The sequence below is a fragment of the Leptidea sinapis genome, chromosome 25 (assembly GCF_905404315.1).
Source record: "Leptidea sinapis chromosome 25, ilLepSina1.1, whole genome shotgun sequence".
NCBI lineage: Eukaryota > Metazoa > Arthropoda > Insecta > Lepidoptera > Pieridae > Leptidea > Leptidea sinapis.
In genome coordinates, this window is record NC_066289.1 from 6,788,684 (window position 1) to 6,860,772 (window position 72,089).

The 72,089-nt window shown below is 34.7% G+C and overlaps 2 protein-coding genes across 2 annotated transcripts; one reads left to right on the top strand and one right to left on the bottom strand.

Moving 5' to 3' along the window:
- The first annotated feature begins 1,213 nt into the window (after positions 1-1,213).
- On the top strand, positions 1,214-25,247 carry LOC126972066 (hemocyte protein-glutamine gamma-glutamyltransferase-like). The gene is made up of 15 exons (XM_050818643.1): positions 1,214-1,355; positions 3,141-3,224; positions 4,086-4,216; positions 4,914-5,032; positions 14,094-14,226; positions 14,329-14,512; positions 14,991-15,208; positions 16,098-16,304; positions 16,702-16,921; positions 17,363-17,521; positions 18,248-18,368; positions 20,413-20,521; positions 22,200-22,360; positions 23,037-23,228; positions 24,205-25,247. Exons 2-15 carry the CDS (start codon positions 3,154-3,156, stop codon positions 24,295-24,297), a joined length of 2,118 nt encoding a protein of 705 aa, XP_050674600.1. The 5' UTR covers positions 1,214-1,355; positions 3,141-3,153; the 3' UTR covers positions 24,298-25,247.
- Positions 25,248-27,138: 1,891 nt separating this feature from the next.
- On the bottom strand, positions 27,139-47,691 carry LOC126972078 (nicalin). Its single transcript, XM_050818658.1, has 10 exons — positions 47,398-47,691; positions 43,575-43,762; positions 37,464-37,650; positions 34,843-34,970; positions 33,986-34,198; positions 32,786-33,010; positions 31,187-31,354; positions 30,479-30,572; positions 29,481-29,610; positions 27,139-28,391 (listed from the first exon to the last, which is right to left on the bottom strand). The coding sequence occupies exons 1-10, from the start codon at positions 47,570-47,572 to the stop codon at positions 28,250-28,252; spliced, it is 1,650 nt and encodes a 549-aa protein (XP_050674615.1). The 5' UTR covers positions 47,573-47,691; the 3' UTR covers positions 27,139-28,249.
- Positions 47,692-72,089: the final 24,398 nt, after the last annotated feature.

Here is a 72,089-nt window from a genome sequence, read left to right on the forward strand (position 1 = left end):
ATTACTCCCCCCTACTTTGATAAGAATCAAGGAGTCACAAAGCTTTATTAATGTTAAAATGTAGTAAAGACATCAACCAAAATGCATTAAGGCACTATCTTAGATTGTGTTGTGAAACCACTTAGCAATATGCTTTTTAAATAAAGAACATACTTTCTTTCTGGCTTTCCCACCTTTAACTAACAACAACTACCCAAGCTCGGCTGAAAGTCAATTTTCGCGACTTTAGACTTTTCCCATGGAAACTGTCTTTAAATCGTAGCAAGAATAAAACCTGCATTAAAGCCGAAGATAGATATTTCAAATACAATTGTTTTTTTTTTATTGCTGAGTCTTTAATATAACATATAAGTTTAATAAGATTCATTACGTCATAAAATCATAAAAGTCAAGTCAAAGTCATAAAAGAGGAGGTCCGTAGGAGAACCAAAGTCACTGATATAGTCCAGCTGGTTGTGAAACTGAAGTGGCAATGGGCAGGGCACATAGCTCTACGGATAGATGGTCGTTGGGGTAGTAAAGTGCTCGAATGGCGACCGGACGGCGTACCGAAAAACCTAGTGTTGGTAGACCCTCCACATGAGAGACCGATGATCTGGTGAATATCACCGGAGAATGTTGGATGCGGGCAGCGCAGGACCGATCATCATGGCGATTTTTGCGGGAGGCCTTTGTCCAGTAGTGTACGTCTTCCATCTGAAATGGAATTTCATAAAGAATTATTAATATATAATATTATTTCATAAAAAATTATTTGTAAGAAAACTAAATGTATGTACATACAATGTATATTTAGCCAAAATTAAAAACACTCAAATATATGTATAAATTAAAAAAGGTTTTACTATTTTTCGGTACACTTAACTGACTTTACCTAGGAGCGACTTAAATGTCTGAATTTTATTGATTCTTACTAGTAAAATCATAATAAAGATAAAATAATTAAGTAAAATAATTTAAAAGTAACCTTGATTTCATAGCTCATAGCTAGAATTAATATTTTTGTTAAAGAACAATTTTGAGGAAGAGCAATACACAGAAACATTGAATAAAATTATTTTACTACTACCATGGAAATGATACCAACAATACAATTGCATAATATAAAAATTTGTATAGGTTATAAAAAAATTCATCAAATTGTACGAGAAAATTGGGAAATCATACTCAACCTACATTCTCAGCATCGGTTCGAACGGCTGCAAAGATAAATATTATATTCGCGGCGTTCGATCTTCGACTCAGTTGCGACTTGCGTCCGCGCATCTACAGTACGGTCATCTCATTATACGCTGTCATTTAACGTAAAGTTTAATAAATTTCTGTGAGTGAATTAAAGTGTCAGTTAAGTTTCGGTACGTTGTTGTATTAGTTTTAAAAAAATAGGTCTTAAGTGTATAATATTGTTAAAATTAAAAATAATAATCTATCCAATAGGAGTTGAAATTTAGTAAGTCATTTGCAACCATTATTTTTTTTAAGCATGACATTAAAATAGTACGGTATCGTTTGTTCATATTATTAAATTATATTTTCGGTATATTTTTCTACATTATCTATTACAAATAGAAAACTGGTTTGTCAAAGATTTTGTTGAAAAACCGGCTATGTGTTCACTTTGAAATACTCAAATATATAAATTAAAATACTTCAAATATTTGTAGAAACTTATTATAAACGATTGTCATTTTCATAAAGAATTATTTTTTTACTTAAGCACTTTAAGACATTTTCTCATATATGAATGACATGTTTTCCTAATATAACAAACATTGTCATGAATTAAAATGAAACATGCATCTTAGTATTTAACCCAAGTCCTGTTATTCTTCAGTGTATTTTTATATTACCTATTTTAAACAAGCTAAAGCTTTAAATCAAACTTTTATGGTTTTTATGAATACCTGGACAACGGAGCTCTGCTCGTTCTTCCATGTATGCAAAAGGGGTTGCTTCTACATTAAAATATAAGGTTTGGTCTAAACAGCAAAAGATTATATTTTAATTCGAAGAAAGAGAAAAGATACCTGGAAGACGAGGGGTATGAAAACTCCGTAAAACGCGTTTTCTCATAGTTAAATAATACAACAATAAAAAATCAGTATAGTACCCATAAAATCTTGGTATAATATCATAAGATAGGTTATGATTATAAAATATTATATGTTTATACAATATGACCCTCATTGTAATAAAAGTAACTATAATAGGTAGCACGAGATAATATTATGAAGATTTATTAATATTTCTATTTTTCGTTGAACTTATTTATAAATATTTAGGTTAATATTTAAATTTGTAAAATATATAATTAAAGTTTTACCCCCTTATAGCCCTTAATAGTCTGCTAACTTAAAGCATTGCTAATTCACACTCTGTCTTCTTCTATTGACCTAAGTCATAATGAGAAAAAACACTCCTTAGCGGCTGTTTGAAGTTAGCGGGCCATTATGAATAAGGGGGTAACAGTTTATAATAATTTAACAGCTATTTCCAATTAACTGCTAAAATGGTGATATCTTTGTTGAGATTTAATAATTAATTATTTATATCAGAAACAAATAATATTTATGTGAATTATCAACTAACGAGCAAGGTGCTTGTCTATTTAATTGAGGGTAGGTGATCACCTAAGTACATAATACACATGCGCCGCTTATTGTGTTTTTATTTATGCTAGTAGAATTATTTTTTGTTAATGTAGAAGTAGTATTTAAATATACAAATTTTATTTATGTGTAGTTTATGTATCTATTTACCATGTGGGATTCTAACATGTATTTGAATTCTATTTTTGGTGATTGACGTTGACGAGCAATCTTTTGACTTTATGTCAATAAAATATTTTTGACTTTGACTAACCTGCACCTCTTGGGAAACACCCCAGCGCTTTGACCACTTAGCCATCCATCTTAATGATGCATTGTTCATAAATCTTAGTAAGTTTGTTCAACTTCCGAGTGCCGGCGCCATCTTTTTATTATTATTTATCAAATTTGGGTATGTAAATAAATATAAATTTGGGTTTATCAAATTTGGGTACATAAATAATATAAAGCCAGAACTGCGGGAAATAACTTAAAAAATAACGTTGCGTTTAACTTAGCGGATATTATAATAAATAAAAGTTTTTTTTTCAGATATTCAGAAATCATGGAGCCACTACAAGTAGATGTTGTACACTTTTATCCCAAAGAAAATGCAGAACCGCATAATACTTTAAAGTAAATATCAATTTATTATCTTACGTCTATTATAGAAATCTAACAATATTAAGTGGAAATATTTCAACTGTCCGGGACAATATTTCCTTGGCATTCATTTGTATTGCATTTTGCATTTAGGGGATGAATGGGGATGAAGTAACCGGGAACGAAAACCTGAGTCTTGAGTTTTTTTCTCATAACTTTTGTTGCAGGTGCAGAATTACAATTTTTTTGTCTGGTCCGCGGTAACTCGACATAAATATTGATTTAGAATTATTGTAAATCTAAAAAACAGGTTTACCTCTAAATACTCCATGCTATGTCTCCATAATACTTATAAATCTTATTATAAGAATATACTATAAAGATTTATATAATAAATATTATAAAAATACTCATAAGTTATTGATTGACGTAGATCGACAAAGAGAGCAAGTGGCAAGAAACTTCTTGCCACCAAATTATTATAAAAGCTTCATAGTTATTTTTACAAATTATTTTAAATACAATCTATGCAAGCAATACAACAAATTACTCAAAAGTTTCGCGTTATGAACATATTGTAAATATTATCATCATCAGCGGGAAGACGTCCACTGCTGGACCCCCAAAGATTTCCACGACGATCGATCCTATGCTACCCTCATCCAACGTATTCCGGCGATCTTAACCAGATCTTCGGTCCATCTTGTGAGGGGCCTGCCAACTACTACTACCTGTTATATATTTGTTATATTATATATTGTTAATATATTTATAATAAAAGCTACGTGAATTTTAATGGCTACTTCACACCGTTACATATTTGAAATTATAGTAGAAGTCTCTCTTTCAGTCTGAATGTGGCCTTAATTATACTTCTGCCAATGAATGTTATAGATTTGAAGCCGTGAATGATGAGAACCCCACCACCACGATAGTACGTCGCGGACAACCCTTCAACGGAGTGGTGAGGTTCACCAGACCCTATGATGACAACGATGATATCGTGCAGCTTGTGTTCACGTTGGGTGAGTTTCATCTCTTATATAAGCGTCAGCGGTAACGGTTTACCAGTGGGAGGCTCCTTTCCATAGCATGCCGGCTAGATTATGGATATGGGTTTGAATTCTTAAGTTCTTTCATTCGACATTAAGACCTATTATGTAGCTAGCATCTTATAGTTTGATATGAGCAAAGTCACAAAATAGAAGATTTACTTGTCGATATCGACATTCCTATAAATTTTACTTGAATCAAAGCTAGTACTGCAGATGTTCTACTTACTCAGCGCTTTCTAAATACCTATTAATAATAATCTAATTCGAATTCAATTATTGTTATTCAAAATAGGATTCAAAATAACATTCAAATTGCAAAAACTACCACCTATTCAAATTAGACTGTCTCAGACCTGAGAAGAACGGGCGCAAGAAACTCAGCGGGCTTTATTTTCATAAAAATATCGATTACAATGTAATATCGTACAATAAACATTTATAATTAAAGAGCCTGAGGGTGTTCACTTCATTTCCAGACTGTGGTATCATTAAGAAAATCGTTAATGCTTTAGTAACCTGTCTCCCACAAAGGATTTTAACAATTCTTTTAAATTTCGTAACACATTTGTTTTGTACATTTCCTGGGATCATATTGTAGAAGCATATAAATCGCCCAATAAAAGACTTACTTACTCGACTTAACATTATATTAATTTTATGCTCTCAGGTGACAAACCCAGTATGGACACCCAGGGTTCGATGTACCTGAAGTATGACAGTGTGCCTGACATACACAGCTGGAGCGCCAAGCTACTCGATGTACAGGAAAACACTCTTTCGTTTGTGGTGAGTTGTTTTTTTTTTATGAAAATAACGGACAAGACAAGCAGGACGTTAAGCTGATGGTAATTGATACGCAATGCCCATTACAATGCAGTGCCGCTCAGGATTCTTGAAAAACCCAAAAAAAAACTGATCGACACTACAACTGCACTCGTCACCTTGAGACATATGATGTTAAGTCTCATTTGCCCAGTGATTTCACTAGCTACGGCGCCTTTCCGACCGAAACACAATAATGCTTACACATTATTGCTTCACTGCAGAAAAAGGCGCCGTTGTGGTACCTATAATCTAGTGGCATCCTGTGCAATAAAGCCTCCCAATGGTACAATAGTAGCTGTTGTATGACCTCAATATTTCATTGTTAATTTAAGATTAATTTGAATACAGTTTCCATGCGGGCGTCTGTCGATTCTGCAATTTTTATGGCAATCATAGTTTAAATCAGGTTCGAGTCCCGGTAGGTGCAAACATTTATATGATGAATATGGATGTTTGTTTCCGAGTCATGGATTTTCATATGTATGTTTCGTTGTCACCGTTGTAGGCATAGTACAGGCTATGCCTAGATTGGGGCAAGATAATTTGTGTAAAAAGTGTGTCTATATTATAAAATTTATTTATTTATAAGACAACATATTATAAAGTTAAAGTTAAACAAATTGCACTCGCCAAACTCTAACGTTTGATGGCGAAGTAACGCTTTTATTTAATACAATTTATACCATAAGAACAAAACTAGATGTTTTTCGTATTGTCTTTCTTCTTAATGAAGTTTTCACTTCTGAGGTTTTACCATTTTTTATTGTTATACCAAATGTAGTGGAAAATTGAAATTTTCAATTTCAAACGGTAATCTAGAGCCAAATAAAATTAATATGTCAAAGTCAAAGTCAAAAATATTGAACTAACATAAAATCAACAGACTGCTCGTCCACACCAATCACCAAAAATACATGCTAATTACACAAAAGCATAAACATATTATATATTTTGAAAATATAATATAAAATCCATAAAAAAATAACACCTATAATAACATACAATTCTACATTGAAATATCGTTAACGTAATCTTCAATACTGTAATAAGCCTTCGACATAAATCTGCGTTTAATAAAAGATTTAAATTTATTTTTTGATAATTCAGATACACTTTCGGTATTGGTATGAATAAATGAATTGACTTTGTCAGTAAACTGCATTACAAGGCTGCAAGTAAGTATGTATCGTGGGTAGTAAACATGCAAATATTAAATGATATAAACGTGTGAATGTAAACTAAACAAGTTGATAGAGTCTTTATTTGTTCGTCGCAACCCACCAGCTCTCAACCGTGTTTAAGAGAACTTTATAAGACATCAAACGAAAATTGTTATTAGGGTTCCGTAGCCAAATGGCAAAAAAACGGAATCCTTTTCGAACCCTGTCTGTCTGACCGTCCGTATGTCACAACCACTTTTTTCCGAAACTATAAGAACTATACTGTTGTAACTTGGTAAGTTGATGTATTATGTAACCGTATTAAGATTTTCACACAAAAATAGAATAAATTCAATAAATTTTGGGGGGATACTTAGAACGGAAACCCAAAAATTTTTTTTCATCATGATACGTGTGGAATATCTATGGCTACGTCTTCAAAACTGATATTTTCTAAACTGAATAGTTTGCGCTAGAGACACTTCCAAGGTTGTAAGTGTCCCCCCCCCCTGTAACTTCTAAAATAAGAATTCTCTTATTTAAGAAGTTACAGTTTTATCATTCGATAAAACTAATATAAATATATGATGTACATTCATATACCAATTTACCTTTTATTGAATCAACTCAAATATTCATGGCGAAAAAAATATCTGCATGTGTTTTACAGTTCCATTTCTTTTGAATGAAGTGGGAAATTTTAGTTTTCCAGACACTAAAGCAGCATTATATTATACAATATTTATTTATTTTAATTTTATATTGGTAGATATACATTTGAAGTACTTATTTAAAAAGTATTTTTAATATTTGAGTTGATTGAATGAAACGTAAATTGCTGTTTACGATTTCTGACGTATTAAATAAAACTACTTACCTACTTGATCTCGTTCAAACCAATTTTCGTGGAAGTTTACATGGTAATCATACATTTTTTTAGCTTTATTATTTTAGAAGTTACAAGGGGGGGGGGACACATTTTAAGTGTCTCTCGCGCAAACTATTCAGTTTCGAAAATAAAATATTTTAAACCTCAATATTATTTTCGAAGACCTATCCATAGATGACCCCGTATGGTTTCGATGAAAAAAAAATTTTGAGTTTCATAAGTATGTGGAACCGCCAAAGTTTATTGTTTTTTTTTTTTTTCTATTTTGGTGTGAAAAAATATAGTTTCGGAAAAAAGTGGCTGTGACATACACACGGAGAGACAGACATGACGAATCCATAAAGGTTCCGTTTTTTTGCCATATTGCTACGGAACCCTAAAAAGTGCCAATGCAGCATTTGAATTAATAAAAAGTAGAGCCGTATTACATGAATTTAAAAATAACAAGAAACTGGCTAATATCTAAGCATGTTAACAATTATGTCCGATTCACTAATCTTTGTTAGATAAATGTTTGGTTTGACCTTTGAGTTTTTATGTCGCGACTTGAACGAAAAACACTCAGACAGTTTAAATAGCTTTTTATGACTATTGTCTTATACAACATAGTATGCATAGAAAATACTAAGTTTCGTGATAAAAAATCATTATAATATAGCTTATAATTATTATGTACTAACTAGCTGACCCGACAGACGTTGTTCTGTAGATAATACAAAAAATACTATTTAATAGGAATTTGCCAATAATATTTCAAAACAACAAGAATTATTTCGTAAAAAATGCTCCCGGTTGTTACAATGAAATTGTTTCACAGCGAAACTGTCAAACCGTGCGTCACTAAATTCTCTCATAGAAAATATGTCCATACAGAACAAATATTGAAAATAAAAATAATTATGGGTCCCAAATAAAAACTATCCTATCTCTCAAGTTGGACCAAACTGCACTCGATGGAGTAATCCCCATTAAAATCCGTACATTAGTTTAGGAGTCCATCGCGGACAAACAACGTGTCACGTAATTTATATATATTAAGTTTACTAGCTGTTCCCGCCCGCTTGGCTGGGCGAATTTTAAAAGGAAATAAAAAAAAATATAAAAAAATAAGTAGCCATAAACCATCACCGGTTTCATGTCGATACGATCAGTAGTTTAGGCGTGAAAGAGCCTCGAACAAAGACCATTTTCATTATATATAATATATAGAAAAAGATTAGTTATTGGGAATAAATTTTGTGGTAAATTTTCAATTTATTTTTCGCTCATTTTACATTACAAAGGCATCTTATTGTATAAGATATCTGCAATATTTAAAGGGATTGAATGTAATATTTAACGAATCATAAAATTTTATTAATATAATGACTGTTTTTATATATTTATCATTCATACAATAACAATGCTTGTATTCACATCAGACACATTTTTTTTAATAGGTTCATTTACAAATATAAAATGTAGAACCAAGAAATAGGAAATGTAGTGATTACTTACAAATAAACACAGCTTGCACAGAAATAATTTATTTGAATTATTATACAGAATAAATAAAACAGTTTTTTTTTTAATTAGTAAATGAGTAGGTAACATATTTATACACAGTTACGTTAATATACCAATTATAACATTAGGAAAGATTACCAATATTGGTGCAAATGGTCTTGCGGAATTTGGCTAAGGAATCAGCAAATTAAAATTTTACATAACCGTGGGACTAGGGACAATTCCCTAGGTACCAATGTACCTAGGATTGTTCGACGAAATGGAGCTTACATGTAATTCGTACTGATACTCTCAGGCTAAATTTACTTACCAATTTTGGGCATCGCTTACGTGATAAGTAAAACTGTTTACGGTAACTATGTAGATTTATGAGAGAAGTATGCAGAAAGACAGATAATGGATGAAAAATATAACGCCTTCCGAATTTCAGCAGCAAATGTCACGATATACATAAATGCTATTTTGAAAGTCCTAATTATATCTGAAGAGGTAGCAGTGTTTGATTGCTATGAAATATTCATATCAAATTAGTTTGATTAAAGAAATAAATAATCCAAATATATTACACAAATCCGCTCCCGAATCTTGTACTAATAGGTAGATAAGTATTGAACCACTATTAATAAATCAATTCAAATTCAAATTCAAATATTTTTATTCAAAATAGGATGTGACATCACTTATTGAAAGTCAAAAAAACTACCACCCATTCCAAAATGAATACCTCAGACCTGAGTAGAATGGGCGCAACAAACTCAGCGGGCTTTTTTTTTCATCGAATAAATATTATTACAAAATAATATTGTACAATTAAACTTATTATTTAATAGCCGGAGGGTGATCGCTCCATTCCCAATCTGTGGTATCATTAAGAAAGTCATTTATAGAATAAAATAATAGAATAGTTGTCATCATAACTAATGTATGCTAAATTATATTACAATACGATTATATTGTATACTAGCTGACCCGACAAACGTTGTTTTGCCATATAAATTATTTTTAGAGTTAAACCGTTTCTTGGACATTGCAACATTACTTTATTTTTCTAAAATAAAAGATTTTTTCTAAAATAAACCTAGCCTAAGTTAATCCTTATTACATCAGCTACCTGTCAATAAAATATCCTTGAAAATCAGTACAGCCATTTCAGAGATTAGCCGGAACAAACAAACAGACAGACAGACAAAAATTGAAAAAAAAAAAATATTTTGGTGTATATATATTCACATTCATGTAGTATAAAACGGTTGTTTAAATATTACAAACAGACACTTCAATTTATATGTATAGATAATATGAACCCCTAGCACGTACTATCGTACGTCTACTGTGCTATCGTCGTCGAATACATAAATTTGATAAGACATAATTATGATAATATTATGATACGAGTCGTCGACCATTGACACTTGAAAATCATTCCTAAATAATGTCTTACTATAATAGATAAGAATGTTACATCAAATTATTTATTCAATCACCATCCTCAAATTTACTTAACACCCTGTGAACTCCATATGAATTCATGAAAATATTTCGTGCTTTAATTTAATAACAATAAACTTACTCAGCAATAATACTTATGCTTACTATAAAGTCTAACGGCCTTACAAATAAACTTGGTATATAGTTATACCTGAGAATATACCAGGAATATGCATTATGTAAACAAATAGACATTTTGCTTATTCATTGGTTTATTCAGACGTAAAACGTTTCCCGCGTTGATTTGCAAGGCTGCCTGACATTCGGACAACTACAGATTTATCATTGTATTGACAGTGTTGTCAGCGATATAGTCAACATTTTGCATATTCTTGGTTTATTCCCAGTTATAACTTTATACCAAGTTTATTTGTAAGGCCGTAAAAAAAGAAATAGATAGATACATCTATAATAAGAATTATTAGTAAGAGTTGAGTGCTTATTCAAAATGGATACCGATAAGAAACAATGAAAATATCGGCTTCATTAATAAATAATCAAAGACTCTCTCCTTTCTCTAGTTTCTGCCCCATTTATAAATATTTCATGTATATATTGGGAAAAAAAGTTGTAAGAGTAATAAAAGTGTACATGCCTAAGAATTTTTCTTATGTTTTAGTCTTATTCACAGCATTTGTATTTACTTTAGAAGTTGAGAAGCAAAAACTGTTAATAATCTTAATACGTTTTAATTCGTTATCACCGAACACATACTATTAGATAATTTATACGGCTAGATAGACAACCTGTTGCTGTTAGACAATGGATAAAAACAGGCCAGGAACGTTAGTTTAGTGTGCGTAACAGGCTACGTATTACACTCGCAATTTGTATGACACTTTGTGTTAGTGTGCGTGAATTGCTCAAGATAGAGGTTAATTCTAAACTTGAATACTTTTTCGTCGTGCTTACAGCTGTTATAGTCTATCTAGATGTTTAAATTGTCTAAACACATACTTTACACTTGGTGGCCTACCTCAACCTGACATTGGCTAAATTGTGAAGGCCCTTGCGCAAATAAAAATAAATAAGGTAAATTGTGGAATGTTGCTAGACCATTAAGCTTCAAATTTGTGAGCCTCAGTCAGGCATTAGCCACTAACAACATATTCTAGACATGTTTCAAATGAAGATTTGAATCCAAATGAGACGGATTATCGTAAGGATCAGTGTCAACTATATTTCCTGGTACTCCACCGAGAATATTAAAACGGTATTGTTAATACTATATATATATTCCTCTTTTTAAGTACATAACTAAACTAAAAGTACATAATATAAGCTTCGTTCATTGGTTGACACACTCACAGTGAATTATTTCCTCAACTTAGGTAATGTTATATGAAATCAAATCGACTATAATCGCAAATGGCGTATTATACAAAAAAATCAAATTATCAGCTATGATCGCAAATTGAGTATTATACAATTAATTTCATATTATAAACAATGATCGCAAATGGCGTTTTATTCAATAAATTTCAAATTATCAACTATGATCGCAAACGGCGTATTATACAATAAATTTCAAATAATCAACTATGACGGCAAATTGTATGTTATACAATAAATTTCAAAATATCAACTATGATGGCAAATGGCGTATTATACAATAAATTTCAAATTATCAACTATGATGGCAAATTGTGTGTTATACAATAAATTTCAAAGTTTACAAAGATGAACCCTACTAATATTATAAATGTGAAAGTTTGTATGTCTGGATGTATGTTTGAACTTCTTTAACGCAAAATCTACTGAATAGATTTGATGAAACTTTACAATAATATAGCTTACACACTTACACACCAGAATAACAAATAGGCTATAATTTGTAAAACTATAGTGTGAATTATACAAAATATAAATGAAGTGTGATTGTTGCTGATGAATACAACTAGCGCCATCTCTTATCAACTAGCAAGCAAAAGATCAATACAATTTATATGGCAAAACAACGTTTGCCGGGTCAGCTAAACAAAAATTATTTTTAATTCTGATTATCCATTAAAACCTCCGTAAAGGTCGCACAAAAATATTAATCAACAAGCTAGCAGACACGATCAAAAAATCCCAACTTGTTTCTATAACGACAATTTGTATTCTCGACTATTTAAATTTTATATTAACATACAAAACTCGTGTATCCAGTCGATTTAGCTAAATGTTAACTCAAAGATTGCTCAAAAATAATAGTTATCTTTCGCTGATAATCTTACAATATTTTATTATTGATAAGTTTTCATTAAATAGCTGTATATTAAACTAGCTGACTTGACAGACGTTGTTCTGTACATAATAAAAAATGGTTTATAGAAATTTGTCAATAATATTTCATAACATCAAGAATTATTTCGTAAAATATTATGCTCCCTGTTGTTTTTATGAAATTGTTTCACATCAGAACTGTCAAATCGTGCGCCAATAAATTCTCTCGTAGAAAATATGTTCATAAAAAACAAATATTGGTAATAAAAATAATAATGGGTCCCAAATCGAAATATAAACTATCCTATCTCTCAAGTTGGACTAAAACTGCACTTCATGAAGTAATCCCCATTAAAACCCGTTCATTAGTTTAGGAGTTCACTGGAAATGAACATCAGGACACTGGATTTATATATATAAAGATAATTACTATGTTATTTGGTAGATATCGTACAACTTCTATTCATTATACTAATACTGCTATACCTTTGCCTACATTTTACAATACCTGTAGTTACTAGCTGTTGAATATACGTTAGCGAATGTTTGGTGTGTTTAATAAATCTGGTTTGACACTGAGGTAATATTATGAACAACGTAAAGTTTTCGTATTATAGAAGCTATTCCGAAGAAATTATAGAATGCAACTTACAGCCGTTCCTAATATTCAGTCTATCTCTTACTTGAGATAAAAATCGTAACTATCGTTGACTTTTCTGTCCCAATAAACTTATCGACTGTATCTTACCTTATCCGTACATGCTGTCTGTCAATGGGACGACGTATAACTTACCAGCGATATAAGTTTGTATGGAAATCGCAATTCACGCGTCCCAATATAAGGCGATAAGAATGACTTATCGGGTCAATTGGAGCTCATTACTGACAGTAGAAGGTAGTAATTTATCTCTATCTGTAGGTAGTATATTGGGAACGGCCGTTAGTGACAGCGAGTCAAGGGGCTCCGGCTAACGTGCTAAATTGCGTGTTAAATTTATAAAACATAATTAATTAAGCGTATTTCAACATGTAGTTTGTTGAACTTACTGTTTTAAAAACAGTATATCAATACACACGAAGCTATATAACAACTAGCTGTCTACAATAGATATGTAGCTACAATATCGAACTATAGCCCTTAATAGTGATTTTCATTATTATAACACTAGAAATAAGAGATTGCTTGTAAATGTATACACTTCTATAATAAAGTTCCTATATCTATAAATAAATTTAAATGTTTCATAAAAAAATGGCTCTGTCGTAAATCCTATAACTCCACTGCTGAATATCTAAATGATCGGACAGCCTGGGACTAGATTGTGATTATTTTATAGCGATAGAAATGACTGTACAATATTGTATGTTTTTATTGAAAAGAGCGCAAAAAAAGAATGCTGGGAGAGTTTCTTACGCCGCTTCTTCTCTCTCAGAGCGCCATTTGTTTCCGAAGCGGTAGTAGTATCTAGTGGTTATTAGAAATGACATCAAAAGAATTCTAAAGGAATCAATTTTGAGAAAATAAATGCCTTTTATAAATCACATATTTTGCTATCATCACTTTTCTGAATTATCTGCCACTATTTTATAAAATTTAAAAATATACTGTTGTTAATATAATAATCTTTTAGTTCACAATATTTATGAGAGTAATAGGACCTGTTCTTCTAAAGTCCTTTAGAAAAGCAATGCAGGAAAAGAAATCCAAATATATGAGGATTCTCAACGGTAGATTTTTATAATTAGACGCTAACCTGATTATTTCCATCAGGTATCAACACCAGTGACTCTACCTGTTGGATGCTGGACGCTTCGCGTGGTGACAAGACAGAAGAGTTCGCCAGCACGTCAGATATATGACTTCGAACAGGATATCTACATACTGTTCAACCCATGGAATCCAGGTATACCCAATGGAATTATTTTAATTAAATCCGCGGCTAATAGATGATGTAACTCCTGCTTTCGAGGGGTCAATTTTATCCAATCTTGAATATATTTCTCAGATGACCAAACATACATGGAAGACAAAAGTCTCCTTCAGGAATACGTTGAGAATGACGTGGGCAAAGTGTGGGTGGGACCGATCAAGACTACGCGTGGAAAGCCCTGGTTCTACGGCCAGTTCGACGCGGTGGTCCTGCCAGCCTGTATGTTCATGTTGGACAGAGCTGATATACCATTCCATCAGTAAGTATTGGCGAGCTTTTGAAATAAGTAATTGAAATGTTACTTTATTAATGATAATACCAGTGGGAAGCTCTTAGCACAAAATGGCGGCTAGGCAGCTCTATCTAGACGTATAAATTATCTAAGGGTTATGAATTGAACGCGAGTTATTGGCTCTTAAAAATGTTTTGATTGAGTTTAAAATAATTTTAATGCGGTTCGTTGGGAATGTTATTCATAAGTAGAAAAAAATGTCAAAGCAAGTTGGATCGTTTTTTAATATTAGGGTGAAACGAAAGCAGAACATGGATGTTAATTTTAGTTATTACTTAAAAATATAAACAAAAATTTACAATTGTCACAACGTTTACAATTTGGAACTAATACTACTGCTTCAATAGTGTCAAAGATATACCCAATAAGAACCCATTCCCTTCAAAGTATCAAATATTTTAAATAACTCATCAAATGCGAAATTTTAAATGTTTGTTTTTTATAGACGTGGTGACCCTGTTAAAATGACACGCACAATATCCCGAATCGTGAACTCGAATGACGACGCCGGTGTCCTAGTGGGAAGGTGGGATGGAGAGTATGAAGATGGAACAGCACCATCGGAATGGACTGGTTCTGTGGAGATCCTCGCGCAATACCTGGAAACCCAGCAGGAAGTGCCATATGGACAATGCTGGGTCTTCGCTGGCGTTGTTACAACAGGTAATTTAACTAATTTTTGGAGTAACAGATTCCTGAGGCGCTTTCTTTTGGAAGTTTTTGAATGAGACTCGTTTGGGTTTAGCTTACTAAACAGGTTCAATCTGGTAATTTTTCAAAGATCTTAGAGTTCATTTTTTTTATTGAAATATAATCTTCTTTCAGTAAAAGTTGTATGAAATACTGCATGCTTCGTATATGCAAGCTGTAGGTTCATGAACAGGTATGCACTGCCTTATTGCCTATATGATATGCACGCCCCTGTTATAAATACAATATAGAAAATAAATGTTTTCTGTGGAAGTAAAATAAAATATAGTGATATTATTAAGAAGGTAAAACTGGTAAAGACGAATAACTAAATTTAAAAATAAAAATCCAACTCAATTTCTTGATTATATATAATTGATCTTAACAACCTCTAATAGGGTATTTGAGAGTAAGATAATTAATAATAACTTATTTATTGCCATACGCGTAGATTACGGATATTATAAGCAATAAAGTATTTAAAAAAGTTAATATTTCAAAAAAAAACCCAATACAAAAACAAATTAATTTTAGCTTAGATAATTTATGATGCCTTCGACTTTCATCACTGCCCCCGGTTCGATCCTCGACTGGTACGTTCCAATGTGTTCTCGTTTTTCGATGTTTTTTAAGGTCGGCAACAATTATGTGATTCCTCTGGTTTTGCAAGGGAATATGGGCTGCGGTGATTACTTACCGTCAGATGACTCGTATGTATTTTCGATTATCAGGCGGAAACCAAGAGGCGCGGGTTCGAGTTCCGCATCGTTCATAAATTTAATTTTTATAACTACGTCTTATCATATAGTAAAAATATTAATGTTTTAATATATTATAAGACGAAATATACGTTCTGTTATAGTTTGCCGAGCTCTTGGTATACCGTCTCGTGTGGTTTCCAACCTGGTGTCAGCCCACGACGCGAACAGCTCACTCACCGTTGACAAATACTACACGGAGACCATGGAGGAGCTGGAGTTCGACCCCAACAATCCCCAGGGAGCAGACTCCATCTGGAACTACCACGTGTGGAACGATGTGTGGATGGCGCGACCTGATCTACCACCAGGTGGGTAACTATGAGATACACCTCACTACGAATATTCGCTTACGAGATCACATTAGTGATGTTTGCTTTTGACGGGCGCCTAATATTTTGGTGCTGTTACGAGTGCTATGATCGCGGGTTGACCAATATAAATATACCTATTGGATCACAAAAATAATAATATGTATGATAAATAATTGTTTTCTAGAATATTTACTGTTTGTCCGTTTATTTGTGTGCGCTAATCACAGTTACAATTAAGTTCGATTTAAAAGCAGTTTTCACAGAGGTAATATAGTTAGCTATCCGTAATATTCCAATTCCAATCGGTTGGCAAAACCAACGCAATTTCCGCGGGGTGTCAGATCGCTCGTCTACAATATTATAATTATCTGTTGTAATATTCTTTCGACTATAGGTTACGGTGGTTGGCAAGCAATTGACGCAACACCCCAAGAAACTTCATCAGGCATGTACCAGTGCGGTCCAGCGCCTTTGGAGGCCATCAAGCAAGGAGTTATCGGAGTAGGGCATGATGTCGAGTTCATGCTGGCCTCAGTCAACGCTGATCTGATGCGGTGGAGACAAGACCCTGACGCTGAGACAGGGTATTCCATGGTGGACACAAATAACTATCAGTAAGTATTTTAAAAATAAAGTATAACATAGATCCTGTACATGGAGCTACAACCAGAGAGTTGAACAAAACATACCAAGATTTACGAACCATGCGTCACTCGAACGATCAGTTTCGAAGGGTCAGTAGGTACGAGTTTTCGGATGGAGCCCGAGAGATCCCGGGTTCGAGTCATAAATTTTGGTTACAAATTTAATTTATCTATGTAATTTACAACAGTTTACAAATTTAATTTTATACGTAGCTTGCTAGGAGTATCTTACTTTAAAGGCGTGTAAGGCAGATGTTCATGGACAATAGTGATGACAATCAAATGATTTAGAATAGAATGAAATAAAAAAATACTTTATTAGCAACAAAAACACACACATTTAAAATATTATTTGCAATCTTAAAATACCAAATTAAATGAAGTTTCACTACAATATTATTTATTCCGCAGCATTGGTCGCATGATCCTCACCAAGAAGCCGTTCGTGTTCGACCCCCTGGGCGATGAGGACAGACAGGATATAATTGGGGAATACAAGCACAGAGAGGGCAGTGCCTCCGAGAGGATGGCGCTCATGAACGGCGTGAGGTACTCCGAGAGAGCTAAGAGGTCAGTTATAACTATATATATATATATATATATATATATATATATATATATATATATATATAAAATGTTTACGATTATCTTATTATTTAGGTATCTTGACACTCAATGGCATCTTTCGTGTTATTTTACATTGAAATTAATAAAATACAAAATATTTAATTGTTGTATTATTTTTGAAGTTTTACTACGCAAACCGGCATTTTAGTTCCAATTATTAGCAAAGTCTAACAGAACATGTGGCACATCAACGTCATCGTTCGAGATTGGCTTGAGTACGCCCACTTGGGCGTAGTATTAGTTGCCGCACTTTCCGACAACGCCTGCGGTATTTAGATATTTGAAGTGCAGCAAAAGTGGTCATTATTCATGACTAACTGACGGTGTTATTGCTACACAAGACTCTCAATATCCAGAACGTTGCAAATGTAGGCACGTAACAATGTCATATTGTATGTAAGTATATAATATTCTAAAGTAGTCCCTTAAGGAACCAGTATTTATAATCTTTCTGTTAACTTATTATTAAAATTTCTATAGTAATAACCCACTATCGTAAATTTAACATTAAAACTTTGTCGTTGCGTGACGTTGTATTCAAAGCGCGGTCGAAACAACTGAACGAAAACACTAACTAATAAACGCGTAGGCAAAGATTTGCTTCAGGCAATTTTTGAGCGTCTAGTTGTTTCTAGTAGGTTAATGTTATAACCCTATTATTATTTTCAGATACTACGCCGTAGCGTCGAGTCTTACGAATGACCTGACATTCAAACTACGAGACATTGATACCGTGTCGATCGGAAATGAGTTCAGAGTCACAGTCGACATTGACAACACTTCCTCAGAGGTACCTAGCTATACTTCCTTCTTAAATCAAAGGCAAAATCAGATATTTTTAATCAAGTAGGTTCGTAAATTAACTTACACTTTTAAATCAATAATTATATTTTTAAATAGCATCATTTAATGTAATGTTGCTTTTGTTCAGAAAAATCGGCAAGAAAATCAACAATTGCACATTTAAGAATCTATAGAAATATTAAAATTGATAGATTAACATAAAAGGTTTTTAAAATATAAAATATACTTAAAAATAGCTGAAGTATAGAAGAATAAACACTTAATTTCAAGAATAAGAGCTATTATTTATATTATTTGCTTGACCAATAATTTTTTTTAACATATTTTATGTATATATACACATTTCTCATTCATAAATCTTATAAATCTAAGCCCCTACCTATACCTACATCTTCAAAGTAAAATACATGTAATTAGTAAAATAAATAAATAAAATCATTGTATTGTCAGTCAGGGACCCATATAAAACATGTTTACATAAACTTAGTCAGAATATTGGATAATTATCAAAAAATCAAAATATTTATAACAATTAATTAATTTAAGATTAAGATCATAAAAAATGCACAAACTGAACTGGAGTCCCATATAATAAATTTGGTGGTATCCTCTCCGGACCTTTACCAGCTCTAAAGATCAACATTTCTGATTTGCGTACTTTGTATTTTAATCCATGTCTCAAGGCGTAACTTTCGCAAATCGATACTAATTTACTTAGATCATATATTGAGGGGCTAAGTAGCACCATGTCATCAGCGTAGCTTAAGTTGTTAAAACAAACTACGTCGTTTGATTCTCGTACCAATATCTCATCAGCTCGACAATACCGATATGGACGATAGGAATATTGACGTTTGAGTCGCGCATATTTGTCAAAATATTTAACAAATCGTAAGCCGTAAATCGTACCTTTTTCATCATAACCTTCGTTTCCAAAGTTTTATCTTTATATAAAGATAAATATGTATTTCTTGTGTACATGTGTTTCACTGAGCTCAACCGAAACGACTGGTTAGATCTTGATAAAATTTTCTGAGTGTGATTTATTTGAGAATGGCTTATATTCAGAATTGATCCCATAGAAAATAATTTTTGACCAAATATTTATTGATAATATGTTCCTGTGGATCTTTGTATTGTTTTTAAGATATTGTATTTTAAAGGGGTCTGATTGATATATCGGGTCTTGTCTGATATGTATTACAATTACATTGCACATAACTTTGCCAAAACATATAGATAAACACATATTAAATTATTTGGTAAACTTTTATGGACACTTGCTATGATAATCTCCTATTTTTTCAATTATAAAATCTACGTTTCTACGTACAATGATCATTAATTAGTATGAATTTAAATCTCTCTCAGCTAGCCAGTGGGAGGCTCCTTTGCACAGGATGCCGGCTAGATTATGGGTAACACAACGGCGCCTATTTCTGCCGTCAAGCAGTAATGTGTAAACATTATTGTGTTTCGGTCTGAAGGGCGCCGTATCTAGCGAAATTACTGGCAAATGAAACTTAACATCTTATGTCTCAAGGTGGCGAGCGCAAGTGCCGCTCAGAATTTATGGGATTTTCAAGAATTGAGCGGCACTGCATTCTTATGGGCAGGGCGTATCAATAACCATCAGCTGAACGTCCTGCTCCTAATCTATTTAATATGTATAAAAATAGAGATGTGTTTATATTCTTTATTTCACTTTGCAAGTAAAACTGCGCCTGTCAGACGCATAGTGTTTGTATCTCGAAATAGGTTGTCATACACTATGGTGGTTGCAAGTTGATGAGTGTAGATCTTTAATCTTAAATGAATTGGATTGTTCAAAAAAATTCTAGAATGATCTAGAGATTTCTAGAATTATTTGAAATCTTTTAAAATATTCATGTCAAATTAAACTGTTATAGAAAATTTTACAATAAGTAAGTTGTGATAGATTATTAACATTTACAAATAACTTTACCATCAAAAATGATCCAGTGAAGCGGGTATTCACAGCTAGTATTAATAACATTATTTTTATTCAGGGTCGGAACATAAAGGCTGCGTTAACAGCCACCAGTGTCTTCTACAACGGCGTCAGGGCGGACATTGTCAAAAAAGTCGAAGGGAAAATCTTCGTTGGACCAAATCAACGTCAGTATTTTAACATGTAAAACATTTGTTCGAATTGAACGACAAATATAACTTTTAAATAAAACCTTTTTGGTTGGCTCAGTTGGAAAGAGCGAGCGCCTTTCCAACTGAGCCAACCAAACCAACCAAAACCACGGAACGGGAGAGGTTGCGGATTCGAGTTCGCGTCGTTCATAAAATTTTGTTTTCAAATTTTATTAGTGTGAGTAACTGTAACACAAAAAAGAATGCGAAAACACAGTTACATTCACGTGAGTTTTAATCCTTTAAAAAGTATTTTATTTAAATGTGTAACACTCGCTTTGATAAAAGAAAATAATAAATATAACTTTATTTTGTGGGTATAGAATGCCAAAGTCAAAGTGAATGAAATTAAATTTTCACTTCAGTCGTTTGTTCTTAAGCGTATATGGTTTTTTTTATTCATAAAGTTGTTCTAAGATTCCTAAAACTTTCATTTAGACTTTAGAGCATAAGAGGACAAACAATGCGGGTTTTTAACTGGATGTGACCGACGTCGCCTATGCTCTCTTGAAACAATCATAACTAGTGAAATTGAAATTCGGCGGCATGGATCAGAACTAACCGCTCTTCGGAGCAGTCCCCGTTTTAAATGCGGTAGAAGACTCACGATGATTCGAAGTCAACGTCAATCAATCGAGTCGTTCAAATAGTATTACTGAATTTACATTAACTATTGTATTATTAGTTTATTAACAGCTTATTTTTATTAGACGTGGACGCTAACTATGGGCCTTATGAGAAAGCTCATGGTCGCTCAGAGGGCAATGAAGAGGGCTATGCTCGGAATTTCCCTGGAAGTACGAATCAGAAATGAGGAGATCCGTAGGAGAACCAAAGTAACAGACATAGTCCAAACCATTGCGAAACTAAAGTGGCAGCGGGCAGGGCACATAGTTCGACGGACAGTTGGGGCAGTAAAGTCCTCGAATTACGACCACGCAGTGTTGGTAGGAATACGTTAGATGAGGGCACCGTAGGACCAATCGTCATGGAAATCTTTGGGGGAGACCTTTGTCCAGCAGTGGACGTCTTCCGGCTGATGATGATTGTATAAGCGCGTGTGTAGATAAACATAGAATATTAAAAATTTTAATTAGTTATGTCGGAACAATAGACAGACATAACTTAGGAGTTCTGAGGTGACCCTGTACTGCTGGGGATCTCCGCTAATCCCCTTGGCGTAGGTGCTAAAAGATGTGTGCGTTGATGAATTAAGGTCTAACCGGCCCGAGAGTCACAATAGGCATAAGATCAACCAATCAGATACTAGTACGCCTGTTCTCTATAGGTATTTCCCTATTTACTACAGGAAACTATATGGACTATAGTTTGCCAAAACAAACAATTACAACATAAAGAATAGACAATTGCGGTGCGACCAACTATATTATACTAAAGCGAATCAACACCGATATCATCGTCTGTTTGCCGTTTCCTGTTTACCAGACGTTCTCCATAAATTTGCATATTAAATTCAGTTAAATTGAGCTGATACTGGGGTCATCCCACTTGAAATGTGAGTAATAGGTAGGTACTCAATTAAGTACACAAATTAGTGTGTGATGTGATGTTAGAATTCGGTTGCAGGTCAAAATATATTATCTCCCGTGACAGATGGCACACGTATGATGATTATATTAAAATAATATTACAGACGAGGAGATCAGCGTTCTGGTGCAAGCTGAGGAGTACCTACCGAAGCTGGTGGAGTACTGCAACATGAAGATATCAGCGATGGCGATCGTCGACGAGACCAAACAGTCCTGGGCTGATGATGACGACTTCCAGATCCTCAAACCGAACATTCTCATTAAGGTAGAAACCCTTTTGTATACCTAAATCAGCAGCATGAAAGTCAAAACTAAGTAAACTAAGAAGCCAGTTTCTTAGGTGTAGGATTGCTACCTATTTGTTGAAAGTTTCATTTTAAGATTGTATTATTTAATACGATATACTTACAATAAACAAAACCAATTACAATAAACAAATTAAATTCGTATTATAATTATTATCAATAAAAGTTCTATGTTAAGAAAGATTTTGATGAAAAATTCGGAGTTATTTAATTATGTACCTACCTAATACTGATCCCGTTCTACAAAAAATAATATAATAAAGCCGAATAACTTGTCAGCTACATCCTACCTATTTTTTTATGCCATTGAGGAAATAGACGTGCGGGACGGTTCAGTTGATGGTTATTGATACGCCCCGCCCATTACAATTCAATGCTTGTTTTTTCTTTAGTATAATATCTTTGTAACGCTTTAGATTTAATCTGTAATGTTACATTGTATCTTTGATAAATAAATAAATGCCGCTCAGGATTCTTGAAAAACCCAAAAGTTCTGAGCGGACATTACAATAATTGCGCTCGTCACCTTGAAACATAATATGTTAAGTCTCATTTGCCTAATAATAAAATATCACAACGAACTGCGCCAATTCCCCGCATCTTAAGATAGGATATCATCTCATCTGTAAATTTCAGTTCAATGAGGATCTCATCATCGGTCAGCCATCCACGATAGTGCTGTCGCTGGTGAACCCTCTAGAGCGCACGCTGACAGGGTGTGAGTTCCGCGTCACGTCATCAGGGATCGCTGGCCGGACGCTGCGTTTAGCCGCCGCTGACGTAGCGCCCAGAGAAACACTCATCACTGAGCTGCCGGTCCAGCCTAATGTAAGTACTCATACATCAGCCATCAAGGTTGCCATAGCCCATATTAATAACAAATGAGTGCAGGGGAGATTGGGCAATTAACTGACATAGATACGGCGCGACTAGTATACTTTAGTTATTTCCATAGTATTATGTCCTATAGTATATTGCTATGGGGCAACGCTGCCGATATTAATACAATATTTGTGCTGCAGAAGAGTGCTATTCGCGCTATTTATAACCTAGGTCCTAGAGAATCATTGAGAGCAAAATTCAAAGAAATTAACATCTTGACTGTTGCTTCTCAATATATTCTTGATAATGTAATGTATGTTCATAGGCACATAAGTGAATTTGCCAGAAACTGTCATAACCATAATGTTAACACCAGGAACAGACATAAACTGATGATGCCTACAACTCGGCTAAGTCGAGTTAGTAAGTCTTTTACAACAAGATCCCAGAAAACGTTCAAAACAAAAGTATTACGTTATTCAAAAGAATTGTTAAAAACGTTTGTGTGGTAAAGGTTACTATAACATAAATGACTTTCACAATGATACCACAGATTGGGAATGGAGCGACCGCCCTCGGGCTATTAAATAATAAGTTTAATTATACAATGTTACTTTGTAAATGTTACTTTAATTGTAAAACATATTTTTGATGAAAAAAAAAAGCCCGCTGAGTTTGTTGCGCCCATTCTTCTCAGGCCTGAGGCATTCATTTTGGAATGGGTGGTAGTTATTTTTGACTTTCAATAAGTGATTTCACATCCTATTTTGAATAAAAATATTTGAATTTGAATTGACAAGCTAAGTCCGAAATGTTAAACGCATGTATTTTTGTATCTATTAGAATTTAGAGTAATCCTTTACTAAATGTTGAATTATTGTATTTGAATAAAGAACAAACAACATTTGTTTTTAATTCTAAGTATACATATATCAAAATCAATTGATAAAATAGTTTATTAAGCAATATATATTGTTTGCAGAAACTCGGCAAAATAAACTTCGTCGCAACTTTCAAGTCAACCGAACTGAAGGACATTAATGGTGCAGCTAGTGCGGAGGTATTTGAGGGTTAAGTATTTTTAAGTCGAAGGAGTATCTTTTTTTTTAATAAAAATATCCAAATGTTTAAAGACAGCAAATCTATTATTAGTCTGTTAAAAGGATATGTAGGGATTGTCTTGTACCCATAGTACGGGCTATGTCTAGTTTAGGGCAAGATATATTGCGCCTATTTCTGCCGTGAAGCAGTAATGTGTAAGCATTACTGTATTTCGGTCTGAAGGGCACCGTAGTTAGTTTAATTACTGGGCAAATAAGACTTGACAACTTATGTCTCAAGGTGACAATTGTAGTGCCACTCAGAATTTTTAGGTTTTTCAATAATCCTGAGCGGCATTGCATTGTAATGGGCAGGGCGTATCAATTACCATCAGCTGATCGTCTCGCCCCTTATTTTCATTAAAAAGAAAAAGGATAATTTGGGATTTGAAAATGTGTGTCAATATTATTAATTTTTTAAAGCACAATTATTTACGGTCATAAACTCTTAACTGTCTTGTTAATAAACGTAGTGTAAAGTTGCTCCAAGTATAAAATTACTTCTCCCTGTCATGTACCTAATTCTGTAGTGACAACGGTAAGATAAAAACAAAAAGTTTTAAACTTGGCGTAACTTTACTTCGCGTTAATTAATTACTCAGTGAGTGTACATAGTTAAAACAGTCTTTCCCGTTTATATCATTTAAGGAATATGTTGAAAGATTATTTTTATACTTAACATTCAATTATTCACTTAAAGAAACGCGCAATTTTATTATATTACTGGAACATAAGTGCAAGCAAGAGCGCTATATAGGCAATACCGCTCCCACGAAATAGGACATTGCTATTGATATATATATAAAAGTACAATTATTGTTAATACTCATTTATTATTATAATTACCAATTAAATTTATATTATATATAAGATGGTAGCTTTACTCATTATATTTTATTACAAAATAAAAAACGTTATTATAAAATCAATTGTTTTATTGAATCACTATAGCTATTCTCACTTACGTACTACAACATATTTTGTTCTTACTGTTATACTTCAATTAGTGAATCTTAAAATAGGGTAAAAGCATCAATACCAGGCTACTGAAAAAAATCAAATAATTTAATGACCGAGACATCAGCAGACAAAAAGAATAATATTGATTAATTCTCATTAAAAAATTATTTCATTATTTCTTCAAACTACACTCTGTCAGTGTTATATTGTAATGTATTATAAGTAAGGTATAACATTAAGGTAATTCAATTTTATGATAACAAGTAAGATAAAAACATAGAAGGGTTTCTATGCAATTACAATTTTTGGCAATATTTTTTTCAATTGTTATACTTTAAAATAGAGAAAAACAATATACAACATTATAAATGCTATTTAAATTTCAACAAAAGGTATAACACACTCGATAAAAGCATACTATTGCAAGTACAGTGACTACAGTAGATAAGTTTCTGTATGTTTGTAAAGCAGTTGTTAAACGCAATGTTAGGGTAAACCTATATTAATGTATGTATATTGTATATTTTGAGACAGATGTTTCCGTTGATAATTACTTTAAAGATGTACTTGAGATACTTTTGAGTATTATTTTAAATACATTATTTTAGTATTCTTCATTAATTAATTCTTACTTCTAATTTACTTGCATGTACTTAAATAAAGTTAATAATTTAATTCGATTCATATTTGCATTAAATTAGCTATAAAAAATTCAAAACCAGACCGATCACTTTTGAAATTTTATGTTTTGATAGAAATTATATGGAAAACGAACACAATAAGAACATTTTTGAAAGTATTCGTTCCAGCTGTAAGATCTTATATAACATTAATTTTGATAAATCAATTGTGTTTTATATTCATACACAAAACAAAAAAAATCATAGAAAATATTTCTATCAATCAAAAGCATGCGTTTTACAACTGCTGTACACATTCAAATTTATTATTTTAATAATTGAAATAATAATCTTAACATAATGCCAGACATATTATTCACAGACAAATGCATCATAATCAAATCACTCTCTTTACAAAAGAAATATACTATCCAATTTCTTTTAAATGCATTTTAAGTATGTTGGCATTATAAACTATAAATATATGTTCAATATTGAAAAACCCCAACACATGTAAGCCACAACGCGGCAATACGATTATTATATTCAGTATTTGGTCACTGTGTATTTTTCAGACCAAACTACAAAGTAACTTTACCATAATATGACAGTAAAAGATAAGCGAACTAATAAACACATATATTTTTATGTTTGTACAAGATGGTACGAAACTAGTGGATTTTACCCCAATAGTATTCTGTCGGTTAGGAACAGATGGACGGCAAACAAAACAATCATTGAAATTATTGAAAAGCACAGTATATTTATAACAAAAACTCTAGGAAAGCTATTGGTTTTTATTTATTATACTACTGTATAATGTAGTTCTGTCTACATAGACATGTAGAAGGTCGAAGATGATAAGTATATTTCGATAACGGAAGAAAGAATGAATTTTACATAGAGCTGTTATAAATAAAGATTTTTAAATATATAAATAATGTACATTATGAGTTATATCTATTAGGATTCACTTGAGATATACTGTACATTAAATCTTAACTATTTAGTACTATATCTTAGTATGTTCAGAATCTGTCAATGTCCAATCTCTCTGTGACAGTCGAAGTACAACTCATTACATTTTGCCAATAGGAATCGTGTGTCTATCACATTACTTCATATTGATCTTTCAAATTGTTTAACGGTGACGCTATGTTTTATTTAAACAAAAACAAAATTATACCCCTTTTCACTACAGGGGTATAATTTTGTTAAAGGGGTATAGGGATACCCCTTTATGATGATAAAATGATGATGATATACACAAGAACAACAGCTCTAGTGTTTTAGCTAAGCATAGGACAAAGAGATATAAGACTGCCAATATTTTTTGAAAAATTCTAACACATATGTATCTTCTTTGGTTTGCTACGCTAACCCATTGATATTTTTTAAGTGAAAACTATTTTAGTGGCGTTTGATTTTTTTTTTTCATCAGCGTCAGGACACGTGGCCTGATCGAAAATTCGTAAGACAGTCGCTGAAATTATGGTTGACAATTTTTTTGTAATATAAATTTTATTTTTTATGTACGATAGCGCAATAAATGTATCTTTTATTTAACCACATAAATGCTGGAACTTTTATACTGATAAGTAAAGTCGGTTTTTCAATTCGTGCGAAATTATTCCCTAGCCATTCCAAAATATTCAAAAATGCACAACATTAATGTATTTATTTTTAAACCAAAATTCGCGTCGGTAATACTTTATTTCTAATCACTAACGATTCCTAACCAACCCAATAATTTATTTCAAATAATTCCACCATTTATACAGTTTACAAATCCACCATTACTTTTAACAAGCAAGAATTACAATTATGATAACATTCTCCAAGTTCCCGAATTATTATTTCAATACATATTTATTATACATAATATACCAAAATAATGAGGTTTCCAGAAATTTAATATCGCCATTGTAAGTTATTAATATATGCAATAATCTAACAATAATTATCACACATTGTGTCGTAACATGAACATATTTTGACAACTGATTCAATTCATGACCAACAATAGAACAATGACAGATTACAAATAATAATAATAATAGTAGATTATGAGTGCAATATTAGTATATTTAGGTTATTAGGAGGATAGATACCAGTATATCTCTTCTTATAATATTATAGTAACAATAATGACTTCAGGTTGCTCTCACAATTTTGTCTTTTATCACATTCCTATTGTACTATAGACAAAGAATAATGCCTAAAAGCGCCGATTGAAATTAATACAATCGATCAGGATCACCTTCGATTGCTGAAGAAGTCTCTGGAAACCTCATCTCAATTTTCCACAACCGATAGCAAAATGTTCAATATTTTTGAAGACTTCACTTTAGTATACTTTCTCCTTGCCGGTGACGACTTTTGCGTACTCGGTGTAGAACTGGGGAAACACTTGTATAGCGAAGTAGACGAGAGTGAGATACGCGCCGATGGCCAGCGTCAGTATGAGATCGAACACCGCTGGTTTTACGCTGAAGCAATAAAAATCAATTAATTATTAATCATTATATGTCCAAAAGGATATATTTAAAATCAATGAACGTATACAAATGACTTGAGTTTTCTTTAGTGTTAATTCCGCCAATATTTGTCTTTAAATAATTCGACACGTGTTTCGCCTCTACACGAGGCATCCTTAGGACGTGTTGTCTCGCCAAAATCTGGTGCCAGTCTCGTCCCAAATATTGGCGGAATGAACACTAAAGAAAACTCAAATCATTTGTATAATTATGGATTTCCGCAAAGTAACGCCTACTTCAATAAAAATAATCAATGAACGAATAATCTAATAAATCAAAAATCATTATTCGGAGAGAAACTAACAGAAATCAAACTAATGAAACTTAAATAATTTAATTTAAATTAAAATATTGTAAATTTTGAATGCAATAAGTAACTTTATCAAAAACAGTTTGGTATTATTAGCGGAAAGTCTACAAGGCTGATGCTGGTTTTGTGACTTATCCAAGGCTTGTGATAGCATCCAGCATCAGATATTACTTCGGAAACTACATTATTACTAGTATTCCGTGGGCGATACTTTCATTTTTGTTACCATACATCTGTGATAGAATTCAGAGAGTTGATATCTATGGTTATTTAACATCTGGTTCACTTGTAACAATGAAGTTGCCCCAGGGCTCAATAATAGGGCCATTTCTGTTTCTTATCTATACTTCCATTACAGTTCCTTGTAGTATTAGTGTGCTGTAACGGTAATTTATAAAAATCACTACATAGGCACAAATTACGTACACTGCCGTTACTTTGGTGTGGTTATCGTGACACTAACTACGTACTACGTCAAGCCATTAAGTATAGTATCATCCATATCATATTCATCAACTTTACGGTGTTTTCAGGGTTTACACCTACTTAAAAGGCCGATACTCATGTAATTCCTCATGTATCGCATCACATTATGGGCAGCGGTGATCACTTACCCTCAGGTTTGTCCTCCACAAAAAAAACTATGCAGAATCAATTACAACCGAAATGATTAAAGAACTCTTTCGTGAATCGTTCTACAGTTGACTATGGTGTGCCATAGAGTATCTCACCTGTAGACGTAGAGAGTCGCTCTAGTGGTACCATAGAGCACGTATTCGGGCTCGCGCTTGTCCACGGCGTGCACGCTAGTGGTAACTTCCATATACCTGGACATTGCTAGTTCCAACGCACTGTTCACACCTAAAAAATAGACACTGTATCAATTGTAAGCTTTAGGTCTTTTAAATGCGGTCGCTGCCGGCCTTTTGAAGTCTTATCTTCATAATAATACCTTCTTTAAATATTTTTGAAGAATTCAGTTTTTTTTTAGGAAAAGTTGCATAGCTATGTTTTATAGCCAAGTGGCAATTTATATTTCACAGGTTATTGTTTATAATAGGCTTTTATTGCCAGATTTCTCTTTTAATATTATCTAGTGCTTGTGAAACATTCCAAATATTCATTACACACTACGGGATATTTGCAATGTCCGCCATCTTTTAAAGCGACATCAATTTTATTCGAACCGTCTGAGAATTTTCTTTCGAATTTTTCTTTTCGAAGAAATTTTGAGTGGAGTAACAAAATATGAAAATAATATTATGTTCTTCGAACTTATCCAGATATCAACGTGTTGCAGTTGAAATTTCACAAACTGACGATGTATATAATTTTCGATGGTGTAATTTGTTATTTTCAAAGTGATATCCCTCACTTCTAGGATTAATTATACAAATTAAATTTGTAACAAAAATTTATGAACGATGCGAGACACGAACCCGCGAACTCTAGACTTCCACACGAGCGCTCTTACCAACTGAGTCAACCGTTCGAGTGACGCATGGCTCGTAAATCTTGCTATGTCTTGTTCAACTCACAGGTTGTGGATCCATCTACAGGATCTACTTTACAGTTGATAACCTGTTCAACCCCAATAATTTCATATTAGAGCATTGACTTTAGATGTCGCTCTCTCAAATTTAAACAATTTCTATTTATTTAATTTTAATTCAATCTTTCCCCTACTATCGTACAACTCACGCGTGTACTATGTAAGTACCCAACTCACCCGCGTCTTGGTTGGCGACAGTAACCACGTGGGGTGACCGGCTCTGTGACGCCAGGTAGTTGTACCATTGCTTTACGGACGTTTCTTCCACACTCTGCAATTCAAATTTAAATATTTTTATTCAAAATAGGATATTATATCACTTATTGAAGGTCAAAAACTACCACCCATTCGAAAAAGTATACCTGAGAAGAATGGGCGGATTTTTTTTTTCATAAAAAATATGATTACAATGTAATATCGTACAATAAAACTTATTATTTAATAGTCAGAAGGTCGCTCCATTCCCAATCTGTGGCATAATTAAGAAAGTCATTACTTGTAAACAATTAATTGTAATTTTAAAGTGATAACCCTCACTTCTGGGATTAATTATACAAATTAAATTAGTAACCAAAAATTATGAACGGCGCGGGATGCGAACTCGCGCCTTTCGGGTAACGTTCGTACAAATTGAGCCAACCGTTCGAGTAACGCATGGATCGTAAATCTTGCCATGTCTTGTTCAACTCTTCCAGGTATACAGTAAAGTAGATCCTGTAGACTCAGTTGGAAAGAACCGCGGATTCGAATCGCGCATCGTTCATAAATCTTAGTTACAAATTTAATTTGTACAAAATACTTGTGTTGCCTAGACAGGCCTCTTCCTGATAATTTTGAGGGCCACATTCTGAATAAAATAAATAAATCTGAACGGATATAACTCACCAAGGCATCGTCGTAAAGCGCGGCGTCTTCGTCGTTAACCTCGTCGGTAATGTTGTAGATGTGTGAGGCAAGCGCTCGACCGATAGTACGTATGTTGTCCACCAGGTGGCGTAGTGCGTCTTCACGCGGCGAGTCCAGAATGGAACTACGAGATGCGTCTTTGTGACTCTGAAACACGAACACAACATAGTATGTTACACGCGGTGAAAGAAAGAAAGAAAGAAAAAATGTTTATTGACGTCATTATACATTCTGATAATAGTTCTTAAAGTTATACTAATCTTATTATGATCTAATGACGCCAATGGGCCCCCAACTCAGCATAGTCGTGGTTTCGAAAGAATCCACAACGCTGGTCTTCCGTGGAAACCCAGAGAGCGCTACTAATGCACAGTCCTGTCACACGCAGGTGTACAAACTATTAATTGTCTATGAGCACAAAGCACAAAAATAGTGAAACTAGGATCTAAAATTAAAACTAACAACATATAAAAACAATTAAACTTGCCATTGCCACACAAAACAAACTATTTTTTTTAAATATTTTAAATTGATTTTTGGACATTAATGAAAGTAGTGTAACATTAAGAAAATTTATAAGTATATAGGAAGTCACATCAACAATTTATATTTTATTCCGCTTTGGATACGTTTTAGCTATTAAAATTTATAGAAATCTTTCACAGTGTGATTAGACAAATAAAAAAGTGTGTGTGTACTTATACTTGTAGGTACGTATGCACGCAAGAAGCTATATTTCTTTGGCCTAACAAAGCAAAAATCCTTAAAATTATTTATTCCTCGTGCTATTCTGCGTTTGTAGAAGGAACAATATTGTAAAAATCTTGCAACGATGGCTTTGCCAATTAATTACTAAATAAAGAATACGGCTGTAAGGGCTTGAACCCTTTGCCTATCCTAATAATGCCTATCCAAAAAAAAAAATAACGAATGTCGCAAACGTTAGAAAATTTTAGGAATCAACTTCACCCTGTTACTTTTGTGTTACAGTGATGCGCGCGCATCTAACTCTCACCATTTTTTTATAACGCGCCTAAAAAATTAGAAATAAGTCATTTTTATAACACCATATCTCTTGACAGTGCAGAATTAACTACCCCCCTCCCTGCACTATATATACCCTGTATCAGAAGTGGGAATATGATTTGCCTAATATCAGTATGTTAACGAACAGTTGAGTTACATTTACAGTTAATACTTACACCGTTATTTTAAAATAATCAAAAATTATGCTGGTTTATATATTAATATTACTGAACAAATTTATAAAAAAAAATTAAACATTGTTAAAAAAATATCCAAGAAAATAGTAAATAATTGACAAAATTCACAATTCTATTCATAAATCGTAATTTTCTCGCCCGGAGCTCCTCACTCAATGCCAAAGTTAGAATTCATATAATAAGGCACTCTCATTAATAAGTATATAGTTTTAGGTAGGATTACTGAAAAATTTTCTATGTACAAAACATTGCCTAGCTCTATAATAGCTGGCCACTTTTTGGAACTGGATGTCTGCAAGGCTAAACATCTGCTGACTGGGCGTGCTAAATCTTCATCACCTCATTGTCGCCTTACCTGCAGCGAGGACAGAGTGAAGGCAGTCATCCGCCGTATGCTGAATCTCTCGTGATGCCAAGCCAGCAGCTCATCGGCCAGATTGATCTTCTTGTGGTTGAGGCGAGCGGAGCCCAGACGCGTGTGCAAAGAATGGGCGGCAGTCGAGGGCTTGGGAGGCTTCGACACGTGAGTCACCAGCCCCTCTGACGATAGCGAGTCCAGGCACATCACGAAAGACACATCCTGCGAATAAGTGAACATTTTGAAGTGAAACTTGTTTACGCGGATGTGGGTAAAACTTTTAGAGATAAAAAGCAATTATACGTTATTGTCCAATAAAAGGGAGATACCGATTGAGAGAGAGTGAGAAAGGGCGAACGAAGCATGAAGGATATAGCCATGGAGCAGGAGTAGAACGAAAGGGAAAGAGATATTCAGAAAAAATACTTCTATTGTTTGATGATTTTATTTAGTAGTTAAATAATAGAACTCTAGATGGCAATTCTGTCGCATAACGTCACAAGACTTTATGAAAGATACAGCGACGTCTTTGTGTGACTACAGCCAAGAAGAATTTTTATATGGGAGGATAATTATCATTTCGCTCACCTGATCACCAGAGGAATTAAAGTGTTGCCGGTTTTTAAATGCGCTTGTTTTGAAGGTATTCACGTCGATGGCAACATAATGCAAGTTCAGTTCACAATCTGGCTGTTCTTTTGGAAAAGAAGGACACACGAGAACACGGGTCGCCTTATGCGAAGAGATAGGTAACCGCAGTCATACGTGTTTTTTTTATGACAGTAAAGGACAAGACGAGCAGGACGTTCTGCTGACGGCTGATGGTAATTGAAACGCTCTGCCTATTACAATACAGTGCCGCACAGGATTCTTATAAAAAGCCAAAAGTTCTGAGCGGCACTATACAATTGCGCTCATCACCTTGAGACATAAGATGTTAAGTCTCATTTGTCCAGTAATTTCACCTGCTACGGCGCCCTTTCGACCGAAACACAATAATATTTACACATTACTGCTCCACGGGAGAAAAAGGCGCTGTTGTGGTATCCATAATCTAAATTGTTCACTGACGCCTAATGCTCTTGCGGCACTAGAGGAGTCAAGGCAGTCGCGCCCACCTTAAGTTCAACTTGATATAAAAGAAATCATGCATATAAAAGACAGAACAATAATTATTGTAAATTAAATCGTACGCACCTGTAATAAAGATGAATCTGCATTATCCAATTGTTCCTCTAACCATTTCTTAGTGGTAAAGTAATTTAGTGAATGACCAGTGGACATGAGTGCGAAGACAAGCGTGGGGCCTCCTCGTACTGAAGGGCTCGAATACAGCCGCGAGAATATCCGGGCCAGCTCCAGTAATGCGACGGCACCCGATGCATTCGAATCCGCACCATATGAAAGATCCTTTATATCAACAATATTTTTTTAAGTAAGGTCATAGAATGATATTTTTTTCAACATGATACAGAAATATATACTTAATTAGCAAATAAAATTTAATAACAAAATTTTATGAACGATGCGGGACTCGAACCCAAGAGCTCCGGCGTTCCGTGCCGGTGCTCTAACCAACTGAGCCAACCGTTCGAGTAACGTATCGTTATAAAATCTTGTTTGCTTTGCTCAACTCTCAGATTGTGGCTTCATCTTACAGGATCTACTTTACAGTTGATAGCCTGCTCAACCGCAATATTTGCATATTAGGAAATTGACTTGAGATAGCGCTCTTGTAAATCTAAACAATATGTTATGTTTTTAAAGTGATAACCCTCACTTCTAGGATTAATACTCAAATAAAATTTGAAAACAAAATTTTATGAACGATGCGGGACTCGAACCCACGACCTCCGGCGTTCCGTGCCGGTGCTCTAATCAACTGAGCCAACCGTTCGAGTAACGTATCGTTATAAAATCTTGTTTGCTTTGTTCAACTCTCATCGAGTCCCGCATCGTTCATAAGTTCATAAGTTTTTTTTTAATATGAACAGAGAAACGTCTGTCGGGTCAGCTAGTTAATGTTAAATTATGTTTCTATAATGTATACTCACGGGTATCATGCTTGATGCATCATAATGTGCCGCCACCACAATGGTAGGAGTGCCACTTCTTCCGACTAGCTTTCCATGGAAACTGACTGCTTTTGATTCAAGCTTCTGCGGGTTTGGCGCTGACACGACTAAAATTATATTATATTAAACATATTGCTCTGATTCAGATGTAGTTTTAATTTTAATGGTAGAGGATAGGAGTACGAGCATACGAGGTAGCAATTGGTGACCCATACGGTCACCCCTTGCAACATTATAGGCACCACAGGAGCGTTTCCGGCCTTTTAAGTGTTCAAGAAATGGAGTATAAGATAATAAGCGCTTTATCGAGGGTACCCGTGTCCTTCATCCTGGAAGCACTGTGCAAGAAGATCATTCCACAGTTAGATTGAAAGAGGCAGAAAGTTTGCATTATAAATGGCAAACGCTCGAAAATTTCGAGATCCAGTGGTACCTACTAGACGAGGTATTAAGAGGTGTGCTGTTGAAAACCGCTAATACGAATAATGCGGTTTATCCGCCGTGCGTAACACGCAAAGTTTAGAGTAATGCAGGTTAAATGGATCAAGCAAATTTTATCGAATACAAGATTTTGTTGACAATTTCTCGAAAGAGACCTACAGTTTCCAATACTGTGATCAACATAACAAATCATGTTGGAGGCTTCCAACACATCGCTGATATGTATGTAAAAAAAAACAGTGCAGGAGGTAGCATACAGTCATGGGAAACACCAGCGTTCCAGGGTTAAGGGTCTGAGCAACAATAGCCAACTAAGCTGCTCCGATGATCAAGCCACTTGCAAAAACTGTGAGGAAGTCATAACTTTTAAGAAGTGCCTTTAACTCGATCAATTAACCAAAAATCATACAGACAAACTGGTAAAGTGTCAGAGAGGAAGGTTCTATGGAAAGGAGTATTCTAGGGCTAAAGTTAAAAGACAGTCAGAAATATAGACGTCAGGCATAAAACAAAACTTACAGATATCCGTAGATATATTACGTATCAACCAACTAAAATGGAGATGTACTGGACATTTGCTCCGTTGTCAGCAAGATAAATGAAGCAAATAGGTGAATGTCTGGTTCCGAAGAGATAGGCATAAAAGCCGAGGTCGAAAAGTGAGAAGATTTGAAGACTAGCTAAAAATTACCTTAGGTCCGCATTCGCTAAAAGTGGCGGCAGATAGATAACAGTGGAAATTGTTGGATGAGGCCTACGCCGCAAGGCAAACCGAGCTAAGAGACATATTATAAATATAGTAATATGAATAAGTTCAACATGTACGAAAGTTTGGAATAAAAGGTTTTATTATTATTATTGTACTTAATCAAAACGCTACATCCAAACTAAGTAATAGAGCGATTTTGCACTACGTCGGATCCGAATCCGATCCGTACCCGTGAAACTACGGTCCTGTGTAGTCGTAGAACTACATCTACGGTTGACAGAAAGAAATCGGATGACGGAAGCCGGATCTAGTGCGTAAACTACCTAGAATTAGTTCTACTACTCCGGACGGTGTTTTCATGGGTACGGATCGGATTCGGGTCGAACGTAGTGCGAAAGCGCTCTTACGGCCGTCTCAATATTCAGTCTATCTCTTACTTGAGATAAAAATCTTAACTATCGTTGACTTTTCTGTCACAATAAAGTTATCGACGGTAACGCACCTTGTCCGTGCACGCTGTCAGTCAATGGGACGACGTATACGTCTTACCAGCGATATAAAGTTTGTATGGAAATTGCAATTCACGCGTCCCGATATAAGGCGATAAGAATGACTTATCGGGTATTTTGGAACAGCTTCATATTATTTGGAGCTCGTTACTGGCAGTAGAAAGTAGTAATTTATCTCTATCTGTAGATAGTATATTGGGAACGGCCGTTAATGACTGTACAATATTGTATACTTTTATTGAAAAGAGCGCAAAAATAGAATGCTGGGAGAGTTTCTTGCGCCGCTTCTTCTCTCTCAGAGCGCCATTTGTTTCCGAAGCGGTAGTAGTATCTAGTAGTTATTAGAAATGACATCAAAAATAATTCTAAAGGGATCAATTTTGAGGAAATAAATGCCTCTTTATGCCTTAATGTATACTAGAAGATCGCCAGCTGATTGACCATGACTGGAAGCTGTACTGTTGGTCATTATCAACTGGTTTTCCTCTAGAATCTAGGTACAACCTGAAAAAATCTTACTTGCTGTAAGTGTTAGTCTGGAACTACGGGTTTTTGTGCATAACTAAGCATCAGAATAAATTAGATTGGAAATATGCAACCTTAACAAGCATTTATGGTCGCCACAGGCATTCTTACAGGCAAATGTGTAAGTAGTCCATATATATAAAAGAGAATGTATGTTTGTATGTACCCTAATAACCCCCTAAACTATTCGACCAATCTCAATGAAATTTTTGTAATATATTCGTTGAAGATCAAGGAAGGTTTACATATATAATTTATATGGCAAAACAATGTTTGCCAGGTCAGCTAGTATCATATAATCAATCAATCAATTAATATATATATGACAAATAAATTGCAGCACTATGCAATATAGAGTGCTCATATGACTCAAACATCACAGCTAAAATATAATTAAATTCTAAAAAATAACATACCAATTTGATAGCCATTTGATGACACAGTATTAAACATAGCTTCTAAGGCAGTGCCAGACTTCTCATCAGTGATTCTGCTGTGCTGCAAGTCTTTTATCATATCATCAAAGTCTGGAGACCATTTCGCAAAGTATACAGGTATATTGATCTCTTCTTGAATCATTGCCATTTCGAGTAAATATATGTGCTGTGGAAAATATTGCACTCAATTATTTTAAAGACAGGTTTGACTTGAGACTTGTAACTACATTCCATGATAATAAACTCATAATAACCATAACCATTCTAAAGCTGCGTCCGTGTTTTCGTGTTTATTAACACTGAAACATGTTTTAAAAAGGGTGTGGCTTAACAAATTTGTTAAATAATAGTTATTTATGCAACTGTTGTGTAATAAGGGGTATTAAAACAAGAATGTGGATTTATCATACGAGGCGAAGCTGTAGAGTGATAATAGTATCACATGAGTGTTTTAATACCTAATTATCAACAGTTGCATACAAGACTTTATCTACACCCAGAATTTGAATCCTCTAAAAGATACTGAAACAGCTTACTAACATTAAAACAGCCAGTCCTATTAGTAACCTAATATCATCCATTACTGATTATATACAAATAAGCTAAGGAATAATGAAAGAATTATTTGTCTTAGTACTAATTTACATTTTGTATAGTGCAATTATTTAAATTCACTTGAATATTATATTCTTAGGCAGCGTTTGAAATCTCTGGCGGTGTGCTGTCAAAACTTGAATCGCTTATTTTTTGTAAACAAAACAATAAAAATGGCGTGGATTCAAATAACCTACGTTTTTTTACGGTGCGCGACGTTCTGGTAGTGTGGAACGCGCGTAAACGAAAATGTTCTTTTTTGAAATTCATACAGTTTTGCCCTGTACTTTCTCCGGGGCGTAAAAAGAATAGGGGAGTCCCAGGCCCATGGGTGTCGTAAGAGGCGACTAAGGGCTTTTTAGAAGTGGGAGAGTCACGCTGCCGTCTTATGACGTCAGCACAATCGGGCCAGACTCGTCCGGGTTAATTACCACACTCGCACAGAATACCGGCGTGAAGTAGCGGCCTGGTGCCGCTATGTTTCGCATAGGTTAGTGTCGAGGACCGGAGGCCATCCCTTCCCCCCCCCCCCACACCCACACAAATTATGAGAGCGGTCCGTAAACAGATATTACCCCAGGAGGGTACCAGCTCTACCAGAGCCGGAGAATCCCTCCCCGAGCACTCTCGCTCGGGCCGCCCTTCGTATTCTGGGGTGGGCACAGAACCGCGCATGACCGAGGACAAACGAGGCAGTAACACCACGGCACCCCGCTCCACGCTCAACGTGGACTTTTGCAATATCAGGGGAATTCACTCCATTTTAATCGCCGTCCACCACCACCTTGAGACGGCGCAGCCGGCCTTGTGTTTCCTTACGGAGACGCAGATATCTCGACCTAGCGATACGTCATATTTAACGTACCCCGGGTACAAAATTGAGCACAACTTTTTGCCTCATGCCGGGGTATGTGTGTACGTTAGGGAGGATATCTGCTGTCGCCGTCTCGGCAATTTTGAGGGTAGGGACCTGTCTACTCTCTGGCTCCGCGTAGATTTAGACGACCGCGTCCGTATCTATGCGTGTGTCTACAGGTCCCATAGTGGTAACGCAGAAACCGATCATCTCATGGGCTGCGTTCAAGCAGCAATTGACGTCGTGCTTGCACAGATCCCCTCCGCTGAAATCGTGGTCTTGGGTGATTTCAACGGGCACAATGCCGAATGGCTTGGATCACGTACCACAGACTACGCAGGGCGATCTGTGCATAATTTTGCATTGGCGTATGGTCTGTCCCAATTGGTTGAGTCGCCAACGCGGCTCCCGGATGTGGATAGCCACATGCCGTCCTTATTAGATCTTCTGCTGACTACACATCCCGATGGTTACCAAGTCTTTGTCGACGCCCCTCTCGGAACGTCCGACCATTGCCTGGTCAGGAGTGTAGTGCCTATCCGACGCCAACGTCGCAGACCACCAGCGACCCGCCGCGTTTGGCACTACAAGTCAGCAGATTGGGATAGGATGCGTTCCTTTTTTGCATCCTACCCTTGGGGCAAGGTTTGTTTCCCTTCGGATGATCCTAGTGCCTGCGCCATTGCAGTAGGCGATGTGATACTGCAGGGCATGGATATTTTTATACCAAGCTCTGTAGTACCGATCGGTGGCAGATCACAGCCCTGGTTCGATGCGTCAGTTAAAGCAGCATCTGACTGCAAAAAACAGGCGTATCGAACTTGGGTTGCGGCGCTGGGCACAAAGGATCCGAACTGCAAAGTTCTTAAGAGGAAATATAACCGTGCCTCCAGATTTTTTAAGCGGCAAATCGCCCGTGCGAAGTCTAAGCACGTCGTCAAAATCGGCGAGCAGCTTTCCAGTTACCCGACCGGAACACGCAAGTTCTGGTCGTTGTCGAAAGCTGCTCTTGGTAACTTCAACCAGCCGTCCATACCGCCGTTGCACATGAGGAATGACACCCTGGCCCATACGGCAAAAGAGAAAGCCGAGCTCCTGTGCGCTCTTTTCACCTCCAACTCGACTCTTGACGACAACGGAAAAACACCGCCGACCATCCCGCGGTGTCAGAGCTCTATGCCTGAAGTACAGTTCAGACAGAAAACTGTTAGGCGAGCTCTGTTTTCGTTGGACGTCAGGAAGTCGAGCGCGCCGGATGGCATTTCTCCAATCGTGCTTAGAACGTGTGCCCCTGAGTTGACGCCGGTGCTAACGCGTTTATTCCGGCACTCTTATTCCAAAGGCGTAGTCCCTGACTCATGGAAGTCAGCCCTTGTCCATCCGATCCAAATAAAAGGAGACAGTTCGGATCCGGCGAACTACAGGCCTATTGCTATCACCTCCCTGCTCTCCAAAATCATGGAGAGCATAATTAGCCACCAGCTTTTAGTATACCTAGAGGGTCACCAGTTGATCAACGACCGACAGTACGGCTTTCGCCATGGACGGTCGGCAGGTGATCTTCTGGTATACCTAACACATAGATGGGCGGCGACTATTGAAAGCAAGGGGGAAGGCCTGGCAGTTAGCCTGGATATAGCGAAGGCCTTTGATCGTGTATGGCACAAGGCGCTCCTCTCAAAACTTCCATCATTTGGGCTTCCCGAGAGCTTGTGCAAGTGGACCTCCAGCTTCCTCACTGGGCGTAGCATACAGGTCGTTGTCGACGGATATTGCTCGAACCCGAAGCCCGTGAATGCTGGAGTGCCCCAAGGCTGTGTGCTATCTCCTATGCTGTTTCTTCTGCATATCAATGATATGTTGGACACCTCCAACATGCATTGCTATGCAGATGACAGCACTGGTGATGCCATATACACGGGCCATGCAGGTCTCTCTCGGGAAATCGTCGACCAGTGCCGGGAGAAACTTGTGTCTTCTATCGAGTCCTCTCTCGAGAAGGTCGCGGAATGGGGTAAATTGAACCTTGTCCAATTTAACCCCCAGAAGACTCAAGTTTGCGCGTTTACCACTAAAAAAACCCCATTTGTCGTATCACCGCTCTTCGAGAACACTTCTCTTAAAGCCGCGCCTAGTATCGGAATACTGGGTCTCGAAATCTCGAGCGATTGCCAATTCTGTGGCCATCTGGAGGGCAAAGCCAAATTGGCTTCGAAGAAGCTGGGCGTCATCAATAGAGCACGGCAATACTTCAAGCCGGCCCACATTCTAGCGCTCTACAAAGCGCAGGTCCGGCCACACATGGAGTATTGCTGTCATCTCTGGTCTGGTGCACCCCAGTATCTGCTCGATCCATTTGACCGCGTGCAACGTAGAGCAGCTCGAATTGTTGGAGACTCAGTGCTCTGTGAACGGCTGGATCACTTGGCGTTGCGTAGAGACGTCGCTTCATTGTGTGTCTTCTACCGCATTTATCACGGGGAGTGTTCCGAAGAGCTGTTTAACCTGATTCCTGCCGCCGAATTTCACCATCGCACGACACGCCACAAGTTAGGATATCATCCCCACCATCTGGATGTGTGGCGGTCCTCCACAGTGCGGTTTTCAAGAAGCTTTCTCCCTCGTACTACAAAGCTGTGGAATGAGCTTCCTTGTGCGGTGTTTCGGGGACGATACGACATGGGTACCTTCAAAAAAAGCGCGTACACCTTCCTTAAAGGCCGGCAACGCTCTTGTGATTCCTCTGGTGTTGCAAGAGAATGTGGGCGGCGGTGATCACTTAACACCAGGTGACCCGTACGCTCGTTTGTCCTCCTACTCCATAAAAAAAAAAAAAAAAAAAACAGATATCACGCTATATAAAATTCTCGTGTCACGGTGTGCGGGACCGAACTCCTCCTAAACGGCTTGACCGATTCTCATGAAATTTTGAGTGCATATTGGGTAGGTCTGAGAATCGGACAGCATCTATTTTTCATCCCCCTAAATGTTAAGGGTGGTCCACACGAAATTTTTTTGACATTTTTTTTTAAATTTGTTGGATTAAAAAAAAAAGTAAAAGTAAAAAAATAAAATTAAAAGTTAAATTTTAATTAAATTAAAAGTCAGCATTACAAAATACATGCAATTTCAAATTTTCACCCATCTACGATCAACAGTTACTTTTGTATCGCGATTTTAATGTCGGCAATACAACGTTTGCTGGGTCAGCTATTACGTGACACGTTGTTTGTCCGCGATGGACTCCTAAACTAATGAAGGGATTTAAATGGGGATTACTTCATGGTGTGCAGTTAAGTCCAACTTGAGAGATAGGATACATTTTATTTCGATATGGGACCCATAATTATTTTTATTTCCGATGTTTGTTTGGTATGGACATATTTTCTGTGAGAAAATTTATTGACGCACGGTTTGACAGTTCTGCTGTGAAACAATTTCATTATTACAACAAGGAGCATACATTTAGAAAAAACTTGATGTTATGAAAAATTATAGACAAACTCATAGAAATATTTTGTTTATTACGTTATTATTATTATTTATAGAACAACGTCTGTAGGGTCAGCCACTATTATATAATATATACCAGCCACTATTTATATATATAAACTAGGTGTCACGTTGTTTGTCTGCGATGGACTCCTAAACTAATGAACGGATTTTAATGGGGATTACTTCATGGATAGCAGGTTAGTCCAACTTGGGAGTCCAATATCTAAGTGATCGGACAGCCTGGGACTAGATTAATATTATTTTATAGCAAAGAAAAAGAGAGTGCTAAGAGAGTTTCTTGCGCTGCTTCTTCTCTCTCAGAGCGCCATTTGTTTCCTTATCGGTAGTAGCATCTAGTATAATAGAAATGACATCAAAAAGAATTCTAAAAGAATCAATATATTGGGTGTAAATTCCTGATTTTTCGACACGTGTTTTGCCTCTACACGAGGCATCCTCAGGAGATGTTGACTCGCCAAATTCTGGCATGAGACTGAGACAGAGAGGCATGTCGAATTGATAAGCGACCACCGTCAGACTTAAATAATAAGATAGTGAATACGATCTTGACTTTTTCAAGACACCATTTTAATTTAGACGTCAAGTAAATAAAAACTTAATTTATATAAAGTAAAAGTAGGTTATATAATATTATATTAAATGTAGGTAAATAACTATACACAATAAATAGTTATTATTTGTGAAAACTTGTAAATAGCTTTCTGTTGTAGAATAGATTAATTTTTAATATGTATCTACCTGTAAGTTTTATAAAGTTGTAAAATAAATAAATAAAATAAGATTAATTGTACAATATTACTCTGTAAACATATCTTTTGATGAAAAAAAAGCCCGCTGAGTTCGTTGCACCCATTTTTCTCAGGTCTGAGGCATTCATTTTGGAATGGGTGGTGGCTTTTGACTTTCAATAAGTGATGTCACATCCTATTTTGAATAAAAATATTTGAATTTGAATAAGAAAGACAAATCTTAGTGGATTTACATTCAATAAAACTCACATCATTCACATAATTTTTTTTGTTGCCAACCAACAAATATTGTCATGCTTTTGGGTATGGTGCCTATAAGCCTGGAATCATATCTAAAAAGTAATTATTTCTTTCATATAAATGAAAAATCCAAACCTCTTTTTCCTCTTGTGTGAGCAAAGTATCATTCTTGGGCAAGACAAGCAAAAGTGCCCCTGCCCGTTTTCTAATCTCAACAAACTGATCAATTGTAATGTCCTGGATGTTACCAACAACACAATGCCGAGATGTGCTCCAAGAAGTAAGAGATCTACCTTCCAGGTTAAAGGTGGCACTGCGACAGCCTGAAATGAAAATAAGCATGTTTTAAATAAGTTTTTAGTAATGTTCATTTTATCATAACATTTGTTAATATGTTAATGATAAATAATAATTAATTCACTATATAAACATAGTGAATTAACTACTTGTTTACAGCTGAACTGAGATTTATTCAGTCTTTAAATACTTTTTCATTATACTGGCTATGTGAAGACAACTGTGTTTTTTCTTAGGCTGTTTATTTTCAATATTTTTGTAACAATTTTGTCATTTGACATTATCTCGAAACGAAGATCAAGTTTTCTGATAGTCAATATTTCTAGTTAATTTGTGGTCTGGATAATCCAGTCTCTACTGTTGTGTAGGGTCCATTAAGTGTAGTTTTTGAATTTCAATAAGTAATATTATATTCTATTTTGATTATATATTATTTATGCATTATTACACATTCCCTTGGCCTAGTGTACAAACAAAGAAAATGAAGTCAAAAATCTTCATTAACATGGCCTTCTCTCTCACTTGCTTTATGGCACTTGCTCTTTTTGTATCATTCCATAGCTTTATTTTGACATTATTTGTTATATGTGGTGTGTACCTTAGTTTGAGAATTGGCCCTATACTTAGATAAAATAAAAAGTTGATCTGTGGCAAAGGATTTGCTGATGATTTCTTGTACCCATTCTTCTGAGGTCTGAGGCATAAATTTTCGAAAGGGTGGCAGATGTTTAAAGTCATGCTTGCTGATTCATATAAAATGACTGATATTAAAAAGCATTTTTCTCTTCGGAATAGATTACTGACTCCGTAAAATTTCATACTGATATCTTACAAGATCAGTATCCATATCTCTCAACTCAAATATGTCCTAAATTCCAAGAGCAAATAAAGATAATGTATCAAAGTAGATCATTGAATAATATTTTGAAGAATATTTCCATTTTCGTAAGGTATCTTGGTGTTCTTCATTGTTCATGCCTATTTGAAACAATACCCCACTCATTGCAACAGCTTTCAAGAAAAGACATAACCATTATTTTTGAAGGAATAGGTGGAACATAGTGTGTAGTTGATGATGATAAATAATCAGAATTAGCTATATGTTGTTTGCCATAAAAGCAGACTTATAAGAAACATAGTAGTTCTTAAAGAAATATGCACTTCTCTGAACAATCCTAAGTCAAATCAATTACCTAGAAACACTGCTTTAGAAAGGTGATGTGTGTAGAGTTTATATATTTACTTTATTGGGGACAAAAACATAAACAAAAGATTGAATACACATTCAAATTATAACTAACTAAAATAATATCAATTGTTCTCTTGGAACGTCTCACTGAGAACATAGATGTTAAAGATAAAAGTGACATCTGCTGAGTGCATACATACAATTTACAATAAAAGTTAATCACAGCAAATGTAAGTAAAACTTGGCAAAAGTTATCTATATCATTTTATAAAACTTGAATATAGAAATCAAAAATAATATGATTTAGTATGATAAGAAATGAATATACTTATAACACTAGAAATAAGGGATTGCTTGTAACTAATTCTACTAGGCTTCATAATAGCTTTAAGGGTAAATGTATACACTTCTATATTAAGTCCCAGCCAATGTTCAGGCATTATCTATAAATAAATTTAAATGTTTTATAAAAAAATGGCTCTGTTGTAAATCCTATTACTCCACTGCTGAATATCTAAGTGATCGGACAGCCTGGGACTAGATTGTGATTATTTATTGTATTGTATATTTTTATCGAAAAGAGTGTAAAAAAAGAATGCTGGGAGAGTTTCTTGCGCCGCTTCTTCTCTCTCAGAGCGCCATTTGTTTCTGAAGCCTAGTAGTTATTAGAAATGACATCAAAAAGAATTCTAAAGGAATCAATTTTGAGAAAATAAATGCCTTTTATGCCTTTTACTGAATTAGTTTTTTATGGGAAAAATGGGAGCACAAAAACATGTCAATGTTATTCAACTTGAGATTATGTAGTGTAAGTATTCTGTGAAGTGGCACACATTTATTGATGTTAAAGTTTAAAGTTTAGTATTGTGAGACTAAATATTTTGAGTGTGCTATATTCATAAGAATAATCATCAACCTATCCATAATTTTTTAGGCAGAGATTGGTATTTTTATACTACACAAAAAACGGAATCTCAAAAATCAGTTCTAGTTTACAGTTGATAACATCCTGGATCCCAATAATTGCATATTAGAATATTGACCTATTATTTTTTTACACACTATATTAGCTTCACTTGTATGTTTGTAACCGACTTCTTTGGGCGCGATTATGACCCAGTTTAAACGGATAGATTTCATTCAATCTTTGTAGATTTATGGAGGACCGATGACATTACACTAATTTGATAAAATTATTCAATTTTTCAATTTGCAAAATATGATTTTTGTTAATTTATATAATTTTTAAATAAATAAATCACTAATAAGCCCCATCTAGTACTTTTTTGTAAACTGCAAAGGAAACGTGCGACATGTCAAGACAGTTCCACAAAATTAAAGTATCTAATTCGTTTAGAAGTAAATAGATGGCGGTGAATTTATATTCCCATTATAAATTATTAATATGTGATTTAACTGAGCTAATTATTATAAGAGCTAGCTCGGGGATCTTTCAATATAACTAAAATAGTTTTATTCGCAAATATAAAAATCCTTGCTTTCCTAGCTTTTTAAGATATTATTAAAATAATAATTCTTCTACATCCCACACTTTTTATTATAATGAAATATATAATATTTTTTACACTATTTTCAATTTAAATTTATTCTCTATTTTCTAGTTGAATTTTATATAAAGTGTGTTCTTTAGTTTTTTTTTAAACTATTATTATGACAATAAGGGATAAGATGAGCAGGACATTCAGCTGATGGTAATTGATACAACTTGCCCATTACAATGAAATGCTGGTCAGGGTTCTTGAAAAACCCTAAAATTCTGAGTGGCCTAAAATGTTAGTCTCATTGCCCTATAATTTCACTAGCTATGGCACCCTTCAGTCTAAAGCACAATAATGCTTACACATTACTGCTTCATGGGAGAAATAGGCGCTGTTGTGGTACCCATAATCTAGCCGGCATCCTGTGTAAAGGAGCCTCCCACTTAAAGATGTGACTCTTTCTAATCGAAACAATATGATTTTCAGTGGTCTCCCTCAGTTTGGGGATTAAATATACAAAGATTGTTTTGGTAATGTGTAATTCTTTAAATTTGTTTGTTTGTTATTGACTATATTGTTGATCATCTAATATCAAAATTTCAAAATGTCTCTCAATATGTAATTCTTGATTAGGTGTCTTTGGCAGTCTTCATAACTGTGCCTAAGTGAGCATGTTATCAAAAATTTTATTAAAGTAAAGACTTTTAATATGGTATGTTGAGCGAAAATACTATGAAAATAAATTAAAAATATTGCTTTAAGTACTAGGTTCAACTAACTGTTCTTAAATTAAAGTAAGAAATATACGATGTTTGTATTTATTTGTGTTTTATAAGATAGAAATACACATTAAGGGAGATTTAATTTAATTTACTTATTGATTTCCAACTTTATATTCTAAGTCATAAATATCTTATGAACTTAAAGTCATAACCTACAACTTTGTGTTAAAATAGTCTTAATTGATACTTACCATGGGGCACTGTATGGAGATCATATTGCTGCATTCTATACACAGAAAACTCATGAGAAGCTTCCACAGGATTCATTGGAGACATAATTATTAAAATTGGAAATACGACTAGCAAATAATACGGTAAAAAACCCTTGAATATTTCCGCGAAGCCATCGGCTTGGTCGAACAACATTTTGTCGTCTTTTTAACTACTGTTTGTAGGGAAATTAATTCATAAAATCAGTTTAAATATCACAATCTCATTAGGAGAAACCTTACGAGCGACGATAAACTAGGTCAATGACATTTAGACTTCAGTAGTTTCCTACTTTTTTTTAAATTTATAAATGACAAGGGATGCAGTTCCACATGCAAATGACATTTATACTTTTTCAGAGTTGCCAGCGCGCATTAGTCGTTTGGAGTTTGTTTTTAATTTTTGTCTGTCTTGCTCGAAGAAGTTCACTCCATAAGTTGTAATTGATAAAATGACCCTTGAAAACCTGTAGAAAAACATGAGATATCCAACTGGTGAGGTAGATAGCCTAGCCTTTGTGGCGTGTCGCTCGACGGTGGAATTGCGCGGCAGGACTCAGGACAAACAGTTTTTCAGAACTCTTCCCGTGATAAATAAAGTAGAAGACACACACTGAAGCGACGTCTCTACCTAATACCATGTGCTGGATCCCCAACAAGTCCGGCAGTACTGCGTTGCACATATGTAATGTAAATTGGTGTCTTACGTCCGTTCCCAATATACTATCTACAGATAGAGATAAACTTCTACCATCTACTGTCAGTAATTAGCTGTCAATAATTTGAAGCTTTTCTAATATACCCGATATGTCATTCTTAGCGTCAGTTCACTGTAGGTAAACTGTCTATCTGAGCCCTCCCATGCGTTCGAGATTATGCAAAATAACGGAGGAAAATTAGGGAGAAATTCTTTATCGCTTTATTATTCTATTTTCTATGTCAAGGTTTTTTTACAACAACTAAAAAATATAATAAAACAACATATTTATAAGTTTAAATATAAAAAATATACCGATGTGATGACAACGGAACGTCTTTCTAATGGCAGTAATTCTTGAAATTTGACACGACGTTTTACGTTAGATTTACTCCTATGTTATCACCTGCTAATACCAGAAAGAGTTGATCAGAAGGTGATATTCGATATAATAATAGTACTTTTCTATTATACACTATCATAACTTACCGCTTAGATGTTCCTTTTATGTATGGGCATATTTCCATGAGCAAAAAGTTGAAAGAAGAATTCGTTCAATTGGAATCTGTATGTGAACTCGTAATCTTCATATTTTTCTATGTATTTTACACGCTCCTCTTAAGTTTTATTCATTGTCTTTATCAGATTTTGCTCAGTTACAAAAATTCATTATTACTTGAACTTAACCCTAACTAAGTATTTAACAGAAAACAAAAGTATTTTGCACATATTTAACACCAATTACTATTCTATACCGTATCCTAGATTTTTGAATCACTTGTGCAACCATTCATATTCAATCACATTAAAGACCACTGAAACCCCTACCAACATGGTTTTATGCCTAAAAAGTCTACTACTACTAATTTAAATCAATTGTGTATCAATTCTTATTGATTCGGTTGACAAAAACCTACAAGGAGATGTAGTTTATACTGACTTCGCTAAGGCATTTGATAGGGTGGACCATGAATTACTTATCAAAGAACTCTCATATTATGGTATTAGTGACATATTTTTAAGCTGGTGCAAATCCTACCTTTCTAACCGAAATGCCAGAGTAGTGATTGACGGCGAGTGTTCAGACTCGAATGCAATTCGGTGTTCTGCACGGCTCTAATTTGGGACCTTTATTCTTTGTTTTAATTATTAACGATATAACTGAATTATTTAAAAATTGTCAGGTTTATCTGTTCTCAAATAATTTAAAAATAGCTAAAATCAGATGTAACAGATCTGCAAGCAAATCTTGACAGACTTGTCCTTTGGTGTGAAGCTAATCGTATGCTGCTTAATCCGGATAAATGCAGTTTTATAAAATTCACTATAAAGAAATATCCATTAATGAGTTTATACAACATCTTGGGAAATAAATTGAAAGAAACAGATACCATTCGGTACCTAGGCGTAATATTTGATAACAAATTAAAATTTGACAAGCACATAAATTCTACAGTGATAGCTTCTTTCAAATTGCTCGGCTTTATTCTCACACAGTCTAAAGATTTCAAAAAGCTAACAACAATCCTTCAACTGTACAACAGCTTGGTTCGTAGCAAACTAGAATATTGTTGTCAACGTACACAGAAATAGTAGATTTTACAACGAGTGCACAAAACGATCCATTTTTATCCGGTACTTTTAGCGGCCGAGCCGAAGGCGAGGGCTCATAGTAATGTCGAGGATAAAAAGGTTTTGTGGACGAGTTATAAACTCTGCTTTTCATTTCGATTGCGAGGAAATAAAACAGTAGTATACATTGGCCATTTTTAAAAATTTTAGCAAATTTTTCTAGAAATTAATAAACGCACAAAAAAACAAGGCCTGTTTCCCGCCGCTTTTTTTTTAATCTTACGACATTGATATTAGGCTTGGGCTCCAGACCTATACAGCCTACTATTGAATTATTCTGGTAAAATATGTATTTTTGAATTAATTAAATAACCTACCGTATTTTAATTAAAATTTTTATATCTTTTATTTCTTAAACACAAAGAGGCAAATAAATTAAAGTATATATTAAAAAATAACAAATTCTATGGCTGTATGGCTCATTTTCTTTGCCTTAATATTGATACATTTATGAGTAGATCCTTTTGTGCACAAAAATCGATTTTTTGCAGCCTATATCGTGAACAAATAAGCAATTTCAGAGCATGAGAAGTAAAAATGACAATTTATATTACATAAAAAATTTAACGATTCAGTAATATTACAATTAGTTAATATTCAACAGTTGTTCTCTCACAAAAAAACAACTTACATCCTTAATTTCAGAACAGCAACGGGTCAGCACTTGTATAATAACTTTAAGATTTGCGTGCATCGTGATCGTGCATGAACCTCTAAACTGCTTATGAAGTCCTGGTACATGTTGCTTGGATGAGACATGATTTCAACCGCTATTAAAACCATTACCACAGAGTAAGGATGGGTATTTAAGTTATCACCTCTATCATATTTATGTACTTCTAGTATATTTAGTAATACTTTGATCGAATACCGTCAGAATATATTAAGGTATACTCGCGTCAGTAGATAGAAGATGTACACTTATGTTTCTGTGACAATATTATTTGAGAGTGCATATTCTTATATCATTAGATAATTTATACGTTGTGAGCCTCTTGAGATTCGCTGTCAGCATATGTAAATGAGATAGCAATAGTCCGTGACATGTGTTATGTTTTCATGTTTTCGATACGGACGATTTTTGCAACGTAATAGACAACAACGTCACATATTTTAATAATAACTGTGATGAAGCCCATCCAAGTGGACCTATCCAAACAAAAAAATTCCATACGCGAAAGGGATAGTAGACATTGTAGGGCACTGACCTGTATAAATACCACTGGACAGGCTGTTCTATATGTTTGATAGCAAATTTTTTGTGCCTATTTGAAGCGCCACTCCCGAGAACCCAGAGAACTAATTTTGACGAATAATACAAATGGCTGCGAAGGAACGTACAATGCTCTGAAGTATTTTCGCATTTTGAATTAATTTCGTTCGTTTTTCGTATTATTTATACTTTTTTAACTATTTTATACGTTTTTTTTTGTAAATAGTTTCCCACCATCTATCGATGTGTGCTGAGGTTTTCATCACTAGTTTTTAGTACCGCAGACTCTCAGGCGCCAACAGCGCCAAAATGGCCAATATCAAACAGGCACAAAGGCACTTTGACAGCCACCAGTCAAGTGGTATATAGGCTTATTTCATAAATGTATAGGCATGGCAGCGATAGAATTTTCAATTTTTTAAATAGCGGTCGACAAGAATCTAGGGGGCCGGCTCCACAAACCGCCTTGATACACTTCTTCTGTCCAATAAATAAATACCCTATGCTCACCGAGTTGCCCCATATGACCAATCCATATCTTAAAGCTGAAACCACGAATGCATGATATGCCATTAGCGCTGTTTTTTCACCTATTGTTTTTGATACGCGTTTGAAGACAAATACATGTTGGTTAATTTTTTTGCTAATTTTGTCAACATGTGACTTGAAGGACAAGTTGCTGTCTAAAGAAATACCAAGAAAATTGACAAGTTGTGCTTCTTTAATATTCTCATTATGATAATTAACATTAATATCTTTTCCTTTCCCATTCTTATTATAATACTGCATTTACATTGTTTTTTTTATATTTACAGTCAGGTATAGTGGAAGTCACTGTTGTAGGGTATCTCGCTTGCCCTGAATCCCAACCAAATTTATGTGTCACTGTCACATTATTATTGTTATTTAAGTGACGCATCTATTGTTCATCTTCTATCTACGCTCGCGTCATACATACAATGACGTTATACATAAGACAATCTCTTATTCAACTATGATCGCCTGGTACCAAAACACTGTATAAAATTGTCTTACGAATTTTCGATAACTTATATAATATATACAAACCGACAAAACGATAAAAGTTCTACAAAATACTTTTTTGGCTTCGGTATTGAATGCAGATCAGTAATAAATAAAGTAAAGTGGGTAATCTTTTAAAAATATTAAACTATAATTTACGCCCCCACAAACGCCCTTGCGGATAAAATTTCGTAAAATCCGTTCCTAGCTGATATCCACTCGACGAAAGTAATATTCCTACCAAATTTCGAGACTCTGGGTCTTATGGTTCCAGAGATATCGTGGTGAGTCAGTAGGTGGAAATGTGTTATAATCTATACCTATAAATGGATAGCCGTATTTTTCCTTCGGTAATACTTAAATAAAACATAAGTAAAAAATTGGCAAGTTATACTACAAGTATCCATATACTACAAGCATTTGAAAACTAGACATTTGTAATTATATAGAAAAAAAAATGTAAGGAACTCTACATTGGCGCATCTGATTCGAGGCCGGTTTTTTTAATACCTTAATTAATTATATGAATAGTCGAATCCGTTATTGGCAGTATAATTCTAAATAGGTGAATGGAAAATAATTAACTAAATTTTTATTCCCTTGAGAGTGACGTTATAATAATATGTACCTTCACTTTTCTCGGCATAAACGTCTTATATTTTCACAGCTTCAAGAGACTGTAGACCTTAGTATATCGTTTTAATTTCAACTTGATAATTCCACGCGTTCCCGATACAAAGGGTCTTGACTGACAGACAGACAGATGGAAAGAGAGTCGGACGGATGGACAAGAAAGTGATCCCATATATTTATTCTCTAGTTACTAAATAATACGGAACCCTAAAAATAGATTGAGTTAAAAAATAATATTTTCAGAAGTTATCGTGTTTTCCCGCCCGCGCCGTGCGGACTTTATAAATAAACACTGTAAGCCACTAAGAAACCAATTTAAATATGTAAAAATAGTAAACATCAATTTAAAAAAATAGTTAAGTTCAACAATCATATTTTATCTTTCTAACGATGTGTTTTTTATATTATCATTCATAATATGTTGTTTTATACAATATAACTATTATATACGATTTTATGCGACAAATCTACGGGATTGATATAAAAATACCTAATGTTAATTGATATTAATATTTAATTGTTACATTATTAACTTAATTGAATATCATAATAGAATCATTATACCAATAATATATATAATGGATAGATGTATTCTCGTTCAGTCATTAAATCTCACACTTAATATTATTGAGAATTTCTGAGATCCGTCACTCTGCATTTAAATCACATCTCCAAATCCATACAGTTTAGAAGACGCTTGCCATCACAACTTATAACAAATGCTTAGGTAGGTATTTACCACAAAACAGGGAAATCTGTGGTATTTACCGATTTATGAATGCCAAAAACTATCCCACAGATGGGTTGAAATTAAAACACCAACAAAACGTTACACAGATCAGTATTTCAATGTCAAAAGCAGGAATCAGCATAAAATCCATTTCGAATAGTCGAGATAATGTTGTTTGCCGTTAAATATTATAACTGGCTCTAAATGAAAATATGTAGGTATTATTTAATGAATATAATAACAATTATTAATCTTGTTCAATAATTTAAAAAAGGAGTCACATTTTCTACAGCAGTTGTGTTTGAAGAACGGACGTTCTTCCGTAACTTCAGGACATTTGGATATCCTGTTGTCAGACTGTGATCGGGTTGGGACCCGATTACTGTAATCCACCACGCTGGGCCAATGGATGGCCCAAGACTAGGAGTAATCTATCTTCTCATTGAGGAGGGCTATTGTCCTCTATCCCCGACGTAGATTTAGGACAGCCCATGAACTCCAGAGAGGGCGCGCGCGAGGTGTGTGCGTCGAAGCATAATCCCAGGACCCCCCACCATATCCGGGGAGACGGGTCGAAAACCCGTACTGACCGCTGAGCACAACAACCCCATCACGGTGGTAGAATTAGAGCGGCTCTACCACCACCACCGCCTTACTGTGTAGAAGCGGACTCCCATGATCTATGGTTTGACGACAGTATATATGTTACATGATGAATAAACATTGTTAGCGTGATCTAGAATTTCATAGTATATTGTGGTTATACCTCACTACGAAAGTAGTGACAGAAGTGTAAATATATTCAATACACGTTTATTTCATTTTAGGACGCCATTATTTATCAAAAAAGTGATAATATAATTATATTTTATACCACGAAGTGGATTGATTTAGAAAACTCATAATAGCGCCATCTAGTTGTTGTCCTTGTAATCTATGGATATCAATATTCTTGCATTCTAAATTAATTTAGTTAAATTGCAATTGTGGTTTTCAAGGAAATTTCTTCCACGTGCAACCAAGTTATGGAATGGGCGAAGCTTAAATAAGATTTGATATGAGTACCTTCAAAAAAATGCGACACCTTTCTCAAAGGACGGCTGAATTCCTATGATTCCTCTGGAGTTGCAGGAGAATGTGAGCGGCGGTGATCACTTAATATCAAGTGACCCTTACGCTCGTTTGTCCTTCTCTTCCATACAATTTATTTTATTTTACGCCGTTTAATTAAAGAATTATGTTGAAACAAGAGAATAATAAAGTTTGACTGAACTGCAAAAGTACATAGAATATTACAACATAATATTTCTAACTAAGAGAAAAATATATAATAAACTTAATTAAAATTATTCGAAAAAAAACCTTCTTATATAAGAAAAAAAGGATGTTATTGCCTTAATGGGTCTTTTAAATATTGAATATTTGAAAAAAAAAAATCTTTTCGGGGAGGCCTTTGTCGAACAGTAAACGCCTTCCGGCTGAAATGATGATCATTTCAATTGTTAAGAGTACAATAAACTATCGAAATCAAGATGTTGCATTCAAAAATATCCGCCATTCAAATTAAAAAAAAATATAATGTAGGAAATTGCAAAGCCAGCTAAAAAAAAACTATATAAAACACTGCATTTATTCCCAAGGAACTCTCTCGCTAAAATGCTATGGAATCAGTTATTTATTTACCAGTGGGAGGCTCATTTGCCTAGGATGCCGGCTAGATTATGGGTACCACAACGGCGTCTATTTCTGCCGTGAAGCTGCAATGTGTAAACATTATTGTGTTACGGTCTGAAGGGCGCCGTAGCTAGTGAAATTACTGGGTAAATGAGACTTAACATCTTATGTCTCAAGGTGAGGAGCGCAGTTGTAGTGCCACTCAGTATTTTGGCTATTTCAAGAAACCTGAGCGGCACTGCATTGTAATGGACAGGGCGTATCAATTACAATCAGCTGAACGTCCTGCTCGTCTTGACCCTTATTTTCATAAATAAAAAGTTAAACGGAGCTCTAAGGAACCCATACGTATTCCGAGATTGTCTGGTTACACCCGGTAAAAACGTTATAAATGCCCACAAAATTATTGCCCACACAATGATATCATTAATAATGTTTATTGTTACTTAGTGGATAAACAAATAATAAATCATTAAAGTACTAAAATATCACATACAACTCGTAAGAAAATTTCCATGTTTTTTCCTCAAAGTAGTTCAAAAGAAGCTCTTTTTAAAGAGCTTGTCAATTTAAGTATTAATATTTGATTCGGCTTTTAAGAGGTTTGGTAATATAATATCATTAATTTTAATTGACATTGGGGAAGGAATGTGTAAAGAAATTAAATATAGGGGTTAGTCGTTAATATTGCTTAACATGTTAAAGAACTTATACGAAAAAAAATAACACGTTGTGCAAAACGCTAATTATTATATATATATATATATATATATATATATATATATATATATATATATATATATATATATATATGTATACAGCTACTATACAGCGTTATATTTTATTGCTTATAAGTTATATATATTTTATGAGCATCACATTTTGTTTGTGTTAGCAGTTACTTACTATTCATAATAATAATTAAAAATCTACATAGGTTTTTTTCGTATTTATGAATCAGTTACTGGGCATTAGCCAGATCACTAGACTTGGCTAGAGGTCCTAGGTAAGACGTGTTGAATTTAAAAATACATCAATCAATGAATTTTCCTTCATACTTAAACAGACTGTTGGACTGTCTACAGTCTGTCTTCTCTCAAAATAGTCCCATATAGCAGCAGTATAGCGTCGTTCCGCCATAATTATAAACGAAAGTTTTTTTACACTTAACCCAGACCATTATACTTATAGTTAAATAACTATTTTAAAATTCAATATTTTAAAGTTTTTGTCGACTGTGAACACTAATTACTAACGCTAATCAACTAGAAATACGAAAAATTTATTTTAATAAACAAAATGTACCAAACAACCAAAAATCAAAAATATTTCCGATCCAACAATGTTCGACTCCATTCGTCACGCCACCACTATGCAAAAAAAATATTTATTTTGATTATAACGGTTACAATAGGGTATATGCATGATTCTTAAAAAATACTTAAATTTGATTTTTCATATCAAATTCTAAAAGTCATCAAACTTTTTTTTTTGTAATTTGGTATTATCTCCGTAAGTCTTGTTGCCGTCACAGAGAATAATAAGAAAGTTTTATCTAAATTACTGTTTTATTATTATTTTATTCCTATATTATCCGTTTTTTAATATAATGATAATTAAGTGAGATCTGTTGTAATTAATTATGAAACAATTGATTAATGTAGAAAATGTTTGGAAATACAATTTTTTACATTTTCTATAATTAATATGTTTTTATCAATTTGTTTGTATTATTTTTCAGTGCTATAAATGAAAATTGTATAACTATGAAAGTCAAAATAATTCCTAAAATAGGTATTTCTAAACAATCCAATAATAATATTTTAAAGTTGAATTGCAGGAACACGATTTTCAGAGTTAGTGTAATATTTTATGAATTGACATGTATATTGTCCTGTGTTGGTGGACCTTAAATTATTAAACAAATAAGTTCGTAAAGCAGAAAAGTTTTCATTTTTGACATGCAGTCCCAAAGAACATTTTTTTTCATTATTTGCACCACATTTATGTAACATCTGCTTCTTCTTCGTCGTCCCCTCATTGCTGAGGATCGTGACTCCGTAGAATGTCAACAGCATTCCTCCATCGGTTAAGGTCGGTGATCTGGTGCAGTGCTACGTTCACAGGGATATCCCGATGTTCGGATATATGATCCGACCATCTCTTCGAACTTTGGCCCCTTGGTCTGTCCCCTCTAGCATAGCGTTACCATCAGTCTTTCGAGACTATCTACTTAGACTATCTACTTAGCTTCTGCGAGCAATATTTCAAGATTCTTTGTGGGCAAATCTGAGAATCTGAATAGTAAAATATATAACATAATTAATCATAAGCTCTTAGATTCTTTCAAATAAAGTTTTTTTTAATTGTGTGTATCGGTTTTGTATGTTAGTTTGTGCATGCGATTATGTTTTTCATTTTGAGGTACGGAACCCTAAAAATTGATTGAGTTAAACAATAATATTTTCAGAAGTTAACGTATTTCCCCGCCCGCACCATGCCGACTTTATAAATCCACACCGTAAGCCACTAAGAAACCAATTCAAATATGTAAAAATAGCAAATACATCGAATTAAATAAAACTTCTTTAAAAAAACCGACTTCAAAAACTGAAAAGTATCAAACAAATTAAAATTTAATTTAATACACTTACTTAATTTAATACTTTAATACATTTAATATTAATAAAATACTATTATTTGTATGTGCTACCTATTGACAGGTTTTAAGTCAGTGCCAAGCCCTAAAAAAAATAAAACTTAATATTATAAACAGCTTATATACTGTAATTATTTAGGTTGTCAGGCCACGCGTGTCTGTCCGCTTGGGTTGTTTCGTTCTAGACGAAGCTATCCCGCTCAAAGTCACGCGTGGCAAGTGTACCTGGTACCTTTATTACATTTGGCTTCGCACCAACTTCAGACCTATCAATATGTAGCACATTCAAATAATAGCATTTTATTAATATTAAAGGTAAAGGTTTGCATAAGAGGTGTATAAATTAAATTTTTAGTTATTTGATACTTTTCAGTTTTTGAAGTCGTTTTTTTTTTAATTTTTACGGTTTAGTGTCAGTTAATAATAATATATAATCAACCTGGATGAAAACTAAAAAAAAGCCCTACACAAAAAACAATTACGTCATCCAGGTAGACGAAAATATTCATATAAATGTTCATGAAATGAAAACTACCGGGCCAAACTATGTAAAATTTTTATGGGACCAAATGGCATCTATTTTGCATCAAGAACTACGTAAATCGAATCATAAATCACAGAGTAATCAGCGTACATACATAAAAAAAATACCGATCGAATTGATAGCGTCATTCTTTTTGAAGTCGGTTAAAAGTAATAGTTAAGTTCAACAATCATTTTTAATCTTTCTAACGATGTGTTTTTTGTATTATCATTATTAATATTATGTTGTTTTATACAATATAATTGTTATGTACGATTTTATGAGACAAATCTTCGGGCTTCGCTCTTATGGCATGATATAAAAATAATGTTAATTGATATTAATATTTAATTGTTACATTATTAATTTAAATGTTATCATCATAGAATCATAATACCAATAATATATATAATGGATAGATGTTCATGTATGTACTCTCGTTCTGACATTAAATCTCCAACTTAATATTATTAGGAATTTCTGAGATCCGTCACTCTGCATTTAAATCACATCTCCAAATCCATACAGTATAGAAGACGCTTGTTTCCACAACTCATAATAAATGCTTAGGTAGGTATTTACCACAAAACAGGGAAATCTGTGGTATTTACCGATTTATGAATGCCAAAAACTATCCCACAGATGGGTTGAAATTAAACCACCAACAAAACGTTACACAGATCAGTATTTCAATGTCAAAAGCAGGAATCAGCATAAAATCCATTTCGAATAGTCGAGATAATGTTGTTTGCCGTTAAATATTATAACTGGCTCTAAATGAAAATATGTAGGTATTATTTAATGAATATAATAACAATTATTAATCTTGTTCAATAATTTAAAAAAGGAGTCACATTTTCTACAGCAGTTGTGTTTGAAGAACGGACGTTCTTCCGTAACTTCAGGACATTTGGATATCCTGTTGTCAGACTGTGATCGGGTTGGGACCCGATTACTGTAATCCACCACGCTGGGCCAATGGATGGCCCAAAGACTAGGAGTAATCTATCTTCTCATTGAGGAGGGCTATTGTCCTCTATCCCCGACGTAGATTTAGGACAGCCCATGAACTCCAGAGAGGGCGCGCGCGAGGTGTGTGCGTCGAAGCATAATCCCAGGACCCCACCATATCCGGGGAGACGGGTCGAAAACCCGTACTGAGCTGAGCACAACAACCTCAACACGGTGGTAGAATTTGAGCGGCTCTACCACCACCACCGCCTTACTGTGTAGAAACGGACTCCCATGATCTATGGTTTGACGACAGTATATATGTTACATGATGAATAAACATTGTTAGCGTGATCTAGAATTTCATAGTATATTGTGGTTATACCTCACTACGACAGTAGTGACAGAAGTGTAAATATATTCAATACACGTTTATTTCATTTTAGGACGCCATTATTTATCAAAAAAGTGATACTATAATTGTATTTTATACTACGAAGTGGATTAATTTAGAAAACTCATAATAGCGCCATCTAGTTGTCCATGTAATCTATGGATAGCAATTTTCTTGCATTCCAAATTCATTTAGTTAAATTGCAATTGTGATTTTCAAGGAAATTTCATCCACCTGCAACCAAATTGTGGAATGGGCATAGATTAAGGAAGATTCGAAATGAGTACCTTCAAAAAAAGTGCGACACCTTTCTCAAAGGCCGGCAGAATTCCTATGATTCCTCTGGAGTTGCAGGAGAATGTGAGCGGCGGCGATCACTTAACATAAAGTGACCCTTACGCTCGTTTGTCCTCCTCTTGCATACATTTTTATTATTTTAAGCCGTTTAATTAAACAATTATTATTGACAAGAGAAGAATAAATTTTATCATTATAAATAAGTGATCAACAAAAATACTTAATCAACAAAATATTTCGAATTAAGAGAAAAGTATATAAACTTAATTAAAATTATTCGAAAAAAATGCTTCCTATATAAGAAAAGAAGGATTGCCTTAATGTCTTAATTTTTGAGGCCTTTGTCCACCAGTAAACGCCTTGCGGCTGAAATGATGATCATTACAATTATTTATATAACAATATATTATCGAAATCAAGATGGTGAATTCAAATATATCCGCCATTCAAATTTAAAAATATTATTACGTAGGAACTGTACATTGCAATACTGGCTAAAAAAAACTACATTAAACACTGCATTTTTCGCATGGAAATATAATTAAATGCTTTGGAATCAGTTATTTATTACCGCCTTTGCACAGGATGCCGGCTAGATTATTAGGCCTATTTCTGCCGTAAAGCAGTAATGTGTAAGCATTACTGTGTTTCGGTCTGGAGGGCGCCGTAGCTAGTGAAATTACTGGGCAAATATCTAGCTTATATCTCAAGGTGACGAGCTCAGTTGTAGTGCTGCTCAGAATTTTTGTGCATTTCAAGAATCCTGAGCGGCAGTGCATTGTAATGGGACAGGGCGTATCAATTACCATCAGCTGAACGTCCTGCTTGTCTCGGTCCTTGTTTTTATAAAAAAAGTTATAGGGAACTCTAAGGAACCCTTACGTATTCCGAGATTGTCTGGTTACACCCGGTAAAAACGTTTTAAATGCCCGCAAAATTATTGCCCATGCGTTTTAAATGTCATAAAAGGGATATTGAAATAAAATGATATCATTAACAATGCTTATTGTTACTTAGTGGATAAACATTTAACAAATAATTAAAGTACTGAAATATCACATGCAACTCGTTATAGACATACTTATAGCAGACATTTATTTTATTTTATCTCTAAAGTAGTTCAAAAGAAGTTTTTTAAAGAGTTTATTAATTCAAGATTTGATTCAGTTTTAATAAGTTTGGTAATATTTTATAAAATTTTAATTGTCATTGGGAAAGGACCTAAATTGTGTAATTAAATTAATTATTGGGGCTAATCGTTTTAACATGTGAAGCAATATTAATTGCTTAACATGCTAAAAAGCTTATGTGAAAAAAAATAACATGTTGCTCAAAACGCTAAATATTATAAGTTATGGCTAGTAAACGTTAGTGTTCAAAACTTTATTAGATGGCATTAAATCGTAGACATCTCTCACCAATATAAGTAAATTTTAAAAATTAATAGTAATAATAAAAGTAATCACCTAGTGTCACTTTCATAAACTATTTCGTATTTCCAAATCGAACACTGAATCTGTCGAGTATAATACGACAACCTAACGCTTTCCGATAGATGGCACTAATCACAGAACACACTTTAATAAGTTTGAAAAAATCACCATTAACTATGAAGATTTTGTCATTTATAGCATTGTTTAGAGCATTTATTAGTAACATTGTTAATGTTATTTTCTGGATAATAGTTTATATTAATTGTTATAACTTTCAGCACTAAATTTTATTATATTATTAACTAACTAACTTTTGTATGAAGAAATATATATAATATATATATAATATGTAAATTTCTCGTGTCACAATATTAGTTGCCATACTCCTCCGAAATGTGTTGATCTATTTTTATGAAATGTTTTATGAAAGTATATTTTGTAGGTCTGAGAATCGGTCGTATATATTTTCGAACTGCAATGTGATCCAGTTTTTTCTATTTATATGGCAGAACAACGTTTGCCGGCTCAGCTAGTTACGTTAAAAAATAATGTGTTTCATAAGTAGCTAATGTATATTTTTTTCCTCAAAAAAGAAAAGAAAAGGAGGCCAAACGAGCGTACGGGTCACCTGGTGTTGAGTGATTACCACCGCCCACATTCTTTTGCAACACCAGAAGAATCACAGGAGAGTTGCCGGCCTTAGAGGAAGGTGTACGCGCTTTTTTTTAATGGTGCCCATTGTGTATCGTTCCGGAAATACCGCACTAGGATGCTCAGTCCACAGCTATTTAGTACGTGGAAGAAAGCACCATGAAAACCGCACTGTGGAGGACCGTCACACATCCAGATGGTGGGGATGATATCGTAATATGTGGCGTGTCGTGCGAAGCTAAAATTCGGCGTTAGGAATAAGGTGAAACAGCTCTTGGGAACACTCCCCGTGATAAATGTGATGCTCAGTCCACAGCTATGTAGTACGTGGAAGAAAGCACCATGAAAACCACACAATGAAGCGACGTCTCTACGCAACGCAAAGTTTTTATGTTAGTTGAATTACAGGAACACGATTTTTAGACTTAGACTCCCCCACTGCTTAGGATCGTGACTCCGTAGACTGAAGAGCAGAACTCTATAATAATAATAATAATTCTTTTATTTCAGGCCAATTACGTCCCATAGTTAACATTAATTCCTTTTTCTAATTAAAAGTAAACTTAAAAATTAGAATACACTGTATAGGGGTGTGGTGTCCAAAATATAAAAATATAAAAATTCATAATATTCATTATAGTCCAATTCTATTGGTTAATAATAATAAGAATAAGAAAACTTTATTCCATGCCCCACACATAAAATACAATCTTAATACTTAATAATATATTCCTTATCCTAACTTAACTAAATATGCTGTGTGGCAAAAGAAAAGGCCGATGCTCAGCCTGTTCTGTAAGCCAATACTGCCTTCGGCGCAGATTTTCAGCATCTACGTAGTTACGGTCGTTGGTCTGCTAAAGTGCTACTGACAGGGATATTCACATGTTCAGATATCTGATCCAATGATCTCCTTGAACTACGGCCTCTCGTACTCCTCTACGTTCCGCGTCATCATAAGTCTTTCGAGACTATCTGTGACAGAAGCGCTGTGAGCAAAGCAATAATACATGCTAAATTTAAGGGTAAATATATATATATAAATATAGCTATAATAAAGTCCCAGCCACAGTTCAGCCAATGTCTGTAAAAAAATTTAAATGTTTTTTTGCAAAATGGTTCTGTCGTAAATCCTACTACTCCACAGCTGAATATCTAAGTGATCGGATAGCCTGGGACTAGATTATGATAATTTTATAGCAATAACAATGACAGTACAATATTGTATATTATTTTATTAAGAAGACCGCAAAAAAAAAGTATACTGGAAATTTTTTTTGCGACCCTTCTCTGTCAGAGCGCCATTTGTTTCCGAAGCGGTAGAAGTATTAGCAATGACACCAAAAAGATTTCTTATGGAATCAATTTTGAGAAAATAAATGCCTTTTATGCCATTTAATGTGCCCGAATTATTTCAGGATTCTTTGTAGGCAAATCTGAGAATCTGAATAATACCGAACATATAATCTCTTATTTAGATAATCTTTCAAACAAATTTGTATTTTAGTTTGTGCATGCTAAATATCAGAAAGGGTTTAAAAGATCTGAATATGATTTCCATTTAGTGTACTGGGAAAGCTTTCTGTTACATATAGCTTTTTTTAAGTCCAATTGGTTAACAAAAGTTAAAAATAAACAATTTACTCAGCAAAAGTCACGGGTGCTCAGTTTCGTTTTAAAATAAAATATTATGGTTTTATGTTAAGCCAACCTTGTGTTGTAAGGGTAACGAGAAGGTTCTATATTCTGCAACCTACACGCTTCAAAACATATATTTATTAAAGTTTTCATTTACGGCCAGTGCCTTTTACAGATTTGTAGCGTGAGCTTTCATGACTGAGATCACAAAAGAGTTTTTATATCTTAGTTTTAGAGCATAGCGTACATGCAGTTTGTCGTATGTTTTGAAGAGTATTCATTGTGAGGGCAGCGACGGCGCGGCGCAGTGCGGTGCTATCGAGCGGCCGGCTTGGGGTGCGGACTAGAGATGTGGTCGCCGCTTGCGTATCGATACTTAGATATTCGATTAATCGAACCTGGACTATTGTTTTTAAAAAACATATCTCAAATTAAACTGTATTAATAAATTATTAATACCTATTTATTATAACTACTATGTATTTTTTTCTCATTACGCATTCGTAGTTGAAATTGCACTTAACTACATTTTAACACCGTCCGTGGTGGAATCGGTAGAACCGTTAGCCTCTATTCCACAAACAAAATTTCCAACAAATAAAGATTTTCCTTTATTAAATAAAATAGATTATGTGACCCGTTACAAAAACCCTTCTGAAACTTCAAAAACCCGTATTGGATTGATTTACGGCCGTTCCCAATATACTATCTACAGATAGAGATAAATTACTACCGTCTACCACAGTTTCTACTGTCAGTAATTACCTGTCAATAATCTAAAGCTGTCCCAATATACCCGATAAGTCATTCTTATCGCCTTATATTGGGACGCGTGAATTGCAATTTCCATACAAACTTTTATCGCTTGTAAGCTATACGTAAGGTGAGTTACCGTCGATAAGTTTATTGGGACAAAAAAGTCAGCGATAGTTACGATTTTTATCTCAAGTAGGCCACAACCGAAGACTGAATATTGTGAACGGCAGTTACTCGATACAAAAATTGTTTCGATTAAATTGTCTCGATGAAATCGGAAACAAGTCGGGCAAAGTTGTGAATGTGTAGCCGGGTTGGTATCGCGAGCTGTGTGTGTCGAGAGGCGGACGGCAGTGTGCTCTCAGCGCCCGGGAGCGCGGGATGGGTAGCGCGCTGCTGCTAGCCCTGCTGGCAGCGGCCCGCGCCGTCGAGCCAAACCTCACCGACTTCACCGACTACACCGACACATACACCTCGACACTGGAACCAGAACTCGAAGAAAAAACTCCCCTGTTCCCCACAGATCTGTTCACAGAAGAACAACGCCGCTCTGGCGCAGTCCTCTTCCACGTGGTCGGTATGGGCTACATGTTCGTAGCCCTCGCGATCGTCTGCGACGAGTTCTTCGTGCCAGCTTTAGATGTTATCATCGAGCGGCTCGCCATCCGGGATGACGTCGCCGGCGCCACGTTCATGGCTGCTGGTGGCTCGGCCCCCGAACTGTTCACCTCGATCATTGGAGTGTTTGTGTCTTTCGACGACGTTGGCATCGGGACGATAGTGGGCTCGGCCGTGTTCAACATTCTGTTCGTGATCGGTGCCTGCGCGCTATTCTCTCGCACTACACTGACTCTGACCTGGTGGCCACTCTTCCGCGACTGCACCTTCTACTCGATAAGTCTGCTCGTGTTAATATACTGTTTCGGTGACAGCGAAATTTACTGGCACGAAGCTCTCGCGCTGTTCTCCCTGTATGGCGCGTACGTGATGTTCATGAGGTGGAACCAGCCCGTGGAGAGGGCGCTGAAGAAGCTGATATACAAGAACAAGGTGACCAGAGTGCGAAGTACAGATCAGCTGATGCCGACGGTGAGCTCGCCCGCACTCTCCCCGCATGCACCCATGACCTGAATCTCCTTTAAGCCTCTAAGTGTCCCCACAGGTCATGCTAGATCCTGATATTTAGATATCTCATGTTTGAGCTTCTAGATACTGCATAGATGTCGTCGATAGTCATTATTCTGTAGCATTCTACGCCTTAGCATAGCCAGTGATTACCTAATAGTTGCTTTATTGTCAATTTATTTGAGTACGTATTCGTTTAAGATATATCTAGCTGATATTCTACTAATTCTAGAGAGAAACAGATTCTATATACTATAATTAAAAGATACATTTATACCAACCTTATTTAATATATAAACATCTATTAAAATAGGGCATCACTTTACTGATAATTATGAAAGACCCTCAGCAAGTCTTCTTAATTGCATCCTTGAGAATGGTGTCATAATTAATTGTCGATCGTTTGACGTTTGAAAAGAGATCGTAAATGGTACATCCAACTTGGTATTTGAATTATTACTTTTTTATAATAGAATAGTGTTATTTTATAAACATTATTTATATAACAATAACCTGATAAGAACTGCCATTTTTTAAGTGTGTCAGAGACATAGAGTCATTCATGGATTTAACCAAAAGCGAACTGAAAGTACAATTAAAGATAAATGAATGTGTACATGTTTTAATTAATCGTGTTTTGTTTATAATCGTGTAGAGAGTTGTTTGTTAAGCGTTGTTATGGCGACTGTGATACGCCCCTGTTTCTTACATAACGTTGGCGTGACCTCGTGTGTATTTTGGCTTTGATTTGAGCGATTAAACTCTTGTATTTTTATTGTACCGATTAGCGATGCTTGTAGGTAAATTGGGTTACGGTTTCATGTGTGCTTTTGGTCCGACCTGATGTTTTACATATCATTTTGACATGGTTCCATCCAATTTTTATGTCAGTCAAAGAGTATTTTATATTTTTTACGTCATTTAAGTCAATGGTCATAAATTTATGAATGACACTTGATGTTAGTTCTTCTTTCTGACCATATATCTCTAGGCTAATTTTTATCTTCTTTGATAAATTATTTTATAGACCCCAAAATAAGTTCCAAGTTTTACCAGTGGGAGATTATGGGTACCACAACGGCGCCTATTTTTGCCGTGAGCAGTCTGAGGGCGCCGTAGCTAGTGAAATTACTGGGTAAATGAGAATAATGGACGTCTTATGTCTCAAGGTGACGAGCGCAGTTGTAGTGCCGCTCAGAATTTTGTGTTTTTCAATAATCTTGGGCGGCGGTGCTTTGTAATGGGCAGGACGTATCAATTACCATCAGCTGAACGTCCTGCTCGTCTCGTCCCATATTTTTATTAAAAAAAAAGAAGTTCTAAACGTTCTAATCGCAATTAACATTCCATTCATCTGACAGTGATACGATTTCGGAATTCTTTAATACAAATAGTCGTGGAAAACTATGCAATAATCACAGAAGGAATCGAACTTGTAACCCCTTTTTCGATAAGGCAAACACGTTAACCGCTAGACAAACTGTCTTGTTAGCTATTATTGAGTGATTCCCATAGTCTTTCGTTAACAGTTGATATAAGCATTATAGTACGAGATTATTCTCAAATTAGGATATCATCCCCATCATCTGGATGTGTGGCGGTCCTCCACAGTGCGGTTTTCAAGGAGCTTTCTTCCACGTACTACAAAGCTGTGGAATGAGCTTCCTTGTGCGGTGTTTCCAGAACGATACGAAATGGGTAAAGGCCGGCAACGCTTCTGTGATTCCTAATGTTGCAAGAGATTGAGGGCGGCGGTGGTTTGTCCTCCTATTATGGTTATAATTTATGAACGATGCGGGACTCTCAGGTTCCGTCCGAGCGCTCATTCCAACTGAGCCAACAACAAATAATTAATCCCAGAAGTGAGGGATGTATGTTTTTTTAATGATCATACGGGCGAGACAAGCAGAAAGTTCAGCTGATGGTAATTGGTACGCCCTGCCCATTACAATGCAGTGCCGCTCAGGATTATTGAAAAACCCAAAAAATCTTACACATTACTGCTTCTCTTCTGCGCTACCCATAATATAGCCGGCATCCTGTGCAAATCCTACCACTGGTAAATATCCCTTTAAAATTACAAATTGTTTAGATCTATAAACTTTATGGAGATATAATCTATACATTTATCAAAAACTCAAAGTAAAGATTAACGAGATTGATATCACATTGGTGGTGTTATAAGCTCGGTGTAATAACACATCCCCGGGAGCCCAACACTTAACCGCGTATATCTAAATTATGAAATTACTTCACTTCTCTATATCTGTTTTCGAGTTTAGCTTGGTTTACGTGAGCATTCAATCAGTTTCTACTAATTGAAATCTATACCTATAATCCCTATTATAATATTATAAATGTAAATGTAAGTTTGTTTGCTTCGCTTTTACCGCGGAGCTACTGAACCGCTTTTGGTTAAATGTGGTACAGATTTGTGAAAAATAGAAATTCACGTCGAAGAGCTATAAATATACCAATAGTAGGTTTATCTTCCTCGAAATAAGATTCATATAAAATATGTTGGGAACGGGAGCAAAAACGGGAACCGAAACTGGAATAGGACATGAGATAATCTTCAATTCCAAACTTGCTTATTATTTTTAAAACCCACTTTTCTACACGGTAGAAGTCGCGGGCATCAGCTATTATATATATAATAGATTTCCGATAGTTATAGATATATTATAAACATACTGACTAACTTTATTCTCTTTTAAAAACTTTGTTCCCGATTTACTTGAAATTTAGCAGAGAACACTGATTTTCGTTGTAGACGCTCTAAAGAATGGATTCAAAATGTATTTATATTAAAAAAATATAGTTTCACTGAAGCGTAGCCGTTTTAAACTGTAAGAGCGCTTTCGCACTACATCCGATCCGAATCCGATCCGTATCCTTGAAAACACGGTCCGAAGTAGTCGTACAACTGTTTCTATGGTAATTTACGCAAAAGATCCGGCTTCCGTCATCCGATTTATTTCCGTCAAGCGCTGGAAATTGTATACGACTACATCGGACCGTATTTTCACGGGTTCGGATCGAATTCGGATCGGACATAGTGCGAAAGCGCTCTAACAAAGAATATGTCATATTATGAATGCGAAAATGACTACGTTGCGCTACGAGCTACGAAAAACTTAGAGCTACGCCATGTAGGAGGAATCTGCAATGGACTCTCAATAACGCCGAAAACAAACTCTTACATATAATATTTATTTAGTTTACATCATTCTCACACACCCAGGAAGCAGTGTTGCAAATAAATCTGATATTTCCAAGTTGCAAAAGCTTAATAGGCTAATGGGTGAAGCCTGCCTGCTATAGTGGCGCTATTAACATGATGCATTGCTCAGCCAGCGGGATTTATGTCATGATTACACAGATTTCACGCTATTTTTAAACGACTACGTGATTTTTTAAACACTAATAGTATTGGGAGTTCTTTTGGGGACATAAATTGCTATTTAAAATATAGTATTTTATTTAATTAACGCGAGTGTTACATATTAAAATAAAACACTTTTTAAGCGTTTAAAACGCGTGTATTTCTTACTTAGTTTTTACATTAGATTTTTACGTAAGAGTTCAGAAATTGTAAAAGAAAATTGTAATACCTTAAAGTCAACCCTCGCTTATGGGATTGATTACACAAATTAAATTTATAAACAAAATTTATGAACGACGCAGGACTCGAACCCGCGACCTAAAGCCACACCCTGAGATTTGAACAAGACATACCAAGAATTATGAACGATACGTCACTCGAACGGCTGCGGTTCCAGTCACGCATTAATTTGTGTAGCATAACAAAAGTTTCAAATGATGACTTGTGTTAGTTAATAAGATTTAAAAAAAAGTTTACCGGGACCTGACTGAGAGGCTACTCGAAGCTTTTAAGGAACACTTTATTTTTCAAACTTAACTTAGCGATTGCAAACGTAGCTTACAACTGACTTAGCTTATAGATTACGTGGTCTTACATACAATTTCTTGATACACACACGCACATCAGTGCGGCACGGCTGTTCTACGCCCAGACGTAATTAATAGTCATTACAATAAAATAAATGGGAGCAGAAACCATTACACCTTATAGCTACACCGCAGTAGGCTACACTGAAACATTTGTTACGTCGGATGTCACATGTAAACATTCCGTGGGAAGCGTCCGCTAAGTGTACGCTTCTCTTAAATAACGATAGATAGAGGTCTATCTCTAACAGAAATATATTTCTGTTCAAGGGATTTACTTTTACTTTGCCAAACAAAGTGTAAAATATATATGAATGCTAATTTTTCAAAACACAATATTATGGCACATACATTATTTACATACCGATACTTAACTCCTGTAAAAATAATTGTAATATTTGTAATTCACCTGTAGCTATTCCAGTTATGTGCTGTATTATTGTTATAGTTCATTTCTTAACAGTATATATATATATATATATATATATATATATATATATGAAACACAGCTCTATATATATATATATATAGCTGTGTTTCAATAATTTTGTATGTTTAATAATATCACATCATATTTTCACACCTTTCTTTCATTATAATCAATTTTAACCGATTTAACAGGTGACCCAAGATTTGATACGTACCTCTGTCAAAGGATAAGTTTGGATATACAAAGAGGTAACGTTGCCAGCTTCATGGGCACCTTACCTGCCGATAGCGATCTTAATGATATTTTCTATTTGTAATTAATTAGTTTTGTTAGATTATTTAAGTTTTATTTTATTATCATTTATATAAATTGCGTTATTAATTATTAAGTCATATGTAAATAATTTATAAATAACTAAACTTTTACCTCTAATATGAAAAAAAAAATATTTAATAACATACGTGTGATTAACCTATTCTATTTTAAGTGTTACTTTGTTTTAATTTTTCTTACTTACTACTTACTTACTTTGTTTAATCTTATTTATATAACTAAGTGAAAATTTGTAATTAGCCTTCAGTATTTAATTATATACTTACCTACTTGTTAATAGCCTAGCTGCAAGTTTTCCGAATAGAATAAAAATAAAAATAAAATAAAAAATTATAAAACAAAATCCTTCGTCACGTCTGTCTGTCTGTTCGCGATAAACTCAACTACTGCACCGATTTTCAAACTGTTTTCATTAATGAATAGCGTGGTTCTCGAGGAAGGTTTAAGTATGTTGTTTTAATTAATAAGATTGTATAAAAATACGCAATTATTTTTATGCTTTTTAGTAAGTATTATATTTAGGGATATCGATGCTTAAATTGGAAATAATATAGGTCAAGCGGGTCATTGATTTCAGAAACCACAAGTTCAGCAACCGTTGAGAGTTTACAATATCCCACTTCTGATGTACAGAAAATATATATTAAGTACTTTTTCTTGTGTTTCTTAAAAACTTACTTGAACGCAAGTATTATACATTTAAATGAAATACTTTTCAAAGGATTAAAACGCGTGTAATTGTAACTGTATGTTTACACGCTTTTTTTTAGCTTCACCTGTTTGTATGTTTGATTGTAACAGACTCATTTGGGGGCGATTTTGACCCACTTTAAACGGCCAGATTTCGTTCAAATTTCGTAGATTTATCGAGGACCGATTAATTTTATAAAACTATTCCATTTTTAAATTTGCAAAATAAGATTTTTGTTAATTTATATAATTATTTCACCATCATCGAAAAGGCAGAAATTGATGTTCATTTTTTTGTTTCAACTATTATCTTCTCAACCAAAGCGTGTTTTTTTGTTTTTATTTTAACTATTTTATGACATTAGTTTTTGCGTAAAAGTTACATTTTTATTATTATTTTATTTAGCAAGCGAGTCGTGCCAACATCATTAAGTATTCGGTTAAAGCAGCTAATGACGTGATGATGACATTTCGTTGATCCAAGTAAAGTACTGCAGTTGCGTCATCCCGTAATTAACGAGTGAGACAAAATGCTACTCAACCGACTCTCTCGAGCTACACTCATTACCGCGATGGGAGTTTGTACGTGTTTTGTTCGGCTACGCTATTTGATAATTTAATATGCTTCGAAACGACATATTACAATTCAAATATTTTTATTCAAAACAATATTTAAAATCATTTATTGAATTTAAAAAAACTACCACTCATTCGAAATCGTATGAGTCAATTCAGCGGGCTTGTAAACGGGTAATACAATAAAATTCATTATTTAATAGCCTGAGGGTGGTATTTCCATTCCCACTCTGTGGTATCATTAAGAAATACAAATAAAACTCAAAACAAAATTTTATGAACGATGCGGGACTCGAACCCGGGACCTCTCGCGTTCCCTGCGAGCTCTCTTTCGAACTGAGCCGTGTTTTTTGTTCGACCGTTTTTTCTCCGAATTACTTTGCAAAACCGACTACCGCAAAAAACTCTTTTCATTTTCGGGTTAGTATTTAATCTATGACACTCAAGAATAAAGTGTCTTTCTATTGGTAATTTTTAAAATTGGTTCAGTAAATCCAGAGATAAGATCCTACAACCACACAAACTTCACCATCTTTAGAATATCAGCAGAGAGTAGGGATGGATATTTACATAGATTACTTAAGAGGTAATTAAACACGATTTTTAAAAACGTTTTTCTTCGATGCATCGCAATACTTGTTAGG

Coding starts and splice junctions, on each gene's coding strand:
- LOC126972078 (XM_050818658.1), bottom strand. CDS start 47,572: ATGTTGTTCGACCAAGCCGATGGCTTCGCGGAAATATTCAAGGGTTTT. Junction 31,355..32,785: donor TCACTCTGTCCTCGCTGCAG/GTAAGGCGACAA, acceptor TTCGTGTTTCAG/AGTCACAAAGACGCATCTCG. Junction 28,392..29,480: donor GCGACTCTCTACGTCTACAG/GTGAGATACTCT, acceptor TTATTGCTTCAG/CGTAAAACCAGCGGTGTTCG.
- LOC126972066 (XM_050818643.1), top strand. CDS start 3,154: ATGGAGCCACTACAAGTAGATGTTGTACACTTTTATCCCAAAGAAAAT. Junction 16,305..16,701: donor GCGACCTGATCTACCACCAG/GTGGGTAACTAT, acceptor TTTCGACTATAG/GTTACGGTGGTTGGCAAGCA. Junction 17,522..18,247: donor TACTCCGAGAGAGCTAAGAG/GTCAGTTATAAC, acceptor TATTATTTTCAG/ATACTACGCCGTAGCGTCGA.